The following is a 71,200-nucleotide window of genomic DNA, read 5'->3' as shown; positions in this document are numbered from 1 at the left end:
AAGGGAAAAAGTTGCCTCCCTGCCTCCTCCACCAGTGTTTCTGCGTTTACTGTAACAGTAGCATATTTGCATGGCGCCTGCTGCATTGGAGGCTCAGACTCCCATAGTGCAGATAATGAACAAATATTACTGTGAGCTTTCTGGAGCAACTCTCTCCCTCATAAGAACTTCTATAAAACAACAGTCACTAGATTACAGACAGAACAGCAAACCTTTTAAAAAAATTCTCTCAACACTTAAAACTACAAACTAAGTACACCGGTCACATGTGGTTTGCTCTATGTGCAAAGGAAGTAATGAAGCCTTGCAAATTTGGCTCAAACACCCCAAAATTTCCTCCCTATGATACTTAAAACTTTCTCTCACTAGCAAATTTCGACTGTAGCACCCCAAATCCTTCCCAAACCCGTAGTCTCCAGCCTGTTACGGCTTCAGGCCTCTTCCATGTTCCTTAAACACCCAAACTAGGTCATCTCTTCATCTCCGCAGTGCCCTCCTCCTGTCCTGTGCGACTTCTACCATGCCCACATATGCCCTCACACCACTTTTCCAGCCTTTCAGCTTGGCAAGAGACAGCACATGCTGTGACTCAACCAGAAATATGTAGATTTGAACCGGGGAGCTGTCAGATGCCAAACAGCATGGGTAACATCTTCTTTGGTGGGAGTACTAATAGGTCTCTTTTTCCTCTAAGTACTGCCATCGCCTGAACTATGTCCTGTTAGCATGTTTACAGGTATCTTTCTTGCTAAAATTCCTGTTGAACTTGCCCTTGAGACTCTGAGCAACTCAATGATAAGCACTGTATAAACAGATAGTAAGGCATGGAGTCTACTCCAATTAAAGAAGACAAGTAAAGTATGAAAAGCTATACTGTTCTGCCATTAAAAATAATGGCTCTTGTAAATATGCAGTGAGGAATAAATTGCACACAAGCATGGCACACAAACACAGGGACAGCTTCAGGCTGGGGTCGTCTGTATCTGATCAGCTGCAAATATAGATAGATCCAAGCTTTTCCTGTCTGACCCCAACTTTGAAAACATACGTGGCTTGAAAAAGGCATGCATAGTACCTCAAATGCTAAATATGAAGCCCCCTCTGCTAGTCAGGAGGAAATGCTAATGAAAGGGGTAAGGCTTAAACCACATCCCTTGTATGGAGTCAACCTCCCAACTTCAGACTGGCAACAGAAACTTATCCTCTCTAGAAACTCAGTACTTGGCTCCACTGCCTCATTATTAACAACCCATCATATTTTCCTCAATAGCCATGGGTTCAGGACACTTGTTGGTAGTGGGGACACTTATTTCAAAACTCCACTTGGCCCAGACTTGAACCTCTATGGGTGCAGCCTCTCCTCATGCTGCTGTTTCACTTTGTGTTTCCTTGGAGAAGAGACTGGCACCTTGTTCTGCTATAGCTCAGGGAGATGCCCTAGCCACAAGATCACAGTGTTAGCAACCATCTTAGCTCTAATATTTCATCAGTCTATACAGTCATGATGCACTCTGATTGGGATACTCAATAGCTTGATGGTCAGGCCACTTCGCTAGGAGAAGCGCTTAGATCTGCCCAAATTAGGCAGGGTGAGGCTCTGAAAACAGGTTTTCCATCTGTTAAGAGATTGGTCTCACCAATGGATGATGGGTGGAACTTGCCCACAAGCTCAGGAAGTAGCTAAGTGGGGAACATGGGCCTCTGAGCATACCTAACTAGATGCCTGAATGCCTTAGCTAGTTTAGGCTTTGTTTTAAAGCTTTGCTACATACATGAACCAAATCAGACCAGAGTTGCTCTCCATCTGCTCTGCAGATAAGAAGAACACTCAACCATCATCCTTCTTTTTCTTTGCTGCATCAAGGAATTATGCAACTTTAAACTGTGCTGATTGGGGCATGAAAAACAGACCGAGCCCTTCCTACAGAGTATCCCTTGGCCATCCCAGGAAGCTCTAGCATGCATGCTTGGCTCAGCGTCAAGCCCCTAAAAGAGCTCATGTTGGTTACCAATGTCAGCAGAACATGACTTGAGAACTAGGTTTCCTGCTTTGCAAAATACTGCCATGATGACATCCAGCAAGTAGCTAGAAGTTAACTACACACATTGTAATGAAAATGGGCATGTAAAGGTCCTCCTCACTGGTTAATCTGGTTTGGTTTTTTTTTCGTTTTGGGGTTTTTTTTTGAGAGGGAAGATGTTCTGGATGGGTGTAGAAGACTTAGTGAAGTATCAGGAAAGCAAGTCAAATAAAGCAGCAGTAAGGACTTTAGTTTTTGCATCTCTCACCTTGAATCCCAGCTTTCCTGCAACTAAATTTATGGGGAGGGATGTGGGGAGGGAAATCTGCACTTACTCATTTCTGGAAGTTAAGATGAAGCCATTATAGCTTGCACAGTATGTTTGCTTTTATGAAGCTGCAAACAGAGCTACAGAAAGGGCATTTAGTGGGAAATATTGTCAGCTGGCAGTCTCGGGCACTTGAGTACCCTCCATAACATGCATAACGGAATCAATTTAAACCTAGTGAAAGGGACATTGTCTGATAAAGTAATTCCTCTTTGAACACAAGATGGCAGCCTTAAATAAATGCAACCCCGCACAGCTTTTAATCTTACACATCATTAAATTCCTAATTTACACATTATGTTTTCATGGGCCAACCCATAACTCATTAGTGTTGAACTCATGAGTTGTAAAGACCAACACACTAGACAAATGCTGGTTTCTTTATCTGCTTTTCTTTGGGTGGCAGTTCTCTTTTAATTTGCCACAGAGCCAAACTTCAAATTCAACATTAAGAAAGCTTTCTGATCTTGCGTGCTTTGTGCACCCTCTACCCCAAAGAAAAACCTGATTATTGCTCTGTACCCACAGATTTTACTGACAGAGGGTGGTATAGGGAATGGGGAATACCAAGGTTTTTCTCCTTCTTCAAGATACTGGAGTTCCTTGGAAGATAGATCTTTCCGTGGGAGGATTTCAAGCAGGCCTTGAAGTCAAAACCAAAACGGACTGCAAAAAGCGTAGGGTTTGGAGCTGGTCTTCCCACTGTTCCACAAAGCTTAACACACCAAATAATGTTTTGGTCTCTTGTCTTTCCATTCGCTTGCCCAGGTATTGCCTGAAAGAAGACAAGTCACAAATGCCATCTGAAGACAAGGGTTCCATAGTGCTTCAGTACCATGACACTAGAAATAACTACACCAGAATGGGTGGCAATAGCAAGAGAAAGACTACAATCGCTTTCTCTGCCTTGGAAACTATGGGTCAAAAAACGTCAAGCTTAGAAGAAGTCTTTGCAAGAGACCTGGTATCAGTGCTTTAATATTGCATGTAAGAACATAAATGGCTATTGGAGCAGGTCAGGCCAAGGGCCCTTTTAAGCCAGCCCCTGGTCTCAATTTCCCTGTGCAGGCAGTGGCAGTGGGGAAGTGAGAGTCACCATGGAGGGCCATGGAAAGCAGAGCAGCAAGACAAGACTTGAGGCTAAATTTGTTCTTCCTGGGCTGGGCTGCAGTTTGTCATGGCCACAGGACACTGGTCTGCAAGAGCAGCTACTTTGAGCAAGCCGAGGTCCAGCAGCCCAGGGCCCTGTGTGACCTGCTGGAACTAGGCTGAGGTTCTCCAGATGGCCGGGAACACTGCTGATGACAAGGAGAAGTTCAGGATCAGCCCTTTCCACCACAGTTGAGCAAGCTGCTGGGGAAAGTGAGCATTCCTCAGGGAAATGTTCTGCTGTGCTGCTACCCAAGAAAAGCCACAAACCTATGAGCAAGTACCACTGATGAGGAGAGAGGGGGAATATTCCGACCTCATGTGTAAACAGTTGCAGGATCTCCTCCCCATCATCGACTAAGCCAAGTGGAGGCCATCCACAACACCAGCAGAAGAAATCTTGATGAAAGTCCCCATATATGCTCTTGCCAGTCACACCTCCAGCAGCTCACAGCACTTCTACCTTACAGACCCTTTAACCCTTTGGAACAATACAGTGCTGACAAGTCATCTGCTCGGCATCCCCCTGTAGTTAATTTCTTATTCTTATAGTATGGATGTCTTCACCCTTACCCAGTCCCTTTTTCTATTTGTTTTATTCCATAATAATTCATTTTTCTCCTGTTTTCTTTATCCATCCCTTTTCTTTTGGTGGAGGAGAACATACAGTTTTGTTCATAATGAGTTAATACCCATCTAAAGGGGAAAAGTCAATAGAGAAAGACATAACAATCAGGCAAAGGATCTTTCTACCGGCACCAGTTTCCCAGTGGAACCTCCCAATGAGCTTGTGAGGAACAGTCAGTGTGCAGCAGAGGGGGACGTTCTTGTGCGGCAGATAAAGGGACTGTGTCTATTTACAGAGAGTAAACTACCTGGGGAAGAAGGTTGGCTTATGATGTACAACTGAACATCAGCAGCAGTAGGTTTGGCTTTAATCTCTGGCACAGATTTTCAGTATGACTTAAAATCATACTGCGCTTCTCAACGCCTTAGTTTACTCCTGGGGGAAAAGGGTCTAGCACCCTTAGCATTTATATGATGACTCCACGCTCCTGCGAGACTTGGAGACCCAAGTTGCATTCTGTCCTTCCTCCATGTCTTCCCCGTTACTGATCACTCTAGAGGTCTAGTACTACCCCCAACCTTGTAAGGACATAATTTAAAAACAATACATTGCACAAGCATACCGGGAAGGGATGGATTCCTTTCGTGGTTAAAGCATAGCAGGAGGCTCTCGAAGATTTAGGTTCTATTCCCAGCTCTGCCCAATAGTTTGAACAAATCATTCAATCTTTCAAAGCTTCCAGTTCCCCTTTATGAAAGGGGAGCAGTACTTAATAGGGATGGCCATGAGGATTAATGCTTGCGATGTGAAGGAGATGAGGGTTGTATTCCTAGATGCATAACATCGAGTACTCTCCTTGGCTTGCCAAGTCTCCTTTATTCCTGCCAGAGATAGGACACAGCCTCCAGAGGTGGCAATTACAGCACCGCCAAGTATTGCAGCAATGCGTGGCACACGGCACAGCCACCCCTCCTTGGCAGGGCGCCTCTCCAAACAGGGCTGAGCCGCACAACTGCTCCGGGTAGGGCAGTGCCCCTGCAGGCAGCCCAATCCTGCCCAAGCAGCTCTGGGCGGCTGCAGCGCCAGGGTGGCCGGCGGGCTCAGTGCCCGCTGCGGTGCTGCCACCTCTGCTGCCGTAAGCACAGCGGTGGGGAGCAGTGCAGCCTGGACCTGCCCGCGCCCTGCCTGCACTGCCCCGCTGCTTTGCCTGCCTGCACCCTGTTTCTGCTGCCCACACCCTGCCTGGCCTGCCCGTGCCACGCTGCTGCCCACTCTGCCCCGCTGCCTGCCCTGCCCAGGCTGCCCACACCCTGCTCACGCTGCCCGGCTCCCTGTGCCCTGCCTGTGGCACTGCTTGCCCTGGCAGTGCTCCTCCCCTGCCTCTCCAGAGGCTCCCAGAGAGCCCCCCACAGCCTTCTGTTCCCCCACACCTCCTAGTTCTGCACAGCACTTCTCCAGCCAGCCCTCATCAAGTCCTCCAGAGTCAGCACTTCCCAAGTGCCTGCCCCGGCTGCCGATATCCACATGCGCACATACAGAGTTAAGCACCTTTCCACGCACTCCATCACAGCTCACTCGCGTGGGCCCACCCCACCTGGCCATACAGCCCAGCGGCCCCTACCTCTACACACCTTTTCCTTCACCCACAGCCCCTCTGCAGCCTCCCACGCACCCTCGTGCCCTCGCACGTGGCCTCTCTCACACAAGCGCCAGCCTCTGCAAGCCTCGCCAGAATATAAATGAGACATACCCTTCAGCTACACACTGCCAAAGACAGCACCTCACACCGTGCAAAGGGTTCCCTCTCTTTTGGCCTCCTTCACATACCAGACTTAACTCCACACCCTACATATACCCCTTTGCTCCCAAATATAGCCACATACAGCTGAAGCGTGCACACACCAGTAGATCCAGAAGCACACACAACAGAAGTACATATAATCCATCTCTTACAGACAGGAGAGCGAGTGGAAAGACAGCAAGGCCGTGTGATAGGACCATTAGTGGAGGGAGGCCTGAAAACCCAGGGCTCTGTAGTCAGAAGCCAGCGTGCTAACCTTTTAGGAAATGTTTTTACCACTCTTGCAACTGCGTTCGCCTCAGTCACATGCCAGCTCCGTTATACGCTGTGTCACAAGCTCTTCATCTGTACTCACCGCTTGCCCATACCCCACCGATATTTACCATCCGGGCTGTTCTCAAACACTGCTATAATGGACAAAGCCTATGGCAGAAACAACCGCTCCATATCAAATGCCTCTCTCCACCAATCTTGCTCTGCATATGCAAAGACGCAAGTCCTGGCTCCAGGGCTGTGCTGCATGTCTCCCAAGCACTCCCTACCTAGCTCTATACCCGCATACTTTACAGACAGTACATACTTCTATAAATACCCCAAATATAGCCCCTACGCTTCCACAGAAGTGACTTCCCAAACTCTCTGTGCAACTTAGGCACCATGAGTATATTCACACATCCCATATGGATTTTCACACTATCCAAGTCAATAGTGCTCTACTGGCAGGGCAAGTTACATTGTGGTTGCCAAAACAAGAAACAGATCCCTTAGATCTTCGTTAGAGGTAGGTGCAGTCTGCTCAGCATGGAGAGTCAGACTGCTTAGGGCTTTTATCCAGCTTATTCATTTGTCCACTTGTATTTAATGAATTAGCAAAATGCCATTGTAATATTTATCTCTATTTTTGCAGCAAAACATACATCGGGATCCCATCGTGTCTGATGCCATGTGAAAATAGATCCTGAAAATAGATTGCTGACCCTTGCAGCAAACAGAATATACCCTAAGTAAGCGAGAAGACACCACAACCAGTAAGTACTAGAGATGATGGCATTATGCAGAGCTATTCTCTCCTCCTGCCTTACCACATGAATTTACTTCCAAAATCACTTATCATTCTTAACACTGCAGTGGGCTACTTTATGCCTTCCTGCACTTTGGACACCAGAAAAAAACAGTTTCTTCCTCTGTCACACTGGTGTCGTAATTACCTCTGCCTTGGTTTTCCCTGGCTTCCATCTCCAGTTTCTGGCCATGGGTAGTGCCTTTGGTGAGATTTCACCCCACTTTATGCCCTTTTCATTGTCACAAGGTCAGGTCACTTCCTTACAAGTGACCGGCTGTGGTCAAGGTTGTTTTCCTTGACCTGGTTTATTGCCTTTTAAATGTTTTAGTGTTTTGACTGTTTCTCAGGTTGAGCACAGGTTGTTAGTTGCTCTGGTAAGAGCTTAGTACTGTGAAGCCTAGGGAGTGATATATGGATGGCTCATGCTTTCTTTTGAATTTAATTTTTCATCCTCTAGTGCTCTGTGGTGAAGGGAGTGTTTGCTGCTTGCCTAGGGAGACACCTGACATTTAGACTTTATCTTCTGTAAAGGCTTGGGCCAAAATTCTCTTCTCTGACTTTGGGAGTGGCAGAAAAGGACGCACAGTTGAAGTAAAGGAGGGGACAAAGAAGGGTTTTCGCCCTTCTGATCCCACGCTGCAGTAAGGAACCGTACAGCCCTCTGACAAAAATCAATTGCTCCAATATAGAGAGGGCTTTCATCCCCCAGGCACCTTGCAGTTTGCCCTGCAGAAACTCCTCAGTCCCATAGTACTCCTGGGCCTTGTGGTGGAGGAGAAGAAAAGAAGAGCAACTTGGGCCATAGCGTCCTGCTATCATGTCCTAGCCGGGGGAGTCCCCAGTGTCTCTTTTTGGAGCTTTCACAGCCCCAGCACACCCAAGTAGAATACAAGGGCGGAAGAAAAGGGAAAGAATCTTCCCCTTGAATACTTTGTGCTCAAAGCACTGAAATGTACAGGGTTCCTTTCTTTTTTTCTCTCTTCTTTTTTTTAAATTTTCAGATGAGACCTAATTTGTCCTAACCTGATTTGGCTGCCCCTGCCTCTGGCTGTAGCTCATGTCCTGAGCCAGTAATGTTGATTTAACAGAGACAGATCTGACAGGAGCAGAAAAAACAGGGAAAGGAGACCTTTCTGGACATAACCCTCCAGTGTAAAATAGATAGGTGTGTGAATTTTCCCATCTCCAGGGGCACTGGGGAGCAATGGTCTCTCCCTCCAGAGCACTCGCTTTCCAAGAACTAAGCACACTGGCTTTCAGGAACTGTCTCCTTTGCTGCTGGTTTGCTAGATGGGGCTAAGACCAAGAGATGCTATGGGTATAGCTGGTCTTCCCATAGCTCTTCATTCCTGACCTTCCCTACCCTGACCAGCCACAGCAGCAGAGGACAGTTCTGAAGGGGAGGGCAGCTCTGTGGAGCATATGAATAGTTGATTATGGGTCAAAGATGCCAGGAGGGGTTTATTCTGTGAGTGAAAGGTTGAAAGTTTGCATTCCCCACTCCTAAGACACAGCCATCCTGTGAGGTTAGTTTGTACTGCCTGTGCCCATACCTGCGCCTTCCCAATCATTCAGATATCTGAACTGCAATGACTGATGGTCCATTAATAGCTAAAAAGCCCCCTTGGCACAGTTGCTAAAAGAGGTATGAACTTTCTGTAAATGGCACTGTTTTATAGTTGTTGGAATAAATGCTGCTTAGCTTGTTTCCCAATTTTAGATAAGGATTTTGTGTCTTCCTTGATGTGCCCAGTGTGAGAAAGGATCAGTATGGTTGCGTTTTGTGGTTGCCACTGCTGGCCTCCCTGTGGATAAGTAGTAACTACTTGCAGAACTGCAGGTGAAGACCTTCTGCATAAATTTTTTATTTCATCAAGTATGATAGGCTGTAAAAGTTAGACCTGCAGCTTTCACTCCTATGCAAGGAGGACAGAGTTATGCTCTGTCCAATTCTTTTTTATCAGAAATTTCACTGGCAGGTTGTGTCTATCAGGCGGATTCTTCATAGTACAGAAAGGCTGGCAAGCTTTCCTTGTCATGCTTTGAAAGGAGGCCTGAATGTCCTTGGTCTGACAGAATTTAGAGTGGTTTTAATTTCCATGTCGCTGAAATAAAATAGTATTTGTTTTAGAGATTTCGTGAAATACTGTTGTTGTTTTCTAGGCTGACCTTTAGAGGCTCTGTATTGCCGTGGCAGTATGTTGCTATGGGGATCACCTCACATGGGTGAGAGCATGAACCAGTACATAAAGATATACTGGGTGCTTTATGCTGCGCCTATTCAATGGTGCTGTACAATTGGAAATTGCTCCCAGAAATCTGGTAGGCTGACTCATAAACACATAAGGAGAGCTTGCTTCAACTTACATCCCTTTTTTCCTGTATTTTCCTGTATGGTTTGTTGAGGGTAACTTTTTCATAAGTTAGTTACTTATTTTCAGTCGTGCAATACATTTCGTTTTCTTCTAGCAAATACAGCTTGCAACAAATTGAGGATCAGTCCTGGAGAAGTCCAATTAAGTCAAGGGTTTAAGCTATATATATCTATGATGTAATTAAGTACTTTCTTCTTTTTTTCTTTTTTTTAATTTTCACATCACCTGTAAGGTAAAGGTATGTCAGTGGTTAATTCCTCCTGGAGAAATCCAATACAAATTCAGAAATACTTTGCTGTTGGACAGATGGCTGAAAGGAAATGATTAATCTACTAACCTTGGATTTAGGAGATATGGATTCAAGTCCCTGCTTGCTGCAGATTTTCCATGTGACACTGATGTGTAAATATCCTAGAAAACAGCCACTAGCCTCTTTGCTTGAGTTCACAGACTGTAAAATAGCATCACCCTGTCTCTCAGGGCAAGGTGAAAAGAATGAAGGCCCATGGCCTCAGTTAGGTAATCCCAGCTCCTTTACAAGGGAGGCTGCAGGCCCACGGCAGCAGGGTGAGCAGAAAATGGCTGGGACAGTACCTGAAGTGTGTGTGGGAGAGAAGGTGATGGCAAAGTATTTTATTACAGTTCTGGGGTGGTGTAGATATCTATTACAAACCAAGGCTGGTGGATGCTGTGGGGATGGGTACCATACAAGCGCCTGGCAAAAGCAAGGCTATTTTCAGGAAGTTAGAACATCACTTGCAGCTGCTCGTGCTGACACAGATTTTTCTACAGTTCCGTGTCTTGAGGACACTTCTGTTCTGTATGGGCATAATTAGTGCCAGTGACCATCTCCCAGGGGAGTGTCTGAACTGGAATGCAGCCATCCTGAAGACACAATATCATGAGAAGGTTATCTAAAGAAAACAGGCACATTCTCCTAATCCCCCTACCTGTTCTCTTTCTCCATCCCCATATCCCATATGCAACCTCTTTTATACAGACCCAAGCACTTACTAGTTCCTCAACTATTCTGAAGGACAGACCCGATATTTGCCAAAAAGTTCTCTCCTTCTTTGGCACCCCACATGCGACATGAGACACACCATAGGCTGGCTATAGGCACCACATCCACTCTTCCAACACTACCATACAACTCAAATGCACTAGTCCCACAAAAGAAGTCTTTGCACATGGAGCGTACTTGTTAAACTTGTGTGATGGCCCCTCTAGTGACTAATCTACAGGGGAGAACGGTTCATGTTTGTTGCTATGCACGCTATCTTCAGACCATCCTAAAAAGCAGAGAGGAAGGCACGCAAACCCAGTGTTCCACATAGTCCCTCGCACACCTTCCACAAAAGCACTCTCCCCCCTGAAACAGGGCTTCTCTCCACCTTTTTGATGAAAAACCCATCATCAAAAGTATTTATTTGTTTTAAGTGAATCCAGAAACCAAGTCTCCAAGCTGCTGTCTTTTGCAATTTCCTGAACCGACCCCACTTCTCTACACAATTCATCATTGCTTTCTTTATGTTCTGCATGCTCTACCCCCAAGAAACATTCAAAGACATTGAGTAGAGGCCTTAAAAGTACACATGCCTGCACATGGCTGTCTCCATACATCCTGAGGCTGAATTCTCTAGGATTTGGAGCTTGAGGGAGGAATGCATCCAGCAGACATGTCGCAGGCAGGGGCTGAGAGAGGTATTGCCAGGGCTGAGTGTAAAGGTTGATATGTTGGAAAGAAAAATCACAAACATTCCCCAGCAACTGGGATCATGGTCCATCTCCAAGAAGGGCTTCACATCTGGGAAGAAACTGCCTGCAGGTAATTGGGTTTGCTAGAGTTGCCTCTCTAATTAATAAGTGATTTGACTTGGAGATTGGAAATAATAGTTGAAATGATGGCATAAGCACAGGGGCATTGGGGCTGCTGCTGCTGTACTATTAAGAAAGGACTTTCCTGCAAAGTCTAATGACACTATATGGCAGTTTGAGGAATGTGAAGTTGTTTGCCCAGGAGACCAACAATGTGATAATATTGGCATATAACCTTCTAGTATTTGAGTAATTAGTTGCTTAGCTACTTTGGATAGGTCATTATTTTGCAAACTGGAAACATTTGCAAGTGGTGATATTTTCCTCGGTATGGTGAAAGAGCTAAACCTACTCTGGCAGTGTTCAACTCCTAGAAATATATATGCATAAATTGTTTCTAATGAGACCATCTGCCTTTTATAGCCCCTTTGGAACTAAACAGTACCCAAAGACCACTCTGTCTTTTAGATATCTGTGGTCAGAAAGGCTGCTCCTGGCAATAAAAGTATATAGTTTTTTGCAGATAGAGAAGCTTTTTGATTCCTACGTTTTGAAATGTGTGTTTGTGTGTGTACGTGTGTGCATGTGCCCATGATATTGCTTATATCTGTTACAATTATTAGAAATCACTGGCCCAAATCTCTTAAGAGATAGCGTCTGGTAACTCATCTGCTAAATTAGTATTTTCAAAGATAACAGGAAGTCCGATCTTTCACTTACAGGGCTGGGGGGAGCTTTGCAAAGCTTCTTCACCATGTCAGTATCTTCCTGTATTTGCAAATGAATAGCATTATTTTAAAGGAATACCCTCAATTTGAAATCACAGCTGAGTTGCTCAGACTCAGCATCTCATGTTGAAGCACTCACGTTTTGACTCTGGTATAAATACTGTGCGACGTGCAGGGTGCTGTGTACTCACCACTCCTGCTGAGCCCGGCCCGTCGCCCTGCAGGCGAGGGACACAGAGAGGCTCTCCACCTCTCGGTCTCCAAGCAGCTGTCGTCCTGGTGCCCGCATGAGGCCTAGGGAACAAGTTTCTTCTTTTACATGTGTTTATAACCATACACCAATTACTACAAAAATAATACGGTAACCTGTAATTCAGCGCTTGCTTCCTCCTTGCCTTCTCTTGGCTGGAGCTGACCGAGTGAGAATAGAAGAGTCAGGTGCTTTTCTTCACGGCTAGTTTTCAGTCAAATCCCCTTTCAAGTCCTTCTGTGACAACACAGACCTTTAAAAAGCCTCCACTGAATGTTTGTTTGGTTGTTGTTTTGCTCTGCAACCACATGCATGTATTGGCATTGGTCTGAGGCTTCGTAAAGTCGTGCTCTGTGTGGTTTCTCTTTAAATACTCCCTGCGGTTTCTGTCTGAGGAGATGGCCGTAGGTATGCGCTGGCTCTGTCTGCACGGGGAACAGCAAACCCGTCCCACAGTGTTACAGGCAGCGCCGAGCGGCGCTAATGTCAGTGCGACAGGGCTGTACACAGCACCTGGGTACATAAAAATACGCATTTTTTTGTCCTGTCGATTTGAAGGCCTACGGCATCGGCTCCATTCGCGCCGAGGGAGGCATCTCCGTCCTGCCACACAGCCCATGCCCACAGCACGCCGCCCACGCTGCCGCCCCTCGCCCCGCTGCCATCATGGCGGCAGGCCCTGCCACACGCACAGGCACCTGGCGGGACCGCCATCCAATCGCAGCACACACGCCGCCCAGCCAGCCAATCGCAACACCATGCGTGCCTCAGGGTGGGCCAATCAGGAGGAGGGCGGGGGGGGGGGCAAGGGTGGCAGGCGAGTTGTCATGGCGCCTGCCTCAGGGTGGCGGGGCCTGTGCCCGGGGCTGTGTCCCCTGGCAGCTCGAGGTCCGGCCTCTCCCCCCGAGCTGGCTGCGGCTGGGCACGCTGGGTGCGCTGCGTATACCGGGCACACTGGTGAGCGAGCAGTGTTCGCTCGGTGAAATGCCTGGTGAAGGAAGGGGTGTGCTGGGCGTGCGCCAGGGAGGAGGGAGAGGAGCAGGCCGGGCACACGGGCCGTGGAGCGGGGACACCGCGCTCCCGCTGCCGAGGCGCCTGGCTGTGGAACGGGGAGGTCACCCAGGCACTGACTGTCTTACAGAATCATAGAATCGTTTAGGTTGGAAAAGATCTTTAAGATCATCCAGTCCAACCATTAACCTAACACTACCAAGTCCACCACGAAACCAATTAAGGGTAGAGTTAATCTTGAGGCAGCTCCACAAAGCTCTCCTCCCTGAGGAGGCCCCTTCCCCTCAGCGTGCAGCTCCGGCGGGGGCGGAGGGGGGACAAGCCCACAGCCAGGCCCACCTGGCTTGGAGGGGCCGGGGAGCGGCAGCAGGCAAAGCTGGGTAGCTAACCCGCACCCTGCCCCGGGGAGAGCAGAGAGCAGCAGCGAGGGCAAAAGGAGCCAGAAAACCTAGCACGGGCACAGCCTCGAGACTTTCTGGATTAGCTCAACTCAAAACCATCAAGAGTCCCTAGGACGGCGCGCAGGCGGGGTTTTTCAGGGCATACCTGGTAGGTGACCAGCCCTGAGGCAGTCAGATGTTTCCGTGATACTCTGTCTTGAATTAAATATTATCTGCCAGGTCATGTTAATTAACATTCCATCTGTCATAACACAGCAGTGTAGTGAGCTGAGGGGGGGAGGATAAACACTTTCCTATTCACTACCTGCTGTTAATTAGAGAAGGAATTAAATAATAAAGAATAATAAAAAAGGCTGCACTCTTTTTAAGGGCTGGTGAATCAGTGCTTTGTGGTAACTCAGCTGCTTTGGGTGAATCTAGGTTCTCAACTATATCCAAGATTAATCCAGAACTTTAGTCAGTGAACCTATTGCATATTCTCGTCTTAATTACAGCCTGACAGTAGCCGTGCCACGTACAGCTCAGGACAAATGCAGGCTCAGGAGGCTTAGGGTTGGAGTTTTTTCAGTCATCATCTCTGCACCCCAGGAAAAAAAATCTCTCCCTTTGAAATCTCACTTGCCCTATTTCCTCTCAGAGGAAAGTTTTTCTGGGAAGTTTGATAAAACTCCTTTGGTGTTTTTAGAGCTGTAGTGCTTTGAAATGTATCTGAACTTTCCTTTAGAGAACTTTTTCTTTTTTTCCCTTTTTCCCTTTCTCAGCTCAAACACGCTCCACAATTGCTTGGCCTTGTTGTGTACCTGTCTGAGGTAGGTTAACTAGCATAATAAGAATATCAACGAGTTAGTGGCCTGTCCTATTTTTTTTAAATGTGGTGAAAATCCATTTTCTCATGTCAAGTGTCCAGTAGTCACCACAGAATTTGTTATTTTAACTTATTTTACAGATAAGTATTTGTATGCACCATTGCAAGGGATAATATAACACATGGGAGTTCTTACAAGGTAGAGAGCTCTGCACGGAGTGCATCCACTGCCACAGCCATGCTGGTTGTTGGAGAGCGTGTGATCCTGCCTCACGCAGGCGTGTTCGCATCAATCTAACCAGTCACAGTTAGCTTGATGGCTGCTAAAGCTACTTCTTTTGCTCTTCGACAGGCCTGTTTTTGTAGTTTTATCCAGCCAGCTTTACTGCTACATCTGCATTCACAGTAGAAGCGCTTTGCCAGTACAGAACAGCAGTATTCCCCTACGTACAAAGCACCCTGATGCAGATACTGGGCGACTGAGAGCTAAGAGGACAGCTCTGACAAAGAGCTTGGTCCCTGTTAGTCTTTGTTGCAGAGATAATGGGATTTTCAAGATATGGGGAGTGGGGAGAGAGTTTACTTGGGTTTTGAATATAATGGCTGGACTTGGTTTTGGTATTGTTTCCAGTGAAACACACTTTAAAATGGAACTTTGGTTTTTTTCTTGATGAGCTTGCTTGTTTGCAAACACAGAGTCCCTATCAGCAGGCCAGGTCTTCTGCAAATATGTGTCTTAGTGTGGTTAAAGGCCATCCGTACACACAAGTTACCATCTGGTTTGTAAACCACAGCCCCAGGGATCAGAGGGGGACTTCCCTTGCAGCTTTTGTCAGAGCTCCAAGGTGCCTTCCTCTGGACTGGGTCACAGCTCTGAGCTGTAGTAACGTCATTACACTTTTTTGTGCGTTGCAGTAAAAACAAGCAAAAATTCACATCTTGGTCAAGAAAAGACAGCAGCTGTTACAGTAAATCAACATGAGCAAATTGCTTCTGTTGCATTGAGAATGGTGGGGCCAGCGTCACTGTTACGCACATGAATTAAATGTTACATGCATGCAAGGGCATTCAACCACAGGCAGGAAAAATAAAAGTTCAAAAGAAAATACAAGACGTAGGCAGAGCAGGGTCCTCTCTCTCCCTTCCTGTACAGAAGTGGATGATCAGAGATGGGCAGCAGGTGAGGAGCAGGGATGAATCTATGGGAAGTCTAAGAGCATGCCAGCTTTAGTCCCTTTCATTGTAATTGTAATTTGCTCCTGTGACGGATCCCCTGGAGAAGGAGGGGAAGTGACAAGACAAATGGCTTCATTCATTTTCATAGGCTTGGGCACTGAAGGGCAGAATCCAAATTTGCAGAGTAGTTGCTGTCTGGTGGTATTTCGCAGGGTAGGGGCACCAGTAGGAATTTTTACTCCTTACCATCTCCAACATGAGGTGAACTCACCAGAGAATACTTACCGGAGTGTGACTAATATCAGGGGTGGACAAAGTGGTTACATTTTAGGAAATCTGTCTTCTTTGTGCCACTGCGTACCTTGTCTGTAATCAATCTGAGAGTTCGAGATGGAGAGATGTACACGAATGCCCTTGACTAGCGGGTCGGTTCTGGACGTACGCTTCTGGCCATGGTTGTGACACAGGCTCACCGCTCCACGAGCACGCGAGCAAGCGCTGCGTGCGTCCTTGCGTGATGAGTCTCACACCGGGCAACTAAACACTGACAGCTGAATTTCCGTCATCAGACGGGGCAAGATCCTAAACCACTGGGCTATCTTCAACACGTCTCTTACCAAGACCCACATTTCAGGCAGCAAGCAAAGCAAAATATTTTTACACAGAGTGCACGTACAGTTCAGCTTTGCTTGTCGGCCGATTGTGGCTATCTTAAACAATGCAATCACAGTACTACTAGCAGCATTAATGGGAAAACATTCTTGCAATCAGCTTTCTGAAGGTTACACTGGTAATTTTCAATCTTCTACCCAGCCGCAGGTAAGCTGTGAGAGGGTGGGGGTCTATGTGTGCTGTGTGTATCTGCACATGGGGACCGGGCTTTCCTTTAGCTTTTCTCCTCAAGTATCCGCATTCGGACATGAAGAACGTCATTGTCAGCTTTTCAGAGAAAAATTGTATTTCTTTCTGGCGTCGTAATACAGTCAGAAGGGAAAGCGTCTTCACCCCCACCTGCCAGTGCAGACAACACTTACAGATTACTAGAAATAGCAATCCCTCCAATAAGCCCTGGTGTTAAAATGTTACATAAAGCAAAATGATTGGCAGGATCCTCTCTTTGTGTTCCCCTTCTGCCTTTTCTTCCTGGTCTTCAGTTTCAGCTCTACCTCCATAGTGCCACTCCAGCCCTTTCTGATTCTATTTTACCCTCTTTGCACAAGACTGTTTTCTTTTAGGACTTGTCCCTGTTCCCCGAACTATTTTTACCAGTTCCACCTCAGTCTCTTCCCCCTCTGACTCACTGCTGGGAATCCTCTCTTGGATCATTCCTTGTTCCCTCGTCCCCACAGCGTCACTCCTCCTCTGCTAGAGGTCAGAGCACGCTTCACGATTCCTGGCTATAAAAAAAAGGACGTCTTGGAAATCCAGTGCCTGGGGGGCGGATCGGCAGTTCCTCCTTCCAAAAGCAGAGCAAACAGGCTTCCCTGGCTTTCGCAGGGCCTAACCAAAGTTCCCATCCCTCGTGAGGTTCCTACTCTGAAAGGGGAAGTGTCCTTCAGCGTTTCTGCTTGGTCCTTCTGCGTTGTCCTTCAGATGCAAGGCATCTGCCGAAAGGGACTGGGCACTGAGTGGGAGCTGGCGTGCTGGTGACCCCCTGCATGGTCAGAGACAGCCTCTCCCTGGCGCCGACCGCCTTCAAAGGCAAAACTCCATTTCTTGCCCCTGCCTCCTGACATTGCTCGTGCAGAAAGTTGTTCGCCTTGTCCTGTTAATAAATCTTTTAAAGGCAATAAGTCTCCACTTCTTTTAATAATTCATTTTCATCTGACCAGATCCAGGTGGGTGTTGAGGCTCTCACTTTCTCCTGAGACTCGGTGGATGACAAGGAGCCTGTAAGCCGCACCATCTAAAAACACCCTCGCTCGCACACCTGCCCTCAGCCTCCCTCGCTGCCCGGGAATTGCTGGTTTGGCTGGCTGGCTCCGGCTGCCTGTCAGCAGAGGCGCTCGGTTAAGCTGTGTCTTTAAGAGCTGCATCTTTTCCCCATGCCATGCCTTTGGGGTTGTGCTCTCCCTCCCCCAGACCTTAGATTCCCTCTCTGCAGGATGTCAGCTGTCCTCCTTGTCTCCTCCCTTCAGTGGGATGGCTTCCTCTGCTCTTACTGTGATAAGAGTTTGTTTTCTTCTCCAACACACCCTGGGCTACTACCGCTCTCTGCATTTTTCTGCTTTGATACCCGCATTTATGTTCTGATTTCTCTCTCTCTCTCCTGGGGCCATACTGCTTTGCTTTTCTCACCCAAAGCAGCTCCGCCATAAAGTCAGGTATAACTAATAGCACTGGGCTCTGTCAATGAAGCAGAGTTCAATTTACCCTTTGCAGAGATCGTACGGAATCGGGCACAGGCAAGAAACACCGGGCTAAGATTTATGTGGGACTGTTTGTCTAAATGGGTTCTCTACTTCCTTATTTCCATGGAGCAAGGAAGCTGCGGACATCTGCTCTGTGCCTGATACCGCTTCCGATTCCACCAGTAGAAACTTTTCCCAAGAGACAAGAGGTAATTTCCCAGGCTGTCTGGTTTTTTTTGTATCAAGGGCTCCGTTTCCAGCAGGGAGATAGATAGGCGCAGGGTGTGGGTTTGCTCTGCAGCTCCTGGCTGCACGCAGCCTTCGTGAGCGGTGGAAGTCCTTTGCTCCAGGCAGCTTGTACACCACTTGCTCTCCGAAGGAAAGGGGAGACACGCAGCTTGAGGTCAGCCCTCTCAGAGGGGCGTGAGGGCAGAGGAGCTCTTGCTTTGCTCAGGCACCGTGCATTTCAGCGTCCCCCCCCGTCCTCTCCAGAGACAAACCCCACTGTTGCTTCCATTGCTACTGTTGTGCAGGTCTGATGTGAGATCTGATGTTTCTCTTGCCCAAGCTGCAGCAGCCCTGTCTCCTGCGGGACGGCGTGCAGCTACTGGAGAACAAGCAGCAGGGCCAGGGCAGGCTGCCCGCTGCTGGGAGCTCCCTGGGTTTGGGGCTGAAGGAAGACTCCAGTGAGCCGCAGACCCGCAGAGACTCTTCTACACCCAGGCTTCAACCCGAGAGAAGTTTGGGTTTATGCCTAAAAGTTACGTGTTTTATGGCTTTTGAAACGTGTACTAAAGCTCTTAAGTGTCACATGCGGCCCCCTGCATGGTTGTGCAAGCATCCCGGGATTTTACTGTGCAGATATTCCTGCCTCCAGATGGAAGGAGACGTTGAAACTAATGAAAAATAGGCTGACTTTATACTAGCCCTGTAACAAAATAAATTGAGGGGAATGTGTTAACTTTTGTTTTATTTAACTTTGCCAACTTTCAAGTCAGCTCTCAAGCACCCAGAAGGTTTTAGAAAATGTTTAATCTAGCTCAGACAATTTCCTGAACTCCCTAACTGGACCACCCCATTTTCTGAAACACTGCCAAAAGGCCCTAGTTACTCGCGGGCTCCGGCGTGCTGCTCTTTCACAACTTCTTGCTGTCCTCTCGCCCCCACCCTCAAGCCGTTGTGCGCGCCTTAATATAGTCCAGAAAGAGGAACCTCCTAGACCTCGCTGTCAGTGCCTGATGCAGCAAGCCCTGCCGATAGCCACCGACGTGCCTGGCAAACGACTGCCCCAGCGTGCTTTGAGGCTGCGCGCAGCGTGAGCACGAGCAGGCAGCCTGCCTGCACTCGCCTGCCTGCTCCAGGTGTGCCTTGCCCACCCTCCCGGCTCCCCCTGCCCGTGGCGTGAGCCTCTGAGCTCGGCGCTTGTCCCTAGAAAGCCTGGGGACGCTCCCTGTCATGAGCGTAGGGGACGGTGGTGTAGTCTTTCTTCACCCTGGCTCATATGCCAAGCTTGCTGTCCTGATGCCCCGTCCAGCAGCCCCTGCCTGTGTTTGGCAAAAAGCAACAGGGTCTGTATCTCAGGGTTGCGGGACAGACACGATGGTGAGCGTCACCTCTCTCCTCTCACCTCCCCCACCACTGCATGCTGTCTATGCAGCTGTCCCAGGGCAGGGAGCAAGGAGGGGGACGCACGGCACAGAAGGACGCTGTGCTGATGCCAGAGCCCTCAAAGATGAGGCTTTCAGACCTTAAAAATTATTTATTTTTCCAGCAGAGCCGGAGCATAGCACAGTTTTAACAGGGTTGCAGCTCACTGGGCTTTTAGTCACTCTCCCACTGAGCGATGCTTGCTGTTTGGGGGCTTATCACCATGTGATAGAAGTTTCCTCCTGAAACTTAGTTTCCTGCCCTTCTGCTGTGCTTCCCTTTGTTGTCCACCCACGCCACTGGCTCCAAATAAGGGCAGCAAACTCCCTAGAGCTCTCCACCACCTACTCATCACCCCACTGTCCTTCCTCCCCTGCCCGCTTGCTCTGTCTCCTCTCCGTCACAGAGGAGGCGGGAGGGCGGGAAAAACTGGCTGGGCTTTTCCAGGGATTTCTGGAGGGATTTGCTCTCTTTCTCTCCCTGGACCTGACTGGTCCATCTTTAGGATTTTTACCGGAAGAGATGTCATTCATCCGCAGACCCAAATGAAATAAGAAGTCGGGGGGAAGAGGATATAAAGGCAGCAGTGAGTAAAGTGATGAATTAAACTGCCAGGGTCACACGTCTGTCTGCAGCTTCTTGCTGGCTAAAACTGGCAGAGCTCATCAGAAGCCACCCAAAGCCCATGGGGTCAGAGCTAGCCCCGCAGCACGGCCCCGCCGTGGGATGCTCAGTCCCAGCATGTGCAGGAAGGGAGGTGGCGTTCCTGGCTCCCCAGGCAGGGCTGGGGGCAGCAATGAAACCTGCAGGGTGCAGGGCTTTCCTCCCCTCTCCCCCGGGAAGCAGCTTTGCTGCGGGGGAGACACTGCCGGTAGGGAACAGCAGCATCGTCAGGTTTCCAGAGGCAAACTTTTGCCAGGGGCAAGGGGGTTCCTGGGGGCAGAGCCATCCCGGACTGGCAGGGCTGGGTTTCGCCTACTCAAGGTGGCTGGCTTTCCCTGGGTCTTGTAGATGTTGTGCAGCTCTTAGGAGGTTAAACCTCCTGCTTCCACTTGCTGGAAGTCTCTGCTCTTAGCGTGACGGCACACAGGGTCTTCCACAGCTTCGGAGTCAAGGAGTTATTGCTCAGATATCATTTCCCTATCCTTCACAGAATTATTGCAGGAGGGAGAGGATTAACAGGTATGCAAATCAGAGTGGATAGGGGAGAGCGGGAGAGCTATGCTAAAAAATTAATAAATGCCACGGTGGCATTGATGTTCAAGCTCTCCAGTGCCTTTTTAGGAAAACTAATGTGTTTGCAGGGTGACTGCAGGCCTGATGGGAAGAGGGAGCCAACCTTCCCCCTCCTGGCTCCTGCTCTGGGTCAGGTACCAGGATCTCCTGCACAGCTGGGGCTGGGGACAGGCACCCAGCACTCCCCCGTGCACATGCACACGCACACGCACACACTGTGCGGAACTGCAGCATCTCCCCACATCGGATGCTCGGGGCTGCTGCATGCTGAGAAGGGGAGACAGTAGATGATGGCAGGAGCACAGCAAAGGCTCCCTGTTAAGCCAGCGTCCGAGTGAACGAGGGGACTCCCCAGCGTGTTCACCACTGCTGGGATTGACTGTGGTCCCTGACAAGCTGGGCTGCGTTGAGACCTCATGCCACGCTGCAGCCACACCGCACGCCTGCTCCTCCTGTCTGGCTGTCATCTGCTGGTGACAGCGCCAGGCAGCAACCCAGGGTGAGCAGGCAGCTGAGTCCCTCCCTCACCCTGGGTACCTCCCCCGTCCCCTGCCAGGGTCTGACTGAAGCAGGAGGCAGCACGTCTGCACCCCTACATCACCTAATCCAAGAGAGTATGCACTGTCGGGGGGACGGCTAATGGCAAGCTAGAGTGATCCGAATAAGCCCCTTAGTCCCCGATCTCAGTTTCTAAATAAATCTGCTTTAAATTACATTGATTTATGATTCACGTATTTTTATTTGATCAGTCAGCGGTGCTGCAAAACCTTCAGGCGCTTAAGGTGTTTCTAATCTCCCCATCCGGTCGGATGGAGGCACCACTTGCAAAAGGCTTGGTTTTAACCCCTGAATCCACCAGCCGCTCAGCCAGGACCAGCCAGAAGCCTGTCTCCTGTCCTCTTACCAGGGCCGCCTCTTTTCCTGGCTCTTCTACATCATAGTGGCCCGGTGTGATCACTGTGCAGATTACCCAGCATCTCTGGGGTCCCCTGCTGTCACTCTGGGACACTTAGGTGAAACTGGGGTGAGGATATTTTGGACACTGGCTGTGACAGTACACATCTCTGGGAGTTTACATTTTAACATTTGTACCAGGAAATCAGCTCTCTCAGTGTCACAGGGTTAGACAAATACCTAATAAAGAAATAAACCTGTCAAATAAATTTACTTTACAAAAAGACTGAGCCCTGCGGAAGTCTCCGTTGTGTATTTAGAAAAAAATGCCTTATGCCTTCACAAACAGACTGCCTGGGATACCGCATTCCTCCACGCGCGCCAGCAGCAGAAGAGGGGTGCGTGTACAGGACGTCCTTGGGGCTGTTTTGCTGCTATTCAGCACCAGCTGGAGAGCAGACCTGCTCTCCTCCTCCTCCTCCAGCGCCAGCTGGGTGAGGGACGGGGCTAGCTCACCTTGCTCTGCCTCCAAAGCAACGCCGAGGGGCTCGCCAAGCACCCAGAGTTACCGCAGGTGAAGTTAAGGTGAACGCTGAGCAGGAAAGACTATAACGTTGTTAGAAACTTAGTTTGTTTGAAGCCCTGGCAAGTCAAACACGGGCTGCGTTTCCCAGATGGTATGTAGGTGTAGAAATAAAGCTGGGAAGGGGCTTTCTGGATTTCTCCAGCCTGTGTTGCCCCTGCCACAGCTCCCACTGCACTCACAAAATAGCCCAAGCCCGAGCACTTGGGCAGCAGTGGGTCGCTTTCCTCCCGATGGCACTTGTTTACTGTTAAATAACCTTGAAGACAGAGACGCTGCTTTGTGTCCGCAGAGCCATGAGCTGGTCTGAGCCACTGGTTTTGCCGGAGTAACACACCCTCCCTCCTCTAATGTTTCCCAACAGCGAGAGCCGTTGATTGCTGCTACCCAGGGCCTTGACTCCCAAACTAGCACGGCACCTTTTTTGCTGCAGTGTATTTGCATCTCTTTGTTGACTTTGCTAATCAAGCTCACTCCCGAGCCTTTGAAAACAGTGGTAATCAAAGGCACACTGGCTCTTCGGGCATGGCAGCCATTTCAGGCGAGGTAACCCCTTGGGGACCGGGCACTTTTGGTCACTAAACTGTTAACAGCTGCACGGGGAGTTGGTGGATGGGCTGAGCATCCAGGTTCAGGAGGCACATGCTCGACCATCTTTCTGAGCCAAGGTAATGCCACACTGCCACCAAAAGGGCAACGCTTCATTGCCCATCTCTGACCCCTTGCCCTGCTCCCATGGCCGGGCAGCACTGCCTCCTCCCCTTGCAGCAGGCTGGGGTGCTCTCCCACCCTGTACCCCCCACCCCGAGGGTCTCCTGGGTTTGGCTTCTGCTGAGTTAGTGAGTGCAACCAGCTCATGGGGGTCCCAGCTGAGACCACCCCCATCCAGCAGCTGCGATCCCTGAGACGGGCCCCACTCTATCACATAGCTGTCCCAATTGCTGCCCTGCTGAGCTGGCCCTGCAGCGAGGCGCCCCAAATCCCCAGGTGCTCGCAGCAAACAGCAGGTAGCGCAGGTAGGGTCCTTGGGCTGGGGAAGCCGGGTCGGCCAAGGCAGCCGGGCAGCTACAAAGCCACCCTCGTGACATGGAGCTGAGGGTCAAAAGGGTGAACTCCTCACTCTGCGTCTGCTCCCATCCCATGCATTTCCTCCGCATGGAAAAACAGAGCAGAGCCCAGCTTAACTCTGCCCATGGGTTGGCCCAATTCAGAAAGGGGATTTTTTTTTGTGTAGACTGACGTATCACAAAGATACTCAAAACTGATATTTCCCCTAAGACGTCACGGGGGGGGGGGGGGGGGGGGGGGGGATGATAAGATATCCAGCTTCAAACTATTTGTTTCAGTTCCCTCAGTGCTTTATGCCACCGGTTTCAGCATCTCAGCAAGGGAGCCCGAGCCTGGCCCCACCAAGCAGTCAGACACCAAACGCCTATTAGATGCCTGCGGTGGTGGAGGAACTTCTCCTAAACAAGCACCCACAGACCACTGACCTAACACATGGCAGTCGCAGCCCAGGCCTCCCCGCTCGCAGCGCTGGGCTCTGTGATTAACAGCGGAGGTTTGAGAGCAGCCAGGCCAGGCTGTTAGAGAAGAGTCCCTTCGGTGCGTGTTGGCTCCAGTGCTAAATTTGCATACTGTATTTGCCAAGGGTTATTAGTGTTGATCAGCTGTTAAATAATCTGCCCTTTTCATTTCAGGAGGCCTGTCAGGACTTGCCTTTGCATAGGCTTTACTTAAACAGGAGTTTTATGGCATATTGGAAAAGGGTTTTCATTAGGGAGCCTTTTCCTTGAAATTTTGACAGCTACAAATACTAAACACTGTCTCTGACATCACGAGCGTCTGCCACATGTGTTGCCTAACCCTCTACATCCTCAGCGCGTGGAAATGGCTGCAGCCACGGAGCAGTGGAAATCAGGCTATGGCCCTGCTCGCACCCCTCTTTGTGCCAGGGAAGGACCCGAGAGAGGGGATGGAGATAAGGACAGATCCCGCGTCAGAAAATTAAATTATCCCCTGTTGGAGAAGGGCACTGGGAGGTTGCTGTATACGGGTTTTAAAACCAGCCTCACCCTGCTCTGTATCTGCAGGGATATAGTCTTTGGGGTGACTTGCGGCTGCGTTTCACCATCCTCAGTTTTAAGTGCGTCTCTTCAGGGCCATAAGCCCTTCGCAATTAGCCAGCAACAGGAGCTCCTGAGCCGGGGGAGGCTGGGAGCACGGGCTGGCGGTTCAAAAGGGGTGGCTTGTGACTCATAAGGAAACAGCAGGATGGGGTAAGAACCACATCTGGCCTCATGGTTAGGCAACGCCGTCAAAGGCCTCTGGAAAGTCAAGCCAGGAAAAGAAATAACTTGAGGACTGAGGGGAACTTTGCAATAACCAGCTAGTTCCCACACGTGTAATTATGCCCGGTACCCTACAAATTGTTAAAAGAGCCAGAAAGGAATGAAAAATATGGATGCAGCAGGGAGCTGAAGAGGGTTTTGATATGCATACCAGCTAGTCTTGAATAGCCTGATAGAAAAAAAACATGCTACTTTGTAGGGAAAGGACCTTCACCATTACCAGCAAGCAAACCAAAATGCCTGCAGGATGGCTGCACGCCCTGCATCTCCTGTTCCTCCTGCCTGCAGATTTTGAGTGGCTGCTGAACTCCAGGGGCTTTTCCCCCCTGGTTTCTTCGGTACAGGGATGCACCTTCCCCACCATGCTGGGGGAGGCGGGGGAGCCCTGCCAAGCCACGATGGCCACGTTTCCCCAGCCGTGCCAGAGAGGTGGACGTAAGACGACAGGGCAGCAGTGGGTACCACGCCAGGCACAGTCTTCACGTTCTCCCCCACCACTCCTCTGGGGGGAAAGAAACACAAGCAACTATGAAAACCAAACAATTTGACTGTAACAAACCATAAATCACGGGATCAGCTGTCTGCCCCTCACTCACCTCACTGGTACAGTGACTCGGTCGTGCCTTGCCGGTACTGCCTGCGTTACAGCCATCAGGCGGCAAAGCAAGGAGTTAAAATTGATTAATTGATTTGTACATTAAATAGGTATTCCTGCTCAATTAATTGGCAGGTTTGTTAATGGATTACTATTTAAATGATTCTGATATTTTAAATTACATGTTATTTTATAGATGCACATTTACTTAAAAAAAGAGCACCCCTTGCATCTATTAACATATTAAAGAGAAAATAAAACATCCAGGCTGATATAATGCACAATGTGGCATTACTCTGGGTGCTTCCTAAGCTAGGGAACTCTTATTTGTTTAATAATACGTTGGTCATGAATATGCAAATCTGCATCAGTGCAGTACCTCACTGCTGTCACTATTAATGAGTTGCAAATTAATGTGACAACAAAAGGAAAATCTATTTAGTGGCAGAATTGTGGTTCATACCTGGCCCAAGAGAGCAACCGTCTACAGTCATGTCAGTCTGCTGGAGTAAAATGTGCACATGGTGCGGACAAGGTTTGCTTCAGGGCTGGCAAACCAGAAATAAGCAACGTGCTGCCTTCACCCCCAAGCTCAAGGGTAGAAGGCAGCATTGCTGCTAATGATTCATCGTGCTTAACTCGCAGGAAAATACCATCTCTTCACTCTGCAATCACGGTGAACCCATGCAAAGCACACTAACGGGTGAAACGCAGAACTAGCAAGACTGATGTAGGTGGGAAGAGTGTGTGGCCATCGAGTCATGGTACTTAAAGAGAACTTCATCTTCTACAGATCTTCTTGGGGATTTTTTTTTCCCCTGACAACGCTACAAGCTCACAAAGTGAAACTTGTTGGATTCCAGTCACTTTCTTCTCCTGCCCCTCCTCCTAGCAGAAACGCAATGGTGAATAAGCACATTGAGAAAAGACCTAATGTACATCTTCACGACTGTGGCATTCAACTCTTCTGTCTTGTCTAGTGGCGCTAAGCCCTCTCCTACCAACACTGGACCCATACTGAAATGAAAATACAATGTTCTGCAAACAATTTTAAACAGATATGATAGTATTTTTTCAGTTAGCTTGCATCTGTACAAGTTTAAAGTAGCAATGTGTGCCTTTTTCCTGTATGAACTGGAGAAATGATGCTGAATGTTTACCAGCAGTCCCGCAGAGCCTGGGAATGGCAGCTGCCTGCATTTACCACTCCCTGACACCTTGTTCATATTAATGCACAAACGATGGGTCTCATCTATAGTTTCGTTATTTAGCACAGAAATGAAGGGAGGAGTCAGCTTCAAACTCTTTGATTCATGGCGCGAGCTTGGCCCCTGGGAGCAGTTTTTAAGACAATTTCCATTCTGTTCTTGTGATCCTACAAACTAGAAGCTGGGTCAGGCTTCCACTGGGCATCTGGGCTCTCCCTTTAGCAGCTTGGTCCCCAAAGAGCACCATCAAGGACCAAATGCCTCTGGCCCTTGCTTGCCACTCACCATATCAGTGTCTTTGGCGCAAGTCTCCAGCTAGGCCACCAGAGCAAAAGGGGGGACAACAGCAAAGCAGAAGAAACAACAGTGTCTGGAGGGAGTAATAACCCAAATGGGAAACTCCCAGGCCTGGCCCCATTACGCAGAACCCAGCCCTCTTGGGTAAGGCAAGAAAGCAAAGGAGGAGTTCAATATTTTGTAGTCCTCAGCAGCATTGTTTATCTCGTGCTGTGGCTTCCCCTCCGCCACCGCCCCAGGCAGCCAGCCTGAAGCCAGGTATTTCCTGGGATTTCCCAGCCAGCACCAAGTAAAAGTTTGACAAAGGAAGCTCCCTTCAGTGAGGCTCACCTGCTTGCTGTAGCTGGAGATGGTTTTTTTTTTCCCTATCGCACCAGTAGTTCTCCAGCACCTCCACAGGGCAGCACAACCTCCCAGCCAGGCAAATCCAAGTGATAAGCAGGGGAAACTCAAGGAAACACCTTGGCTTGGGCCCCAACAGCATCAACACTGTACTTTCACCTTGCAGAAGGCAGGACACGGGATCAGCAGGGTTTTACCATCCCCAAAGGCTGCGTTTCTGTTTCCTTATGCTTTTTATTAACCTGGAGCAATGCCAGCGGTGTGATGCGAGTCTCTTTGGCCCACGGAGGATGCACAGGGAAGTGCTTTAAAGGAGAGCAGCGTGAGTCCAGAAGCTGAAACGCTGAACATCAGCCCCCTCCCAGCCCTGCCCTGCTGTGCTGGTTGGGGCTGGCTCAGCCCCCGGCTCTGCGCCGTGCAGGATCCAGCCAGACCCAATGCTGGCAAGGCGGCCAGCATTTCGGCTCCCCTGCCTACGCTCGCTGTCACTGAGTTCGCTCCCTGCTGGCACGCCGCCATCTCTCCTCTCCCCAAGGTAACTATCCCCTGGGCTTGCCTACTGCAAAACGATGCTTGCAGCCAGCCTCTCCCATGAGAGTCTCTCCCAAACCACTCAGAATAGGGTCAGCCAAGCCAGCCTCATGTGCCCGGCAGCACGGGACGCTGCCCTGCTCCTTCGCTGAACCCTCTGTGCTCTCCCAAGCACCCTCGCACGGCAAAGCGTTTAAAAAAAGTACATCCTAGAGAAGATAAAATGGTTGTGTTATGTCAAGGGACAGCACTGCGATCAGGTGTTCCCCGCCACGGCCCTATTTTTAGAGTGCAGACGAGCCCCGGGGGCAGGCACACGCTTGCGTTACAACAGCATGAGGCTGTTACTGTATTTGAGCACGGATGCAAACGCCAGCATGGAGAAGGCCCAACTGTACTCGGTGGAGATAGCGGAAAGCTGACTAAGTGGAGATGTTTGGGGAGCACGTGCTCAAGATCACTTGAGGAGGAGCCAGCCAAAAGAGGAAGCCATGTCGATCTTTTTGCCTGTGGGGCACAGCAAGAAGTGAGGTGTCTTGCTACGCACCCCTGGAAGTGGTACGAAGCTGATTTATGCTCAGCTGAAACCATCCAAGCATTACGCAGCTGATGAGATAAACGTGTCTGTAACAATTGTTTTTAATGTTCCCCCTTGCCTTAGTTTTTCTGGCCCACCTCTGCTTTCTGGGAAGATCGGGGGTAAAAGCAGCCGGCGCTGGAGAGTAGGGATGTCCGTGTTTCAGTTCCTCGCAAAGCTGGAGGCTGGCTTAAGAGGAAACCCAGGGTGTGCGCAGAAGCCGTACAGGAGAGACCATCATCCTCCTTATCCAGTCTGGAGAAAGATGTCAGTGGTTGTATTAGGACTAACAATTCCCTGTCCTGTGCAGAAACGGGACTTCAGCTGCCAGCAGCAGGCAGCTGTCGGGACCCCTCTCTCGCCTCTTGGCTCAGCTATAAAATCACCTTACTCCCAGAAGCAGTCCCACTGCAAACCGCGCAGTACAAACATTTGGCTGAAGACTCGATGGCAGCACACGGGGAGAGGCATGAGCAATGCGTCTTTCCCTCTGGGGCACCTTCAGCAATGAGGTGTCATTCTCCATTCTCCCTTACCTTCAGGATAAGGGCGATTCGCACCTCCTTAAGCTCCCCCAAGAGCTCAAGATTTAACCTGCAGTACACTGTCCATTAATCAAAACCTCTGAGCCTCACTGCTCTGGAAAGAGAAACTTTTTCCCAGATGCTTTTCTCAGATGGACCAGGTGCTCTGCTCAAGACCCTTTTGGTGGGTGTCTTGGCCTTCACCAGAAGAGTAGCATGATTTAGGCGTTTCAGCTGAAGCATTTGGCTATCACAGGACATACTACTGTTAGTAACAGCCCCAAAGCAAAACTCAGACTTTGGGTTCACAGAGGGAACTTCGTCCGCAGGGGAAAGGCAGACCCAGACCCTTAAGAGAGGGCCTGCCCAAGCCCTGGGAGGCCAGCCTCTTAAGATGCAAGTTCCCAAGATGTGTAAAAGTGACATTCTGTTCACTGTCCCTTCAGATCCCTCCAAAGGGTGCTCCTAGCCTTAACGCTCCACATTAAAACTAAAGCACTTACCCTGGTACTATTTTCCTCCCCTCTGCAGACACCACTGAAAAGAGAATTCAGTCGATTCAACTTAAAAGGATGACAAAGGAAGAAAAATAATTGAGCCTATTCACAATTCTTTAACTAAAAGGCAATGCAGAAAGTATTGTGAATACCGCTTTTAAACCTCTGTCCCACAAAAGGCGCCCGCCCGATGTTTTCTTGTAACCTCGAATTTAGAAAGGCGATGCAGATTCTACCTCAGATTTCATCAGCTGCTTGCCGGCACCTGTGCCAGCTCTGCTCGGCTTCGGAAACCGCTCGCAGAGCTTCCTTTCATAAACATGAATGAGCCGGAGCTCATTTCACAACCAGGCACGGAATTAATGGGAGTCACTTTAGCCTCTTCGTTTCTCAACAGTTTTATTGCCTTTAAGAAAATTTTTGTAAAATATAAATACAAAGGCAGGAGATTTACTTACAAAGTTAAAACACAGATCTCAAACATAAACACACAATTCAGAAAATTTAGTTTATGTACAGTTTCAAGCAACTTCAACATATGTTAGTTTTTCAATATTTTACAAGGTACAGAAAAAATAGTTCAAAGTCTTCTTTAAATAAAGAGCATAAAATGTTTAAACATATATAAACAATCCGGTTTGATGTGTGAAAACTAAATTTCACAGCTTTTAAATTAGGATATAAAAGTTCTTACAATTAGTTGATGTGTATGGATATGGTTTAATTTATATTACAAACTATTGAATTATATTCAATAGTGCTTACCTGGCCAAAGCAGGTAATTCTGTAAACAAAAAAACAAAAATAATATCACCAAGTGCCTTACTGAATTCTCTCTCCCAAACAAGCCACACGACTTTGATCACATCACCTAGAAAAAGTATGTTCTGTGTAATCAGTGCTTTGTATGAAACAAAGTCAATGTGTGGGTGTGTTCTTTAAAAAAAAAATGTGTTCCGAGTAATAACAAACTTATCCCAAAGCCTGTGTGCATTTAAAGAAACATTATATAACAATTTTGTAAAAACTGATTGAATTTAAAAAAAAATTCTTCCAAAATCCATCCAACTGGAATTCAGATCTCTTATATAAAGGGAAGATATTTTCATATTTAATAGTGTCCTTTCTTTACAGAAACAATTGCATTTGAACACATATACATAAAGAAGTAACTGTATAGAGCACTGTACATTAAATGGCCTGATGGTTCACCAGAGGATGTCGAAGGGAGGCTCCTCGTGCGGATGCAACCAGTCAAGCGAGGAACCGAGCAAAGTCTTGAGTTCGCTTGTAAACTCTACCAAGTCCAACAGCTCTTTGCTCTCCGGGTTAAAAGCTTCAAGGTCCGTAGCGCAAGAGAACAACTGGCTGAGGGAAGTCTGTTTGTAAAACTCTGCCTCCGTGATGGTGACAACTTCCAGATTGGGGAAGTTGCAGCGGAAGATGCGAGATGACATTTTTAGCCTCTTCACCACGTCCGAGAGCAAAAGCCAGTTTCGCGGTCTGTGGAAGCGAAGGAGAAACAGGCTCCAGTAACTGACATTAAGTCACAGGCTTCTTGACTCTTCACCATATCGCTGTGTGACAAACCCTCCCGCACAAACAACCCCCCTGAAATCAAGGCCATGGCCCAGGGGGCCGAATACAACAGATGTGCAGGCGCGTACGTATTTACTCATGCTACCGCTGCCCGCAGCTTTGGGGAAGGAGGGCGACCTTGCACGCAGGGGCACTGGAGCCTACAAACCCAGGACTCGTGAGCGCACGTGCGGGTCAGCAGCCATCCCGACGGCTGCTCACATGGCTAAAGGTTCACCCAGCTGAGCCGACTCTTATTTAGCAAGTTAGGAGGTGGCTTATAGTTAAAACCAGGGATTCCAGCACCTCTGACTTCCAGAGATGCCAATATTAAATACAAGTCAACAGAGGGTCGTTTTTCTCAGATTAAGAACACAATTTTTTAATTCAATCTTTGTACTTGTCCACTTTGGAGAACTTAAGTTATATCCATCACCCAAATAATAAACACACGCTAAAACCCGTACTCCTGCATGATTAGTATTTGAAACTATTTTTCCCACGGCTGTCATCAAAATTGGTGCAAATGACAAACGGTAGCTGTTTACGAAGCTAATTTATACCTTGAATATAACAGATAATAAAACTTTCCAGGTCTTTGCTTATTATTAAGTACCACAGTATCTTCTGTAAGATGCTTATTTGTTTGATCTAACTCAGAGCTTTAAACCAGTTTTGCTGCAAAGTCTAGAACAGCAGTAACGGTGTCATTTTGTCACCCACAAAAGCGTGTCCACTCAGCAAAACAGAAAAGCCCATTAAATAAAATTAAGAACACCTTACAAACATGATATCCAAATTTAAGTGCTAGAAGAGCTTGTATTTTGGGATGTTATACCAAGGTGCCTGCATGGGATGAGGGAAAGAATTCGTGTTCAAACATCATTCATCCCGCTCGGGAGTATGGCACTCAAAACACAGCCCCGACAAGTCAGCCCTTCTCCTTCTCACCTCCTATTAGCTTATTTCTAAAAAGCCTGGCAGTTACAGTATTGAGCTCTCATTTACGTTAGGTAAATGCAAATGCTCTTCCCCACGGACACAAACTGCCGTCATCCCAAGCAGATCGTCTCAGGTACTTTTACCCCCAAACCTGTATTCGCTCTTACCCCTGAGAGAGACACACTTGAATGTTGTAACACGGCAAGGGAGGCTCATCTGAAAATTCAAATTCAAACACATCACTAAAGCCGTCTTCATCTTCATCACCTGGGCCGGGTGGATTTGCCAAGATGTCAAATCCAGATTCATCTTTTGGATCTAAATAAAATTGAATAAAGGTGCCAAGTCAGCATTGAGGAGACTGTTGCAGGTCTTTCTTTTTCTTCCAATAACGTGATCTGTAAATAAAATCAGTTTGCTTCCTTCCTAGCTTCCTCCACCATGAAAACAAAACAGCACCCACCCCCACGTGCCGCATGTTTTGAAAGTCTCCGCGTACAAAGAAATAAAGGGTAACATTTGCTCACCGCACACAGAGCTGCCATAGAAATCCCAGTACAAACCAGGGTCATCAACACTTCGACCTTGCAGGTCAGTTAAATACTCTGGAGAGGAAAAAACAACAACAAAAACATACTGATGAGAACAAAAAGCTGGCAAGTTTAGCAGACCGTGTGTCATACAGTCTCACTATGCATCCTCCGTACCTTCCATCAAATAAAACCCACACTATATTCCTGATGCACATGCTACAAAGACCAGCATATTACACACGTCATTCTTGCAAATATTCCTGGAATTCATTTTTCTCCTGCATCCCTTCTCCCATCACATCAAATAATCACCCACAGTCTAAGAGGGACAGACCCAACCTTAAGCTTCAGTAAGTGAGAGCGGCATTTTATTTTTGTGAGAGACAGGAGGTAGCACGCTTTTAGCCTGCACAGTTATTCTGGACACCAACTTGGGGGTGAAACAGTGGCCCCAAGGAAACTGATGGAAAAAGTTTTCTCCACGCAGATACGTTCAGAAGATGCAATTCTTTTCTACAGACATAATTTGGGAGATTTGCTAGTTGAGTTGATGAAAAGATACTGGGATTCAAGACACCAAGAAGTCCAAGATACTGGACTTTACTGGAGTCCTGATACACCTATGCGCTTTCTACACTGCACCATTTGAACAGGTAAGTGGATGAGTACTTAAACTCACTGACTCTGAACACTGCAAACATTTTCAGAGGTAAAGTTATTAAGGAATGCAAGTGCCTTTATCCAAAACTAACAGGAAAAAACCTAAAACCATGTTAGAACATGGACATGTTTAAAGAGGGAGCTACCGCAGTCTACCCCAACACTCCTCAGCGTGGAACCATCCCTGCCGGGTGGCAGGGACTTTGGGGACCCAGGGAACGTCCCCCCATTTGCCGTGACCAGCAGAGCCCCATGCAACGTAGCCACGCACCTGTGAGGAAGGTCTCCATGAGCTCACTGTGGGTCATTTTCACGATGGTCCTCCCAGAGTAGGTCGCAAGCGTTGGATCAGCACCGTAAGACAGTAACAGGCGGACAATTTCCAAGTGATCGTTTTCGACCGCATCATGGATTGGTCTAGGGAAATAAAAAAGATCACGGTGTTACCTTTTGACTCAGTAGTGTTATGCAAATGTGTCTGATGAGAAACTTCTGAGTTCAGATCAAAGTTATTTATAGAAAATAACACTATTAATACAGCTGCCAATCATCTCATTGTCAGTTTTACTTGCACATCATCCCCTCCCGCCTTGCCTTTTCACAGTCAGACTGCTCAGGACAGCTATTTCTGTTACGTCTGTTCATTGCTGTACATATTTCGAGGGCCAGTAAAATAATTACACCGCTGTAACAGAAAGCAGGAGTTTGCATGAAGCCTCACAAACATCATTTTGCTGCAAGTCACTCTACCGTTCCAAATCTCTGCCAATTTAACAGCGTGTTGTGGAGTAAGGGCTCATTCAGCCTGCCTCTGGGCAAGCACGGAAATCAGTTACCCAAAGCTCCTAAATTATGTACACAGAAATAAGTTATGAAAATTTGCTGGGAATTAAACTTCCGTGCTATATCCTCTTTAAATAGTACTTGCAAATATATTTGCAGCACAATTCAACCCTTCTACTCGGAGAACAGAAAAACATGTTATTTTAAGTTTAGTCCACCCAGAAGTTAATGCATTTTACGCGGCACGAGCAATCTATACAAGCTCAGACGTAGATTTTGTGAGCCTACAGGATTATTCATTAATACACATGCCTGCAATTCCAGGTTTAGAATTCCTTATCGCTAATTATAAATCGCATTAACTTTTGCCTTTAAAATTGATTATACGTAAGGGGGAGTTGTCTGGAAGTAGAACATATCACCCTTCAGACTAATGAAGATGTGTTAAAATCCCATCTTTTCTTTAGACGGCGATGAGCAGGGAACTGAAAGGGGAGTCAAATGCAATGGCATTCCCTACGGAGAGAGGCCTTATCCCGCGCTGCCTGCCTCCTGCACACCCCAGGCCGCCAACACAGCAAACAAGCAGGTGACCCTTGAGCTGCTGAGCACAGTCCTCAACCCAGCTCGTGCCACCCCTCAGACCCCCGGCACCAGAGAGCGCAACATGTGCTCGCCTTCAAAGCCCGACGTGACGCTCTGTGGAAAGCCACTTCCAAATTTCAAGACCAGAGAGGTCCGTGAGGATCACTTGCAAAAGGTCAGAATATCCTTTTCTCAATTCCTCAGGAAGTCTCTAACATTAAACACTGAAACTGTTGGACGCCCTCGAGACAGACGGCACTGGAGAAGCCAGCATTCCCGGGTCCCCCGCAAGCCTCAGCTTCCCACCTCCACCTACTGACTCAGTGCTTCCGCGCCGGGACTGCTGCAGCATCGCGTGCCCACGCAGCACCCAGCGCATCCAGGACCTGGCCGGTGCTAAACATCCCAGGCGATACAACACAAGAGGTAACAAATAACAGGGGTGCTGACACGGAGGCTGGAGAAGTATCGGGTGTTTCTGGCTGTCAGCAAGCATCTGAAGCCTGAGCTGTCGGGTCACGACACTCCCGAGCATCTACAGCGGGAAAGGTCAGCCCTGCTGCAAACCCTCCCGTCCCCCACTGGGCATGGAGCATCCCCGGCTGAAAGTCTGGCAACAGGCAGCAGGAACAGATGAGAGTTACGGCTGCTGCCAAATGCTGGGGATGCTTTTTCTCCCCCACTCCCTGACTTTACTGGAGTCTTTAATTTTGAGCTGTTTTCCATTTTATTTCAGAATTAGGATTTTCTGGTCTGGGCGGGGGGCTGGGGGTGGAGAGTGTTGTGGGTTTATTGGTTTGTGGGTTTTCTTGTTTGTTTTTTTTTTTTTTAAACCGACTTACCTAAGTGGCTTTTGAAGCAGTAATGAATTCAAGATGATCCCTTAACTTATTAAAAACAGCATCTAAATCACTGCCCAGTGTTTCAATCGATTTAACGACACCCGGACGAGTTTATTAAAGGGCGCCTGGGCATTCCCCAGGAAGGAAAAATCGCAGCGCATGGGCTGTAACTCTGGGATGGGACCCCCTCTCCCTTTCCACAAGTCACCCAGCCTGGCACAGCAGCACAGAAAGGGGCAGAGGCAGCAGGGCAGGCAGCGGAGCAGGCAGACCCATCTTTGTCGCCTGCTGGAGCACAGGCAGGCTGCCCCAGGCACAAGAAGGGACTTTATAGAGGCAAGGGGAAGGAAAGGCACGGTGAAGCCACTCGGAAGGAGGAAGAACAATAAATACAAGGAAGCGAAGGGAGGAAAGAAAACACTGGCGGGGAGGGGGGAAAAAAAAAAAAAAAGGAGATTCCCCACAGATAAGGCAGGGGAAAAAAGGCAGTAACAGAGTGCTGACAGACTTTTACTGGCTAGCACAGCCTTCTTGGCAAGCTCACGAGCGGGACCGTGCAAAGGCACAACTACTCGTGTTTGCTTCTCCCACCAGGACCGGCAGAGGAGGGAGTATTCTTCAGTCTTGGCAGAGTTTAACCATCCTCTTTGTAGGATGCAAAAGTGACTACTGGAATCGGCAACTTTTTCAGATGTGAAAAAAAGATCCCTAGGAGTCCTCTCCTGGGCTGCTTTGCCCATACAATCTTTTCCGCCCTGAGCATCGTGGAAATAAACACTCTCTATCCCTAATGGTACAGTTAACGGCAGTACAGCTCGTTTCTAAAACAAACCCTTCGAAAGGCCCCAGAAGGATCTGGGGACATTTGAGAGCTGCAATATCCTACAGGAGACACACATCTCAACCCTCTCTTGTGTACTGTCGAATTCTTCCTACTATTTTTACCGCTACTAGAGTTAGGAAAACATTTCACTGGGGGTTTATCATTCCACCACCAAAATTATAAACTATTTAGACCAGTCAGGGTTTCCTCTCAGCCTTTCAGGCACCATCAGAATTTTCCTCGCTGCAATAAGAGGTCTCGTAATTCGCCGAGCAAGACCGTATCTTGGCATTTTATTTTTATTTCCATCTATTATGCAACGCTGCCCCACGGAAGAGGCAAGGCACAAGTTGCAGGAGGGCAGCTACGCCGGCTGCCTCTTCTTTAACGCAATTAGCTGCTGGAGGGTACCGCTCTGCCAAGACCAGCTGAAAGGACGCAGGAAGAGAGCCATCTTGGCATGGTCCTCTCAGGGAAAAAATAAAAAGGCTGAGCTCATCAGCCGCCAGCGAGAAGGATAAAGCAAAACTGGCTGCAGAGAGTGAATCTAGCGAGCGGACTCTGAAGCAACGGCGAGGCCTCGCTAACAGGCAGGAGATGCCTGTATTTCTGGCATGTGGCTTTGTTTTTAAAGCGGCGCCGGTTCAGCTAGGGCATGCTGGGGAGGTAAGAGGAGAAGAACAAGGAGATAAGGCCAAATACACCGGCAACCATCCTTGCTAATGTCAGGCACTGGCCCTCGTACGCCCCTTGTTGAGCTGCTGCACTTACTGGGGTCCTGTCAGGGAAGAAAAGCACTCACCTCTTAAGCACAGTCTATTATTATTTATAGGTAAGACGATTAAGAGCCCTCAGCGACTGTGGCACCTCTGAGACAGGTCTTAAAAGATCTCATGGCGTTCTACAATAATCTTTGATTAGCTACTAATTCAGCAGCAGAGTGCTTGTGTATTCAGGGTCTGCAGGCGCTGCATTTGGAGAGCCATCACCAGCATGGGAGTTTAAGGGAAAAAACATAGATGATGTATTTAGCCCAGCCAGATGCCCGGCAGTAGGTGCACGGGCAGAGCCCCAGTACTGAGCTGAGGGTGAAGGGAAGGACGGCACCGTACCTAACCCCCAAACGCCGCCACCTCCTTGCCCTGCCGCTACAGTCTGGCACTTCGTTTCGTTTTGGCTTCACCGAGGTTTCTGATAGTATCAGAAACCAGAGGCTGAAAGCCAACCTTATCTACCGAACTCACAACAGGCTGGCTGCATAGGTATATAAAAGGCAACATCAAAAGCAAGAGGCTCAGGTCTTTGCTTCGCTTTCAAACTTGAACCCATGCATGCAAAACCGCCCCACTGATCGGAGCACCTGCAGCACTTCAGACAGGACTGAAAGGAGAGGTGCACAGGCTTTGCAGAACTCTCCTACATCCTCCACGTTCGTACGGACATTTTGTTCAGCCTCAAGCCATATCCTCACTCGTCACAACTTTTCAGAGGGTGTCCTCCAAAAAGTTGACCACACAGGCGGCAGGCAGCAAGTAACGCAGACCGAAGCTTCAGGCAGCTGGGATCCAAGTGACAGCCCAGGCTGCCACGCTAACAAACGCAGCGTATGCAGTTACATCACAGCTCATGCAGTTACATCACTCCTCTATGTGGATTTACATTAACTGGCTGAACAGAACTGTCTGGAGACTTGAGAGCTTCCAGCACAACCAAAAACATCTTTGGCTAGCGGGCTTGGGAGGTGGCGGAGGGGACTGTTTGGTGTAGTTAAAAAAGCAGGGGAGGGGGAGAAGTCTTTGATGGTGCACTTGTTTGGGGTTTTTTGGTTTTAAGATTTGAATATCTTTCCAAGGGGTGAATGCATTCAGGAATTCGAATTTAAAAAGCAACACAGTTGAGGAAGACTGACGCATCTTTCCTCCTAAAAGTTAAAGGAGAAAAACTTATTGAGGCTTCAAGAAAGAAATGGGATTTATCTTATGAATGTCATGACTTACTCTACGGAGACAGAGAAGTCTGGCCCTACCAAAAGGCAGGGGGTAACACCGATCAGAAGTCCCTTACAGAAGCTTCTCCTCTCTGTCCTACCCAACTCAGGGCAGCTAGACCATCTTTCGTCTGTGTATCACATGCATTTTGGATTCACACTGTTGGGCAGCTTTTCAAACAAAGAGTAAGCCTGCCATCAGAAAAGAAAGGGGACCGCAAGCTGAGTTCTGACATTACGATCTACGACCAGATCATTCTTACGTTCGTTTCTAAAACGCATTTTCCCCAAAACAACTTTTTAGGGCACACATGCCAAGTTTCTTTCTTGAAAATCAGCTCCATCTGTGAATCGAAACCAAAGGTGGACTCTGAACTGGCGGGTGATTAAGACCGGTCAGAAACTTCCTGGGGTTAATTTCCTATACAGGTTATTCTAGCAAGTGAGACAAAAATAATTTAGGATTCTTTTTACGGCAACTTGCCGCTGCTGCATACATCACGTATTAAAGCTGAAGACAGCAGAAAATGCGGGGCTGTTTGTCAGCCTAGAGAGCTGAGACTTCTTACAAAGAAGTGGGAGATGGAGAAGGAATCTGACAATCCAGCCAGAGCTTTAATGTTTCTTCAGAAATGTTTCCTTTCGGCCGTGATGGGCCGGTAACAACTGACCATCATGAACGTCTAATGGACCATCCTAACTAGTCTTGGGACCTTTGTTTTCCTGACTCCTCCCTTCCCAAGTTAATAAAGAGCTTAAAACCAAGAGAGGCAGACTCTTAGTTATGCTAATTTTACCTCCTTGGCTATTTAGATGGTGATAGCGAATGTGATAAACCATTTAAGATAACAAGCTGCAGGAGCTTCAGGGAATACAAAGCGACCTCTCCCCAAAATGCATAGACTGGATAATGTTTTGCATATGCTGAGGAAAAGTTACCCCAAGGTCAGCCCTGCAGAGGGGGTCAAAGTGCTTTAGGAGACGCACAAGAAGCTTAAAAAAGATGCAGAGCAGCATTTCTATAACCACAAAGGAAAAAAAAAAAAAAAAGAAAAGCTCACTACCTATTCTGCGAGCACAGGAACTAAGCACCCCTACTATTCTGTGAAGGAAACTAAAAAAGCCTAATTCGGGATTTAAAAAAAAAAAAAAATCTGAAATATCAAATGAGCAGATAGAGTTTAACAGTTGAGCAAAACAACATTTTCGTATAGCATATATAGGACTCGCACACCCAATCGCTGCAAAGCCTGAAGTGCTCTTAAAAGTAACCCTGCTAACAAGGCAAAGCCCGCTCTTTTGGCACAGCTCAAAGGACCTGGAGCACACACGAGCAGTGCTGCAGCTCAAGTATCGGTCCTTCCTGCCCTGCAGCTGGGAATTTCACAAACTCCTTAAAAAACAAAACAGACGTATTAAAATTCCCAGAGAAAAAAAACATTACGCTGAACTCGAGCCACAACAAAAGCGTGCCCCCGCCGCTTTATTAACCGGGGAGCGGAGGAGGTCACCGAGTCCCGCGCGCTCCTGCCCGAGGACCAGCAACGAGGGGGCCACCGCGCGCCACCCGCTTTGGGGGTTTCATGCGGGATGGGAAGGGGGACGAGGGGAGCATGAAGAGGTAGAGAGGGCAAGGGTGTTTCCTCCCACCATCGTGACCAAAGAAACTACCGCCCGGTGGTGGTGACCACCCGATGCTGTGCCGGGGGTGCTGCTAACCTGGTTCCATCCTGAGCGCTGCAGTTGACGTCAGCCCCGTACTCGAGGAGATGCCGCACGATGCTCAGCCAGCCTCTGGCACAGGCCTCGTGCAGGGCACAGTAACCCGCGTTGTCACGATGATTCACATCACACACCTTGTTTTCCAAACAATACAGAACCACTTCCTGGAAATGGGAGGAAAAACAGATACATCGAGTTATTTCTTGCTGCGGAGATGCAGACTTCTCTTCTTGAAGGAAAACGGGGAGGAAAAAAGGGCAAAACACAAAACCCCGACAATATGCCTAAGTTACCCTCTTTGAGACGGGTCAGTCAAGAGGAAGAGAAAAGGGGAAGCTGTTGAAAGTCCTGCTTCTTCAGGAGACGAAGCGGAGACCACGACTTCCCACGAGCAGACTAGCTCGCGCGAAGCAGCACCGAGAGCTCCACACCCCGCTGGGACCTTCCCGCAGCCCCCAACGTCAGGAATCACTGCAGAGGGGGAACGTGCAAATTTCGCAGACAAAACTCACAGCTTTCCATTTCTCAAAACTTCCATGTGTAAAGCTAGCAGGAAGGTTTTTACTCTTACATCTGCATTTTTCAGCAGAAAATTCTGCAAGCACAACAGGAGCCCAGCCGACGTCAGTTTGATTTTAAAAAGAAAAAGCACATGACCCGAAACAAAACACATTTAAGACACACAAAAGACAGTTTGCTATCGGCAAACAAAAAAAAAAAAAAAAAAAAAAAAAAGACCGACTCTTATCAAGATCAGGGAAATCCCATTTTCACCCACCCTGGTTTTCTGCATGCACAACTAAAGCCAGGCGCCAGGTTCCAGTAACGAGCCCAGCGCCGTGGGAAGCCATGTGAATTTAACACAATTCATCTTGCAGTCAAATATACCACGGTCGAGAGCCTAGACCAGACTCAGCTCTACGCTGTCGTGTGGCCTTGAAACAATGACTGCTCCATCACTCAACCAAAAATTTAGGAGGGTGCGAGTCTTCCTCGATTTGTCTCAGATGCAAAAGAAGAAAAAAACCAACACATTTCTAAGTGATGCTGCATGTATAAAATAGCCCCTGCATTCCCAGATTAGTGGCAAGCCATTAATTTTGCATTTGCTCCTCTCGAAGGCTGAGCGACATCCTCGCAAAGCGGGATACGGCGTGGCGGGGCCGAGCCTTTGCTTTGCCAAAGCAAGAGAATAAAACAACCGCCGGGTGCGATGCATTTATTCTTCCCGTTTCAAAATCTACCGGAAAGCCCGCAATAATCTGTGCTCTGGGTACACCTGACCCGAGAGCTGGTATCCAGGATACAGCATGAAGCTGCTCTTTTAGCAGGCCCTCACTAACCAGGCTAAAGCGGGGAGCTAATGAGCTGCCCGTCCCAGGCGCCAGAGCATCCCCCTCACCTGCCGCCGGGACGGAGCGGTCCACCGCCTACGCCTGATGCACCCACCGCTTTTAACCTGGGACCCCCACAGTCCCGCCTCTCGCCGCACAGGGGCTCTTAAGTGTTCCCGCTAATCAGCCCAAAGGCCAAAAATCGGTCCAGAACGGATGCTCTTTACCCTGCACTCGCTCAAGCCTGTAAGAAAGGGCTGTGGAAAATTACACCCCAGAGGTACGAATTTTCCTTCAAAACCAGACCACCCTGCCAGGCAAATTAGCGGACGGATATAGGTAGCAGAAGCGGCTGCCGTACTCAGCTCCGCTTTTAGCATGCAGTTACCATTTAAAATAGATTCTGCAACTGAAAATAAAGAAGCACCTTTCATCTATTTTTGTAAGAAGGGAAGGCTCGTCCTAGGGCGGAATACCTACTACTGGACGAAAAGGCTAATTTTGTCGGGCAATTCTGCATTAAGAAGCTATAAGAAGAATGTCATTAACCACAAAATGTAACCATAAAGACCATAAAACTCTACATTGTTAATTAATTAAATGCCTCATTAACTTTTTTAAACATGATTTATTCAATTTACAAAAAAATTAGCCATCACTGCCGAATACAAGAACATGTGGTGCCACAAACACACTTTTGGTTTCATAAGCATCTCTCACTAACGTCAGAGAAAGGCTGTGAAAGTGCCACGGGGCAATTTAAGGTCTGTTCAGGTGCTCTATTTAAACCAGCAATCTGAAAATCACTCGCAGTTAATCCAAAGAGTCAAGCTAGCACGTCACCAGCCAAGATATGTGTGCCACTGCCGCTTCTGCTGCCTGCAGTTTGTTAGCCAAATTGCAAACAGCAACGTTAAAAGGTGCATGCAAATACGCGTGCTCCATCCTCATCTACAAAGAGGTGCCCTTCGCTTTAGTCTCTCCCACCCGTGCTCTGCAGCACCTCCTGCCCCTTTTCCGAGGGAAGGGGTCAGCATCCCCCTCCGCACATCCCCCATGCCCTGCGAATCCCCCAGGCCCCGGGCAAGCATGCTGCCACCCAGAAGCACCATTCCGTTCCACGCAACCTCGAAACACGGCCCTTGGGCGAGGCGTTACACCCCGAGCGGTAACGCTCCCCGCAGCACCGTGCCAAAGCCCAGAAGCGACGCTCGTCCCCTGGCAGGGTGCGGGAGCCCCAGGGGAGCTGTGCAAGGGCAGGAGGATGCTCAGGAGCTCCTGCAGTGGTGCCACCGGGGACCCAGGGCCAGACCCCCGTGTGAGGCATCCCCAGGGCAAATCCTCTCCCCCTGCCTGGATAAGCCCCGTCTTCCTGAGCATTTAAACCCCCTGGAAACAAAAAAACATCTTTCCCCCCACCCCTATCACACACCACACACTCCTCTAATTTCACTGCCTTCCCAGGCAGGATTTAATCCCAAATTCACCAGAGAACTTTCCAAGTCCAGACACACACCAAAAAGCAACAAGCGGCACAAAACCCAACCCGTTTCCTCTCCCATCAAATTCATTACGCAAGCCTTTTGTAATTTTTTTCCCCAAAAGACTTTACGCTCCCTATAATTCCCCCTTCACAAAAAGTAAATTACAGTTTTAAGACTACTATTATCTCAAGTCATTTGTTTCAAATGGGGAAAACAGAATGGATTCGAGAGCATCCATACACTGGAATGGGTTGCTAACATCCTGATGAAGCAAGGCCTGGTGCAGAAACCTAGCAAAGAAGAGGCAAAGCTTCCCACCAGCTTCGTCAGGGTTTTGCTCAGACCGTACGGATTTCCAGAGCCAAAGACCATTTGCCGCACCGCCTTTAAGTAGCCTTGTTGGCTGCGGCCCTGCAATTTATCTGACCAGACACAAGCCGCATTTGTCCTTCGACGTTTCGCTCTCACATCAGCTCTTACACGCAAAATCGTAACCACGTGTGTGTCCCCTCTCCACAACTATCTGGGGCACGTCAGTACTGTGCGATTGAGGGTGGGTGGAGGCACTTGAGCTAGCAGCGTTCGGGCTCCCCGTGGGTCCAGGAGCAATATATACAGCTCGCCAGCGTCTCTGCATGCCAAAGGTGCCCGTGCTGCCTCTGGGTTTGGGGTGGGATCTCTGCACGGCCGCAGGGCACCCCTTGCTGCAAAGGCGAGCAAGGCAGGCAGGCTGCCAAGGGCAGGCACGAGCTCACCCAGTCTCAGGGCAGAGCTGTTGGCGCTGCTCTGCCCCAACACAACACCCCTGCCGCCGTCAGGGCTCAGCGGCGCCCTGCGGTGCCAGCCACTTCCAGCTCCGAGTCCTGCACCAGGACGTGGCGCCCCTTTGCAAGCCGCGGCCCCGGTGGTGCAGACTCATTCGCCTCCGCTGCCGTGGGGCTGGTGAGGGGCGGCGGGGCTGCCTGCTCCCACCGCAGCAGCCACGAGAAGCCCCCGCGTGCCCGTGAGCATCCAGCAATCCCACGCTGCAGCCACCAAACTCTGCTGCCCCGCTAACAGGGACGACAGAAAACAGACGTGTGCAGCTGTCACAGGTCACAAACCAGCAAATTAGCTTGACCCAACGAGCTTTTTTTGTTTGTTTTTAAAATAGAGGAATTTGGAACTTCTTGACCACTCCTAATTTTTCTGGAGACAGAGGAAATTCAGCTTTCTAATAACCGCAGTAGTCTGGCCGCTAGCAAGAAAAACACAGCTACGGAGTTTCCATGGCTGAACAAACTATCACAGCTCACCACAGGCCAAATGAAGCCCCAGCGGGGCAGCGTGGCCACCCACCGCTCCGGTCCTTGAAAGACATCCCGGCAGCAGCTGGGACACATGGACCGGGCTCTCCCCCCTGCCCCGCTCGGCTCTCCTGCCCCGCACCCTGCCAACACGAGGACCTGCTGCCGCGCTGTCGACGCCAGCCGAACGATCAAGTCAAACAATCGGAATATTTAAGCCTATTAAAAACGTCGTGTTCGCTTGAACTTTTGGGTGAATTCAAGTCAGAAAATCCCCGACCAGCTGACGATGGGAACACAAGGTTACCCCAGGGCCCCAGGACCCCGGGCATCCCCAGCTTTCTGCAACCAGCCCAGCAATGGCCAACACTGCAGACAGCTCCCGCTGTCAGCAAAGCACACGGAGAGCCCTCAGCCCCTGCTTGAGCAAGGCCTCAGCCCATCGCTAAGTTTCAGGGCTGCCCCCACTAAGCGCACGACAGGCGCAGAAAGCAAAGCGCACAAGCATCCCACGGCAGCCTGCTACGCACGAGCGGTACTCGCCCCGACAGACACTGAGCTTGGAGCACGTGCTACAGCACATTTTGATTTTGGATCCATAGGAAATTTTAGGTCCGTAGGAAATTAAATCATTTAAATTATGGAGATTACCATAGCAACGCTGTAACAACCGCTTCTCCTCCTCCTACCTAGAGCTGAAGTGCCCTGGGTTAGAAGAAGCCTTTGTCTAGGGTAAACAAAACCTTTCCAGCAAACCCTGCCTTCCAGAGCTGGAGAAGGCCTCTCTCCACACGAAGCTCTCCAGCTGTACAAAGGGCATTTCGAGGTTTCTACAAACCCCTGAGGCTGTGCGGGCCCCACCTGGGCCCAGGCTGATGCCACCTTCCAGCACGGGGCTCAAGGCCCAGCTCTGAGGTCCAAGAGGTCCTCTCACCACCAAGGTGAACCCTGCAGCCGTGCTGAAGGCAACACTCGCTCTCTGCACTGAATCACCTCTTTGCAAGATCCGAAGTTGAGCAACAATGACGCTTATACCTATATGCCTATATTTCCCCAATAAAAGCATGCTTCAAAACACCGCAGCTAGGGGATGCGTTGCTTTCTGATTTTTTGTAGCATCAGAGGGGCTGTTTCATTAGACAACATTGTTCCAGCTACGCCGAGCAGCTCCTGACTCCGAGCATGAAGCATGCAGAGTGCTCCTACGATGCATCTGATCGTGCAAGAGGACACTCCAAGTGCTACATCCTGTAGTCACATACCAGATACTCCTTGGAGAAAAGGACAAAAAATAAAACCCTTCTCCTGAACTACACGGTCTTCACAAATAACAGAAGCAAAAAATTGTACAGATCATTAAAGATCACCATAAAGAGTACTTAAAAAAAAAAAAAAAAAAAAAAAAAGACATTCGTTATGTTTGCAGATGGCTTACATTTAAAGGGACGCGAGGGTTAGCAATAAAACTTTACCCTTTGCTCATTCACGCAGGATGCTGCTTACCCTGCGTCCCCGCCAGCTGACCCAGCCGCGGTGGGGACCCATTCCCACAGCGACCTGCCCCCAGACCCGGCGCGCCTGGGAAGGGAACGCAGCAGGGGAGAGGGGGCCTGAAAATTTCAACCCCCGCACTCAAAGCTGCCGCTTCGCACAATTTCCATCTACAAAACTGGAAAGAGGGTTTTAACTTTGGAAATAAAAAAAAAAAACCATCGTCCCGCAGGGCGGTGAGGGACCCTTACCTCGTACCCCAGGCGTGCCGCCCGCTGCAGCAGCGTTTCCCCCGCGTTCTTATTGACAATAAGCCTCCGCGCTTCGGGCGGCATGGGCCGGCTCGGGGTGCTCTCCTGAGGGGGGCTGGCGACCGGCAGCTGCGAGGGCTGCGAGGCGGGCAGCAATGCGGGAGCCTGCTGCAGGCGATCGTACAGCTTCTGCTCGTACGCCTTGGCCGGCGAGGAGTCGCAGTCTGAAGTAGGCTCTGGTCGCTTCCTGACTTTCCTCGTTACCGTGACCTGTCAAAACCATTATTGCGGGGGTCTTTTTAATCCTCGTTTTTACAATACAGCGACGGGGTTGTATTTTGCCAGCAAAGAATTACACTTTTCTACTCGTATTTAGTATTTTAAGAAAGGCCTGCTACAGCTTTTAAACGCAAGATTCCTCACCCCCTGCAATAGTGCCTTTAACTCGGGTTAAAAAAAGCAAACACAGAATGTGCCAAGCATCCACAGACAAATTTGAATGCAATCCCCGCTACCCTGCATGCATGACAGCGCATTAGTTTTAAGCAGGCTGGCTCTGCCTTCCAAGAGGCTGGTGGACAATTAAGTCTAAATAAAGATACCTTATCTTCAGCATTTTCGATATCTGTGGTGTCATCCCCTGTCAGAGATGACCTCCTTCTCCTCTCCTGCAGTGCCAAGTGTTTTGTTTTACACTGACGTTTCCCTGATGGCTTCTCACACTCGCTGTATTTCTGCAGCAGAGATGCATGCTGGAAATCCTCCTCTTCGTCTGTGTACAGCCCATCTGTCTTCCGGCTTTCTTTAATTTTCTGCTGTTTGGCAGCCAACCTCGAGGCTGGAGTACAGCTTGGCTGAGCCTGCCTTTTGCCGTTTGCATTGGTGGATGAAAGGCTCTTCATGTGCGGAGACACTGGGAATACGGGCAAGCCTAAATGGGAAGGAAAGGCATTACACGTTGCATGGCGCGTTAAAAGGAAAACACATTGCTAGCACTTAACACAAGCTCCTCAACTGCTTAAGAGATCTACCAATTACATTTTCAAATCATTAATATTTTAAGCGCTCCACGTTCAGATCGTAAAAAGCATCTTGCCAGTTAACGTTAACGCGAACAGTCACAACGCCCCGACAAAAATCGCTAAATCGAACGCCCCGCGCCGGGCGCCGGGGCACGGCGAAGGCCGTAGGGCGCCGTGCCGTGCCGTGTCAGCTCGGCGCTGCCGCCGCCCAGCCGCCACGGGCAGAGCGGGAAGAACGACGACGACGACGACGCACCGCCTCGCCGGGGGGGAAAACTCGCCTCCTTACCTGGAGCTGCTTTATCTGAAGGGGAACCAACTCCTCCGGCAGCCTGGGCCTGGCCGGGCTTGTCCGCCTTTGGCTAGGTGTGGTCGCAGGGCAGAGACACGGATGGCGGGGGGAGGAGGGGAAAGCGAGAGGAGGGGGGAGCATGGATGAGGTCTGAGTGGGACAGCACGGGGAGAAGGTTGAGCTTAGCCCCGAGACGGCAATAAGACGGGGAACATCTCCCTGGCAGCGTTCTTACTAAAAGAAAAAAGCCAAGAGAAGAAAGGCTACTCAAGGAGCTGTCCCTACAGGAGCCCTGCGCACGCCCTCTACCAAAACGCGCGGGGATTTTGCAGGGAAAGCGATTGGCTGTGTCTTCCCGAGGACTCCGTCCGGAAGCGAGTCTCTCCGTGAGACCAGAAAGCCCCGGGACATCGGGGAGCTAAGGCCAGGGCTCCTCTGCCCGTGGCAGGATACCAGCAGGGCCGGGTGTTCTCCGGGGGTTAGCTCTAACAAGATGGATCCCACAATCTGGGCCACATGCAAAAAGCATGGTTACTTTTTTTTTTTTGCCCCCCCCTCCCCCCAGAGTGCAAGCAGGTTTACAACAAAACAAGGACAGGAAAGTTGACTTTTTATAGTCTGAATTTCCCTTGGGAAGAGAATTGAGGCGACCTCAGAACCAACTCCTCTGCAGAAAAATTAAAGGTTGCTGGAGAGGAAGGGACACTTCAGCCAAACAATACCACACCACTGAGGGAAGGTGCAGAAAAAACCCCGAGCACTTGAAAGAGGCTCCTTTGCTCCGAGAAGCCTCTGAAGTGATGTTACTTTCAGAACAGAAGAGATGGAGGAGCAAATAAGGCAGCTGCTCAGAGAAGAGAGACCTTTATTTAGAGAGACTCAATCCAGAGCCAGTGGGTAAAAAAGAAAATAAAATCTAGAATCCTCTTGGTGGGCAGCTTCACACTTTTGTCGTCCTTTAAATAGATCTGTGAAAGCAACTTGCAGAAGGCTTTCTAGATTAAAGATGAAAACAGAAATCCCTCAGTTCTTTCGAGCCACTTTCTAGAAAAAGATGCATACCACGGCTTGCCAAGCAGATGTCAGGGAATTTACGGGACACACGATGTGCAGATTGTTCAGCAAAAATCCACTAAGTTTTTTAGGCTTTGCGATCCTGAAGGAAGGCGCCTAGTCGTAGGCTGAGCCTACGGATGCAAGGTTGTCTTTCCAACTCTGCAGACAGCACAAAGTAAGGAGTGTTTAATTCTCCTGTTCCCAACTAACCTAATTGGAGTAGCATGTGAAAAGCCCAATTCCAATACAGAAGTATCATCATTATCTACTTAATCACTTACTAAAAAAATTGTGAAGATGGAAAGCAGCAGCGACGAGGTCTGGTGAGTGCAAAGGGAAGGAAGAAACTGCTGCACGTAGAAAAAACAGAATAGAAAGAAAAAAAACCTCACGGGTCTGGAGAGGGACAGAAATACCGAAAGGATGAAGGAAAAAAACACAGGAAGAGGAGCCTATCTCAAAGAACTGCAGGCTTTCCCATGCAGGGATGCCGAAGCTTTAAAAGCAGATGTTTGATCACCACAAAAAATAGGTACTCCAGCTTGCAAGCTCCACGTAAACTCTGTGCTCCGCTTTGACCCTCCAAAGTGGTGACAGCAGGCACCAGGCTAAACGTGCGCCGCAGCTAAGAGATGGAGAGTAGCAACGCTATGCCCAGGAGCTTCGGGATCAATTAACATTGCAAGAGGCCAGCGCTATCCAGAAAAAGCCAAGCGTCAGCCTGGGAAACGCAAGACACACGGACAAAAAAAAGGCAAGCGATTAATCCTGGAATCCCACCCCATCTTTCTGACCGCTACATACGTGAAGGGAGAAAAAAAACAAGAGTGAGCAGGAATATCCCCAAATATCCATGAAAAAAAACCAAACCGTAAACCAAAAACCCAAAAAAAACCCAGGCCTCTGACTGATGTGGGTTGTGGCGAGTCTGACTCGGAGCAGGACCTGCCCTCCCTTCCCGCAGGAGCGGGCTGCAGAGAGGTCCACGCGGAAAAGCAGCTGCTGCCGCGTCACCTGAATGCTCGCTTGTTCAGCTCCCACCCCGGCAGCTGCCTCCTCCTGCCTGCCAAACCAGCGGCCGCCGCGCTGCCTGCAACCCGAGGCGGCTCCCAGGGGCAGGCAGCGGCTTTCCCGGTGGGCGAGATCCTCCCGGCTCCTCTCCTCAGGGCTTTTGTTTCCACGTTGCCCGGGTTTTCACCTAGCGCCGGGGGAGCGGCTGCAGGTCCCTGGGGGACGGTGGAAGAGCTGGCTACCGCACCGCCAGCAGAGCCGGGAGGTTATTGCTCAGCTGGGACCCAGCAGAGACCGTGGCTCCCGCCTCGGCCACGGGTCCGAGCGAGCGGCACGACGCCCTGAGGCTGCAGGCATCCCCACGCTCACGGACCTGCCGCGCGCCGGCGAGCCAGCACGGGCAACGTCACCTCACGAGCGAGATGAGGCAGCGCCCTGAAATTATTTCGGGCAAGCCACATCCTGGCTCTTGAGGTTCTGACCCGCAAGTGAGGCTGCAAGGAGGCGAAAAGCTGGAAGAGTCAGCGGGGGGAACATTTCCAGCAGCCCCTGCCCGGTCGCTCAGCCAGCAGGCGCTGACCGGGGGACAGAGCGGTGACAGCCCGGTGGCGGCCTGCAGTGCAACTCGTGGCTCCTCCCAAACTAAAATCCCAGGTTGAACAGGACTGGGAGCAGCAAGCCCAGAAGTCAGCACCCTCCGTCTTCCCGGAGGTTTGCAGGCACAGGCAGCAAATCACCCTGCTGTTACGACTAAGGCTTCACGGGCGCAGGGGCAGACCTCGATGCCCTGTTACAGCCCGCTTCTTGGGATACAACCGGCTTGCCACGTTCACAGGCAGTGCTTGGGCACCAGTTCCCAGCCCCAGAGCAAAAAAAAAGCTGCAAGCGACAGGCTATATTCTCGTATTCACAATATCTGCCTGTTTAAGAAAAGTTTGAGAGCTAGTCCCGGGCAAGAAAGACAAGCTGGAGGTCTCCATCCCCATGCAACCGTCACGCAGAGGATGCTCTGTCACAAAACGGGGAAAAATGTCCTCATCCTAGTAAACTAAGAAAAAGGAGATTCAAAGGTTTACACTTCAACAGGGCTGGAGAAGCGTCAGCAAAGTGATCTGAATGATCTCCAGTGCCTCTGCACAACGAATGGCAAGGCATAATTTAGTCAGGTTTATGGTTTTATAGTGGCTTCCAAATCCAAGCGGTTTTTTCATAGCCATGGGGTGACTGAATCTGAATGCCTTTGGGAACAGTGCATAAATCCGGAGCCACCTCTTTTTCTTTCCCGAGGTCATGCATTAGAGAAGCCTGTCGCTGCCACGGGAGGCATTGCAGGGGAAAGCGAGAGCATCCTTACACAGCGCGGCTTCTTGTTAGTGACCCTCGTTTAATCTCTACAAGGTATGTCTTTCTGAAAGTACAAAGAGGAGCAGGTGATGGGCAGGGATGTTTGAGCCAATACCATGCTCACCAAGGCAGCACATAAAGCAAAGGAGTTAAGAGTCAAAGGTCCTTTTAACCTAAGTTTTGATCTCCTGCTTCATGGATCCTTTTGGAGAACCTTCCCCATCAATAAGCATCAAAGTTTGGGGTTTTCTGCCCTCAGATAATCCTACCAAGGGGAAAGATGGGTGAGGAGCTTTAGGACAGAAGGGAAGCTGATACTTTCGCCTTTGATCATTTCGGAGATGCTACCCAGGAAAACTCTCACCGGCGCAGGATGACCTGGACTCACTCCTTTCCGTGGCATGGGACAAGAGGATCCACTCTCCTGGTGCTTCTCTCTTTTGAGGAGATCTCAGCTAAACTACAGGTTAGGCCAGCTGGAGGGTGAATGTCTACCAGTTTGATGAAGCTCCCAGGTCTGTGAAGGAGGAAGGAGCCCAAATGCCCAACTCGGAGCTCCCCTTCCCAGAAACAGCATTTCCTCAAGAGCAGGCAGAGGACTTGGAGGGGTAAGAGGAGGAAGGGAAGGAAGAAAAGGATTTGCAACCTTTTACCTGAAAAGCCGAAAGAGGAGACAAGGGCTCCCTGCAGCGCCCAGAGGAGACAGGGATTCACGACGAGGTGCAGGGGACGCGTGAGGGGCATCGGCCACGTGAGCTGCGTGCGGCCATTCCCCACCAGTCCTCCAAGCAAGCTACGGCAGCAAACGTCGCAGGGAAGGGGAAAAGCAGCAGAGCAGACAGTGTGCCCGGGGGCTGAGGACAGCGGGCACAGGAGTGTGGCCCGTCTGTTTGAAGGAAAATTTGGCAGATTGCCTCTGGGCTCTCCCCCAGGACAGGGAATGGGCAGGAAAGGGGGAGAGGATAAGGAAAAGTAGGGAGTGGAGTGAGGGGGAAAGAAGCAGCCAGAAACAAGTTAAGGAAAGGTGATGTGCTTTGAGGAAGCGACTCCTTAGGAGAGAGCCGCTGGGAAGCTCTCTGCCAAGGGGCCAGGGAGTGGGACCACAGGGGTTTACAGGACATGCCCAGGATGAACCAGCAAGGCATCCTCTGCGGGAGGAGGATGAGCTTTGCTCTTGAGCATATGCCCTGGGAAAGGCAAGGAAAGCCAGGAGTGCTGAGGGTGCTGGAGGCGTTGGGTTCCCGAGATCAAGAGCTGCTAGCTGTGCTGACGCTGTTTCAGAGGGTCGCTGCCCCTCAAATCCTATGTGTGGTTAAACGCTCTTACACCAACTAGCAGCCTCTTTGCTCCCTCCCTCGCCCAGAAGCATGCCCGCGTTGTATGCCCCCCCCAGCTCTCCTCTAGAGACATAAACTTCATCTTCACGTTATCTATGAAAGAGTATTTAAAGCCAAAACACACACACACGCACGCACACACAAACACATAGTTACACACACATACACAAACACGTTTTCTTGTCTGCCAAATATCAGCTACAGTGCAATTCTTAAAGAGGAGGTGTCAGTCCTTGTACAAATGGACATCTACAGAAATATATATATATAAAATTTAAAAAAAAAAAAAAGCTCTCGACAATTCCTAAACATCGGTGGCAGCATGCGTCACTGTAAATGCTAAAGCCGGCTGGTTTCCCTAGTAGTCTCTGCATACCTTGTTCATTGTCACTTGTTTTGAGGGACTCTTCAGACCAACTTCTATTGCTTTTGGCCTCTGACCTTTTCTTGGTGTGCCTTTCTTCTGTGAAGTCTTTGACCTTTGCAGTGGCCTCTGGCTGAACAGCCTCAGCTAAATCTTTCCTGCTTTGCCGGCCCAACTTGCCGGACGGGGATCTCTCTGGTGACACCTGCTGCTCCCATAGTTCCCTAAGATGCTGCAGGTGACGCTGCTTTTTGGGATGGAGCCCTGTTAATTCAATGCACACCTTCAGGTTGGTCACCTCATTACAATTGGGCTCTTCTAAGTGGTTAGAGGAATTGTTTGTCATTTCCCTCTCAGGCCAGTCATCTAATGGAAAAATAACTAAAAATTAATCAAAAAGCCCCCTCAACTTAAAACAAAAGCTACATTTCACTTTCGGGGCATATAGTCTCAGCTTTACCACCACACTATGCATTTTAAAGGTTCGCTCATTAAGGGTTACATGCACTACAGTAACTTGCACTGCTGTGGCTACAGTGTCCAACGACTAGTGCTTTACCCTTATATACCAAGTTTTTTATATATACATATATATATACACACATATGTATACATACATATATATACATATATATAATTTTAAGTGAAATGACAGTGCTCACATTAGTAACTATCAAGTTCAAAAATGGAAACACATTAAGCCAAAGGGACGTTCCTTTCACAAGACATTCCTTGAGAGAGACCAAAGCAAAATGCTGTCTTACCTTTGGAGCTCTTCTTCTTTTTTGCTTTTGATATAAGTTCGTCCTGCAGTTCATCCACAAAGTTTTCATTTTGGCTGCCATCATTTTGCACTCTCTCACCAGAGTGTTTACGCTTCCTGTCCAGACGCGGACATGGATGTTGGCCAATACCTTCTGTTGGCTGGTCTTCCGCTTTTTCATATAGAGAATGTCTCTCTAAGTAACATTTCTCATCTGAGAGATCTTTTTCCTCTGAAGTTTCAAGAAAGTGACCTTGGTTGTTTTCTGTACTAGTAAAGTTACCTAAAAATAAAACAAACAAACACCACAAGACCTAATAAATACAAAACAATTCATTGCGAGAAAGCTATGCTCTCTGATCTCTTCAGTGTCACCTCCATCATGACTTACAGCCCGTGAGGCATGCAAATAAACACAAAATTGTACTTCGGAATAAGTCTCCTCTGGTCAGCCTAAGGCAGCAGTTTTCTCAACAGTTAAGTACAAAACCCCCAAAAGCGCGATACTTTGTGCTGTTTTTACATCAATTTAAGTACAACATTCACAATACTTGTATCCATAGAAACATCACAATACGCTTTTTAAAATAAAGAAACATCTTTAGATATTGAAAGCACGAACCTTTTCAGAAAGCAACCTCGCCCCCCAAAACCATGGTAAGTAATAATCCAAGCTCTACTTTGTTTTCAAAAATACCTTCTGATGATAATAAAGTATTAGTCTTCCGCTAATTCCTAATCCTTCCCTAACTTCTCGCATTGAATTGCAGATTCTGACTTAAAAGCGTTCATCCCTTCTCCTGGAGATATAAATGGGATATGGAGCACGCATACACAGACACGGGAATACCACTAAGAATAGCTGTGATATTTTGCAAAAAGCACTACTTGAATCCAAGGTTATAAAAAGGCTTTCTCACTTCATGTAACCAGCCAGTCACGGTACATCACATGATCCTTGTCACCTCCTTTTAAAAAAGACCTCACTTTTTTCAGGGAGTATTTCCAGCAGGAGCGAGCGGGTGAGCTTTGAAAAGCTTACTAGAAACTAGTCTGACAAAGTAGCCGCAGAAACTCCCACGTTGCCATGCTTGCCCTAACTCCACCTTCCCCTCTCCAATACTGTTCCCCCAAATTTAGAGACAGCTTAAGCAATTTTAAATGGATGCTTGACTTAAAATCACACTTAATCATCATCTTGAATGGGTATTTTTTCTTGGGTTTAACCAAACTAGCCGAGGCACAGTTAGGCAGATGTGCAGTACAAACTGCAACACAGTTAATCAGCTTCCTACTTAAAATTCTCACAATCAAGTTGGTTTTCCCACGCATTTTAGCCCTCCTGGCTGACCAATACTCTTTCTGCACATCTGCTGCTGTTTGGCAAACTGTCTGTATACGCTCCGTCCTACTTCCCCACAGCTCACTGTCCCTTTTCCTCTTCCTCCTCCTTGCCCTTCCTCCTTTTCCCACTTTTCTTCCTGCAAACACATCTGCTGGTTTCCTAACCAGACTCCTGACAGCTCCATTTCCCTTCCCTCCCCCTAATCCTCCCCGTCCTTACCCAGCCTCCTCCCCGGTACAGCCTGGCCTTCAACTTGTGCTCTCCCCCCTCGCCAAGGCAGACATTGCTTCCCTGCAGCCCCCTCTCCCCTCCTGTCCCCCCCGAGACCCACCACACCAGCGCCCAGGCACCGGCAGCCCCTGGATGCAGCCCAGCTCTACCCCACCTTATCTCGAGAGCACCTTCCTACAGCTCTGCCAACACCGTCTGGTTTCACAACCGTCCTTGAAATACCTGTTGTCAGCAATGGAAGGCTGGGGGTGGGCAGGGGGGACGGAACTTCTCTGATGAGGTTTTTCTTCACCACAGCTTGGAAATGGCTCCAAGTAGCACCTAGGGGTCTGGAGATGTTTGCAGACACCAGAAGACACCCCAGCATCATTTTTACATTGCTTGGGAAGCTGCCTGCCGGGCTGCTTTATAAAACAGCAGAAGATACTTGGCCAAGAAAAATCAAAACAAAAGTTGACTTTTTCCAGGCGAGCGGGATGCTCAGGCCATTCTGCTATTTGGCGATGCTCCTCTCCGCAAGGCCGTCTGGCCAACACCTGCTCCCTTCAAGACTTTTAAAACTCATTTTGTCACACTTCTTCCAGCCAGCAATGCTGACGTGTTCCAGAAAACAGGTATCTCAGCTTACTATGACTGTGCCTCTAAATCGCCAGTGTCCCCCCGAACCAGAATGAATCTGGCAACACCCTGCACTTGCACATCTGGCGTGAAGATGCTGCCCAACAGCTGTACCCTATAACCACACCAACAGCACCGGCAGCCCTGTTTCACACAGCATAAAAGAAGCTGGACCAGCCACGTTCTAAGTATCACTTTAGAAATGCTTCTATCGGATTTCATTTTACATCTTTAATGCAATCTGCTATTTTTCCCCCTTTCATAAGGAAACATTATACTTATACGCTCAGTTTCCCCGAACAGCTCAGGTAAGGGCACTCTCTGCCACGCTCCCTCTGTTTATAGCCTTCGCGTCTCCAGCAGTACTGGCAGCTTCACACCACGGTTCACGCTAGATCGGGACAGCTTTCCTGCTCCTAACACTGCCTGGCCTGAGAAAAGGCAGGCACATCCTGACCAATTCCCAGAGAAGCTTTCGCAGGGTCAGAGGAAGTAGCAGGCTGGGGGCGGGGGGGTTGATGGTCTTAATCTTTGGGGCTTGCAGGAAACAGCAAGCTAATTCCAGCCTGCCACCACCAAAAGCGACCTGCTGCAGATTAATTCCTTCTCAATCTGCAAGAGGACTCGGCATGGGGATGCCGAGCACCACTTGTTCAGACCGTCTGCGCTAAAAAATAAAAAGGACGGGAGAGACATTTGCTGTAACCTCGCTAACATTCGTCACCGTTGCTGTTTCCCCGGGGCTCCACGTGCTGCGGAGAGCACCACACGCCTACTGAAGTTTATCCAAAAAGCTCTCACTGCCAGCGGCTCTGTGACACCTTTGCGCCTGCTCTCCGGTCACATCCGAGAGGGACCCCTCAGGCGACCAGAGCTATGTCTCCTCGGCCGCTGAGCCAGAAATCCCTCTTGAGGACTGTCCGCTGCGCATACATCTCTGAAATCCGTCCCGCTAGATGCGGTTAAGACCATTAGAGGAGCAACATCTCCGCACGTTAATCCAGGTTGTGTAATCATCCTGCACTGACACGGGAGAACAGCGATGGTGAAGCCGGGGAGCCGCACGGGACGCATCCTTGCCCATCTGCTCCGCCACCGATGCTCCCCGCCTCTTCCACAGCCAGATTTTTACCGCGAAAGGACAAAGGTCAGTCGCTGTTCGGGACACGGCGTTAACCCACCGGCTGTCAGGCTCTCCACGCAGCTTGCACGGACACGTCACGCGCCCAGAGGTTTCTCCCCTTGGCACAGCGGTGACCGCCTCACGGAGCACAGGCTCTATTAATATTTTACCACCGGATTCCACTCTGTCCTCAAACTATTTTGCAAGCAACCCAGATCGGACACGATGTCTCCCCAAATTAAGACGTAAATGTCAACATGAGGCACAACAACATAAGCATATCGTGCATGCCCAACAAGGACAAGAAGAATTTACTTGCCTTTGTTCCCCCCCGCCCCCCGCCATGTATCTACAACATCCTTTTCGCTGCCCGAGGAAGAAAACAACAAAATACTTGGGAGTTTTCATATCGCCATCATTCAAACAGTGACGAGGTAGCCAGAAACACAGGATAAATAGCAACACACCTCTACCGAGTGAGGAGATTAAACTCTTAAATGTGTTCCTTCCTCAAGCCTCCAGCACTTGCCAGTCTCACACCAGCTGTGAGAACCAGCACCAACAACTCGAAGCATTTCTCACTGTCCTACCAAACCAGAAACAAGGAAGAATTAAGAAGATGCTTCTTCACATATGCTTTCTGCCTGAAGCAGTATCTCCTTACTGCACGGGTTACAATCTCACGAGAAACAGTTACACGCATGTACGCACAAACACGCTACCCAAAAAAACTTTCCCTCATTTTTCCATCTTCCTGTTGCTGTCAGCTGCTTGAGACCAGGCCCTCCCATGTGATGTGAACAAGGAAACACATCTTAGTGTTTAAGCTGCGATTCTTTTGTTCAAATAACATGGCAGCTAAAAACAGCCTTTCCTCTTCCCTGGAGCAACCTCTCATTGAGCTCACTTATGCAAGGCACCCTTTCTTCATCCGAGGACAGTAATGACTATCCAAATGCTAAAACCCAGTATTCAGCATGGAGATTGCAACAACAGTAAGAAATTCCGTAAGTCACCTTCAGCATCCAATTCTGAGTATCCCACGGGGCAGAGGGAACCCAGCGGATTTCATTTTTCCCTCCAAGTACCTCTGCTTGGGAGCTCTCCACATTTGTTTCCTGCTGCGCAACCCTACCGCACCGCACAAACTAGCAACCGCCATTCCCCCTGCACAGAGTTTTGTTCCCCCCCGCCCCTTCTTTTTTTTTTTTTTTGCACTATGTCCCATAGCAGGAAGGTAATAACTGACCGGAGCAAAGGACATGTTTACTGTCTCCATGTTTCATTCGTTCAGGTACATGCACAGCCCAGCGAGAAAAGCAAAGCAGGGGATTACCATGCAAAGGGACACCGGCACCTCGCTCCGAGGCTGAAGATCAGCTCTAAAGGCTTTGGCACATTACACCATTTACTTTCGCACATAGAAACTGCTTCAACTTTTTCCCCATGACCTCATGCCTTAAGATCACGCTTTTAACATATCAGTTTTTATTTTTCCCAGCTAAGGCTTAAACGGGCAGTGTCTTCCTCCTAGAAAATTAGATAAACGGGTTAAAATCACACTCCCCGATCAAGAAATTCACAGCTTGTAGAATTTATTCAATCTTTCACACTCAGGTATGATTTTCAATACTGCTGGAAAAGCTTTGTTACGAACTGACATGCGATCATCACACGCCTGTATTGATGCGCGTGTCCGTGCCAATAGCTTAAATCACTTGATCTCTGAACAATCCTATGAGTCATGACATATGCATCCCATAATTTATCATGTTTGTGCTATGGAAATGCACTGGAGCAGCATCGCCTCAGCAACATTTACAAGTCACCTTGGCAACAAAGCAGCTTCGCGGCTGCTCTCAGAATGCCCGGCAAAACCTAAACGAGATGGGAGAGAATTAAAGCACTTCTGCTTTACTCCTTGGCTTTAATTGCTCATTAATTAGCTAACACGGCTACCTCCCTTACATCAGGCCTTTAAAAAAAAAAAAAACAAAAAACAACAAACAAAAAAACCCCCAAAACACCCCGAACACCACCTTTTTTTTTTTCTTACCCTTCTCCAGCAGGCACAATGAAGCTTAAGGAGACTCTCAGTACGGCAAAGCCATGCACCACCAAGTCAGAGGAAAAGTTTAAGGAATCAGATATTGTGCCTTCGTTTGCTTCCAAGAAAGTCTGTACACGTGCTACACAGCTAGGAAAACGAGCAAGTCCCAGGGCAAGCTAAAAAAAGGAGTTTCCATCCCATCGGATGCCTCTGTAAGCATCACCTGCCTGTGTTATTTAGCCGCTTGTTGTTGTCGTCGCACTGGCAGATTTAGAGGAGCCGAGGAGGCGAGCAGCTGCTAGGGCCCCAATCGGCTCCTGCGCTCCACGCCAGGCACGGCTGCAGCCGCGCCGAGGCGGCAGCGGAGGAGCCCCGCGAGCCGGCTCCGTGCCACAATCACAGTTTCGGTTGCGGTTTTCCTCTTCCCCACCGACACTGGGCAGGTGAAGCGCTCGCGGCGGGGGTCATGCCTAACAGCTTGCCCGTTTTGCTCCCGAATTCCCCGCTCACGCACGTAAAGGCACGCCGCTTTGCTTTTAGCCAGCGCTGGACGAATGCTAAGTAAAACGAAGCGAACCATCTTTTCAGCAGCAAGATCGCTTGCAGGAGGCAGAAAGGGAAACGGAAGAGGTTGCAGACCATCAGCTAGTTCCCATTTGAGAGCTTTAAAGCCAAACGCACCAACAGCGTGGTTAGAATCTGGAGGGAAAGGGAAGGCAAGAGGTAAGTCGCCCTGTCTCTCGCTGGTGCTAAACGAAGGGGAAGAGCAGGCAGAGCGCATCGCCCCTTTGCCAGTCGCTCGGCGAGAGAGGCACCAAGACCGCCGGCAGCCCAAGCCCCACCAGAGCCCAAGCCACTACACGAGAGGCATTCGGGAAGCGTGAAACTTGGCCTCCTGATTTATCGGCTGCTATCCCGAGGGGCAGGAGGTGAACCACCATGATAAAAAACTTTTACCGAGAACTGAATCTGTACCGGTAAGTACTGGTGGCTGTACGGCCGGGCATACGGAAGAGGAGCTCCCTCAGCAGAACAGATCTGCGCTTTTAGGAGTTTAGACATTCGGCCAAACTCTGAAATAGCCTGTTAAGTCAGAGCTAATTAGAAAAGGAGAACAACGAACTAACATAAGACTGAACATACTCTCCAAGCTTCCAACAGTTATTTAACAGTCTCAAACACATTTTAGCCAGCAGATTCAAATGCCGGACACCTCGCTAAATGATGAATTTAAGGACGCACCGTACCATCAGCCTTTTGCAAGGATCGGGGGGCAAGTGTTTCAGCAAACAACTATGCTCTACCGCTCTTCCTCCCCGCAGCCCCCCCGAGCAGCATGCCCCGCTCCCCCCGAGCAGGCTCTCCCTCCATCCCCTGCGCCCATCCCTGACCCGCAGACCACCGTCCCCCTCTCCCCGCCCCAGACCCACCTCGCCCTGCTGCCAGAGCAAGCTGGCAGGACCCGGCGGCGGCTGCTGCTGCTGCTGCTGCTGCTGCTCTTTACACTTTCCAGCACACACAGGGTGGGATTTAACAGAGGAGGTCACCGTGGTGCCCGGAGCCCTCCGAGGAGCAAGGGGGGTGCAAAGGGGGTGCAAGGGGGAGAGCCGGGGCGCCTGCCGAGCTCTCGGCTTTAGCACAGGGACCGCAAGGGCAATGGTGCCCTCCTCCCTCCTGCTGCCTCAATACAGTTTGGGGAAGGGAAAGCCTGCTCAGCTTCCCGAGGCTCAGCCTCTCCCCACCCTGATACCTTTTCCACTTCCACGATTAAAACTTTCTCTTGCTATTCTACCAGGCTGATTTTTGTTGAGGCTGTTATTTCAGTGACAGCAATACCACAGTAACTTGATTTAGGTGAGTAACCGAGCAAGTACGATTGACCAGCATGCTCTCCGCCAAAAGCATTAAACAAAGACCAGAACAATAATTCAAAGTTATTAAATTGCCTGAATGAAATTTTCTACTAGCCCTACTCATGAATCTCCACCGACGGAAGCGCACACTTAACCACCGAGTTACACAGCACACACGCGCGCACACACACGCATGACACGGTCTGCAGCGTATTTCCTCTTGTTTTGCAATACTTTCAGCGTAGATTTTTTTTTCTGAGTCATTAAAAACAAAGTAGCAGCAGGAGGAACTGATCCATTCCTTAATTACATAGGTAAAAGAAAAAAATTTGGGAAACTGATGGAAGCCAGATGCTTACATGAGAGTTCCAAAGAAAAAAAAAAAAGTGCTTTTTCTTGCATACACTAAAAAACCCTAATACCACTTGTTTATTTATTTTTAAGTTTGTCTTGCTTTTAGGGCAGGGTTGCTAGCACACATTTTCCATAGCCCTCTGATACCTTGCCGCAGCCTGGAGGGAGCAGCCAGCCCCATGGGGAATTTCGCAGCCCCCCGCCTGCCCTCGAGGACCTGCGTCAGCCGGGCGCACGTACCCCGCCGGCCACTGCAGCAAGAAGTCAGCTGGGCAAACGAGCTCCTCACAGTTTGGAGTTTTACAGCCAGCTTTTACGGATAAGCCAGCCTGGCAGATCACGTCCTTTCCCGCTCCCCATCACCCTTCTGTCCTCCATGCTTGCTTTGCCAGGAAGCTGCAATATTGGCATCTCCCGGAGCTACAGCATCTTCAGGAAGCTGAACTCCTTGTTGCCCCTCACTCTCCCCCCACCTCCTTTCTGCATTCAAAACACAGCCTTAGACCTTTGCTTTCACTGGCTGGTGTGGTACCCCATCAATTAAAAGGACGACCTCTTTAAGATAGTAACTTCGGTGACAGTTAACTACCTCCTGAAAAGCAAGTACAACCGTAACCAGTAACTTGCAGATCCCAAAACAAGCAGGGAGAGCACCGGGCACGGCAGCTGCCGTACCTGCAGAGCCTGAGGCCAGTGACTTTCACCAGCAACACCGCGAGCACACAAAGATTACGCTGCCCGCGCAGCTTTGCTGCAAGCTGCCGCAGCACAGAGACACGTACGCGCTTCGGAAAGCCATCTAAATTCGCTTACATCTGTCATTGTCATTTTGGTCAGCAATGGCATCTTCCAGAGCGACAGACTTTGGCTTCTTTTCACTGTTTCCTTTCAAGTTTTCCCAGTCTGCCTGGCTGAATCTGCAGACCTCTGAGTCTTTGGTAGCTGTTTGGCCTTCTCTCTCTTTCATCTCCAACTCTGAGAAGCGCATCATTGCACGCTAGAAAGAGAATTGATATGAAAAAAAAAAGTCTTGCAATAAAAGCTACTTCATTTACCTTACCTTATATGAAAGCATTTCCAAAGAAAAATCAGCTCAAACCCAAGGTTTGAGATAGATAGCTAGGGTAGGAGTTTAACACACCTGACTTGTAAAACAGTGTTCTAGCATCTATATGCAAATAGTCACACAATTCTTTCATATATAAGTATATATATATAAAAGATATATATAAATGTATACTGTATATAAAACAAAAACATTCCATTTTGGAGGTAAAAAGAGACAAAAACAAAAAGAAAAAAAAAAAACAAAACAACACAAAACCGTACAATGAATAAAGACGACCATGGCCCACAAACTTCCCTTTGTGTATTTGGAAATGAAATTTAACTCAAAGGTTTATGTAAGAGTCTAGTAATAAAAATTTGAAGAACTGACCTCACAGTAAGCAGCAGGTAGACATAAAATACTGTCCTCTTGTAATCCTTCCATCTATGTAATTAAAATGGGCACTCAATGGATCATTTAGATAATTTCATCCATTTTTATAAGCATAAACCAATTCTTTTCTTAACAATGCAAAACAATTTGGCTTAACTCATCCCTTCATTAAAAGTAAAATACCTTAAGGATATTCCTATACAGTATCTGTCTGTCATCCCTCAGCATCAACCTCAGTACCGCTCCTACTCTTTCCTACGCGTTCGCTTGGCGCAAACGTTGCCTGAGACCCGCTAATACATGGCTGCGACTCCTCTCCATCAAACGGCACGTTTGGCATACTAATCACAACTTCTGGGTACGCTTTGCTAGCTGGCACTGCAGGCCAGCTGAGAAATTACAGCCATCGCTAGTGCCAAGGTAACATGCATGCCTGTCCGACTCCCCTCCGTAACTGCACAAACATTTCATGCGTACGTTAACATTTTTATCAGATCTTAGTAAAAGCCCTTCCAAGCTTACTAGCGCGTACATACGTAAAAGCCATACATACTACTCTTTACATCGCCTCGCTCTCATTAACAAAACTTCCTTTGCTATTTAAAACCGTTTCTGGCGAGTACGCCCCAACAAAAAGAATTCCTGATTTCCCCACCTGCGTTGCTTCTCTCAACTTTAATACTTGACTGCGACTTGCAACAGAGAATTATCGACAAAAAGCGCGGCGGTCGTTGGACCGCGCGGACTCACCTGCAACGCCCGCTGCTCCCGGCTGAGCTGGCTGGAGTCTGCGTACAGTTCGGTCGTCACACACTTGAATCGATCACCTACGTAGCCGGCAGAGTTTGCAATCCTCTTGGCCAACTTAGACGGCTTGGGCTTCAGTATTTTGCCGTCGGCAGATTCCGCGTCGTCGGCTCCATCTTTGGTATAGGTCTGGTTGGCGTCGATGCTCGGTGGCGCGGTCCCCATGCAGAATGGCTTCGCGTCCTCCTGCACCTTGCCAAAAGCCAGAGCCGGAGCATCGCTCTCGTGAGCGCTTTCCAAGAAAGCGGGCGAAGGCTGGACCGTCACTCTCTCTTTAGGCTGGCTCACAGATAAATCTTCTTTCCTTAAGCCGAACACTGATGAACTCTGGACTTGCTTGAAATTATAGGTTTCATGAAGATCATTATTTCTTCCAAACTCCTCTCTCATTACAATAAAATCTCTGTGCTGCGACGCCTGCTCTACCTTGTGCTTTGTAGGGTCATTAGCCTGATTACTGCTTTCCGTAGCAAAGCCAGCTTTCGTTACGTTTGCTTCGCTTTTAGCCTCTTGCTCGTCTCGCAGAAGATCCGGGAAGAGGTGTTTGTCGCTCTTGGCCGAGTTTTTACCGTGGCCGGAGCTCTGGTGCAATTTCACGCTCTTGTCGCCGGGTACTTCGAAATGCATCTTCCCGCTGCTCTCCAGGAGCTCCGGCAACCGGCCCCGCAGAGCCGGGTCCTCGTAGCGGACCCTCTCGTGAGACCGCGACCTCCGTTCCGCCTTCTCCTCCTTACTGATCTCCAAAGCCGAATGCTGCAGCAGCATGGGGTGCACCATCCCCATCCCCAGCGCGTCCTGGTAGGTCATGAACTCCCCCCGCCCCGCCGGCAGGCTGTAGGGGAGGCCGGGTTTGGGAGCCAGGTGGCCGGGGTAGAGGCTGCCGTTGGGCAGCAAGACGGGGTGCGGATACACGTGTCCTTTCCCGTGGAGGGAGAGAGGGCTGATGGCTATCCCCTCTGGCACCGGGTACGGGAGGTAACTCCTGGGGTAGGGCAGAGGCGGGGAGCGAAACGCCTCGTTGGGCGGCAGGAAGATGGGGCTGGAGGCCAGGGCGGTCTCGCTCGCCTTGAAGTTGGCTTCCTGGCCGCAGGATTTGGCCACCTTATTGCTGTGTTTCGCAGGGGTGGCGACGGGCTGCCCGACGTGCTGTATGACGGAGGCGGTGCTCTCCGTGGAGCTCCTGGCCGTCTTGGCGCAATCCACGTTGGCGTTGGGAGCCGGCGATGCCGACGCCGGCCGCCCCCCAGCCGACACTGTCCCCGAAACGCTGCCGACGACCGCCTCCGTGCCGCCCATCCTGGGGCAGGAGGAGCTCCGCTGCTGCGGGATCACCCAGTCCAGCGCCTTGTTTTTCAGCTGGACGTTCTTCCCGCTCTCCTCGCCGGGGCTGGGACCGGGAACGATCCAGGAGGAGGGCGCCGTGCTGATAATTTCAGGCCTGTAGATGGGGCAGCTGTTCCCGGGAGAAATGGTTTCTTTCTGAACGATGTCGCTGCCGGGCAACTGCGTCCCCCCTCCCGCCCTGCCGTGCACCAGCACCGTCGGCGTCATTTTCTTACCGTGGTCTGACTTGCCGGCGGTTTCCGCGTCGACAACTTTCGCCGACAAGTCCAGTGGTTTGTCGGTGACGTCTTTGGTCGGGGTCTGCTTTTCCAGGAGCGGGGGGGACCTGCCATCTTTCCGGTCGTGGCCAGCTTTCCTCGCATGGGGGGCGGCCGGTGGGGGCACCTCTCCGGCGTCGCTGCCTTTGGGAAGCTTCCCGTTGGAGAGGCGCGAGGGTGGAAATTCGCTGCCGACGTTCACGTAGGACTTTGGGAGGGTAACGGCGGAGGAGGGAGAGGTGGTGATCCTGGGGAAGTGTTTGTGGAAATCGGCGTAGGCGTCCCCCACCTGGGCGGGCAGGGGGAGACGGGGGGACGGCCGGGGCGAGTGCGGCAGCAGGAGCGTGGGGTCCGCCGGAATGTTGGCGGGGGCCGGCTTGGCGGCAGGGACCCGGGGCTGCTTGCTGCTCTGGATGTGGGGGTAGGCGTGCGCGTCGACGGGGGTGCCGGGGCTGACACCCATCTTCCACGACAAGCTCTTATCCGGACAGTGCACCAGAGGCGGGATCGCCGGTGAAGCCGAAGCAGTCGAGAGCCTCATGGGCGACGCCAGCGACGAAGGGATGTGGGGGGCAACGTAGTGGGAGGGAGGCAGGTATAAAAAACGTTCACCGTTCGTACATACGGGCGAGTAAGCCAGGTGCTGCGGTAAGCTGTAGGTGGACTGCTGAGGTAGCAATGCCTTGTACATGTTCAACGAATACTTATTTGGTGAGTCAAGGAAAGGGTATATGGTGGGCGTCGCGCCCTCCATATAGGGGTTTACCCAGGGGACCCTTAGGTAACTAGCACCATTGACACCGAGGGGACTCTGCTTGTCACCCGCAGCTCGGTCCAAACCCAGCGTTTCCCCTGTCGGGACAGAGTTTTTTTGTATTCCAGGTGGTGTTTTGTATATAGCGCTGAAGCCATTCGGGGCTTTTCCAGAGATAGCTGCGTTTTCTACCGCTTCAGGGGGATTAGATTTAAACTGTATCTCTGGATTTCTTTCAGGAGTAAATCCAAGCCCGGCTATCGAACTCGTAGCATCTCGTGATTTTTCCGAGCCGAGTCCGCACAAGCTGGAATAGACAATACTACTGGGGACTCTGAGTCCTTCTCGCATGAGTCCAGACCTGTCCATACTCAGAGCTGCGAGACTGTCAATGCGATGTGCTGTAGTCGCATCCACCTTTACAGAACAAGAAGTATGTTACTTTCACATTTCGCTACAATGACTACCGCTCAAGCTACAGACATGTCAGCATTTGGAAGAGAAACAGTACCAATGCAAACACACTGTTAGTCGTGAAAACGTACAGAGGCTGATGGGGCTGGAGAATGGGAGAACAAGAACCTATGGAGCAATATGTGTCACCACAAACGTCAATACACATCTTTCTGCATCCAAAATTCATCATCTTGAAACAAAGGCGTGAGGACCCTTAGCCCAAGCAGCCAAAAGTGGCCCAGAGACGATGCTTGGTGGCACCGCTCCCGTGCAGCGACCAGCTCCTCAGCCCCAGCCCTGCCAGAGCAAGAGGATGTGGGCTGGGGCATGGGGAGCAGGAAGGGAAGGATGGAGAGCCTCTCCTCCTCCTCCTCCTCCAAGACCTCTCCCTCCACCACAGCTCTGCTCCGGGGCACACGATTCACAGAGTGAGGCGTCTGAGGAGGCAGCACGAAGAAAGGTCTGCCGTCGAATTTCTTCCCTACTCGCCGCTCCCCGCGTACGCTCGCAGGAGAAAACCATCAACTTCGCTAAAACGCTGATGTACTTAACACTTACATGAACTATTCTTGTTACACATGCCGGTACGCTGCGTGACATTACTCATAACGGAGCAAAAGTAAGAATGTGATGTCATACACCACCACACACCACAAAGTCAAAGTCATGTGATTAACGAAATAAACAAACAAATTCCTATTTCACTGTTTCACAGAAACAACTCATATGTGCCCAAGCCCGGCTAGAGCCGCAACAGAAAGGTATTTTAATGATTTCTCCAAATGGATCACGGAATAACACCCGGAGGTGGGAGATGGGGTGGGGAGGACAGGCACGGATTCAGCTGCAGCATGAAGCTATTAACTTCTTACCACACTGTGATTCAGGTGATTTTCTTCCCTCAACTCCAGTCTGCTTTTCGGTGCGTCGCCATCGTTAACGGGAATTTTCCTATTAAGAAACAGAAGCTTACTATCTGAAAACATCCTGCGCATCTCAGATCAGTACAAGATGATATCACCTCCATATTTGGATTCCCCTAGGGAAGCCCCATATGATACCGCATTTATCCTCCTCTGTACCCATGCACAGTGACTACTTTAGAAAGCAGTGACCGTTTGAAAACAAGTATAAAGGGTTTTGACAGCAAGAACACACCGAGCACATCTCAGAGCAGCCTCTTCCAACGCAAGTGATCTTTTGTCAAGGTTTTCTATTCTGCCCCTTTGCCCTTTTTTTTTTCCCACGGAGAGAATACACTGTTTTAAACATACCCTGTTCATGTACCATCCATAAACACTGCCAAGGAGAAAATCAAAACGCACACGCTAATATCATACAAACATCAGCTGTTCCATGCTAAAGAGGGAGCTGCACATCTGTGCCACACCAGTGTTGCAGCACTGGGACTTGTTATCACAGAAAGCACCGATAAAGAATATACCTTAGTGCCAAATTTCAAATCCCAGGGATAAAAATCGCTGACATGCAGCAGAAGGAAAGTTTCAGCTTTACCCAAAAGAACTCCTTTCAATCAAAGTGCTTAAAGGCACATCATCACCTTAAAGCAGACAGGTGATTTCTATGTATTTGTTTATTCATTTTTAAAGGATTTGCCTGTCCTGCAAGTAACAGGTACAAATATTATGCCAAAATAACAGAAAGTGGGGATAGAGGGTGTGAAGGCGGAGTGAGAGGTTTGGCCATTTTCCTCCAGCTTATGTTTGCAAATAGTTTTTCCCTGCAAAGACCAAAAACTTTCCCCAGCTTCTGGGAGGCTTTTCACGCAATGGTGAGAAAATGGGCTCAAAGAAAAGACAGAAGAACACTAAAACCACACCAAATTGGCACAGAGAACCGCAGGCGTACCTGCAGCTTCTGTTCAGTGTCATTTTGCTTTTTAAAAAGCTGGGGTTTGAAGGGAAGAGGACACCGGCCAATGCCCGCGTCACCCCACTGAAAATTATTGGAGACTGTAATTTTAATCACTGAATGAATGATATTCAGCAGGAAAAAAGGTGGTGAGGAAGAGAAATTCACTTGTGGGAGACAGAAAGGCCGCTGCTGCTATTTCGCAGGACAAGCTGTTGGTCCGAAGGCGGGGAAGGCCAAGTTGCAGGCAGGAGCCCCTGTGCTGTATAGAGTCGCCGCAAGAATGCGTGCACTATTTGGTTTAATTCCCCTTCGCAAATACGAAATAATAAATTAATTGTAAAAGCGCGTTTAAAGGCTGCTTTGGGGAGTAATCTCTTTAAAGGGCGTCCCCGCTTCACTGACCCAGGTTGCCTGTTAAATAGTAAATCAGCGGCTGCTCTCCCGCTCTGAGGCACGTCTTGTTTCTCCCCCCCCCAACTCCCCCTCCAAGCTGGGCTGATCTCGATGCAAGGCGGCAGCTATCTGCTCCAGCATTAGGGAAGCGAGCGAACTCCGAGACCTCACGCTGCAGAATTACAGTGTGGCTTAACTTGCCAGAAGCTTAAATATTTACCTGTCTTCATTAATTCCACACATGCGGACCCTTTCATTGCTCATCCAGCTATGAACGTTGCCATACAGGGGAGTTGCAGAAAGCATGACGTCTTCTTAAAAATCGCCGCTTTTCTTCACCGTTTTATATTCTATTAAAAAAAAGAAAAGAAAAGAAAAAAAAAGTTGAGCAGATTTGTCTAGGAGGAAGTGCAAACATCACGGCGGAGCAGCCAGCCTCCCTCCGGGTAATTAATAATGAATGCAGGATTGGTGCGGGGAGTGAGCTGCCTACGTTAACCGCTAAGGGAGATACCCTGCAATAAAGGAGCAAATTGAGGGCATTTATAGGTCAGAGGAGATGGATCTCTTCCCCAGCGCACATCCAGAAAATTAAGAATCATTCCAGGCTATCGACAAATAAAAGTTTCTCCACTGAATTTCATTTGAACAAGAAATGACTCAGCCGGCCCAGTATACACCGGTCCCCTAACCTTCATCTCACGAAGGCCGACCCACGGAGGGAGACCCCACGGGCTGGGGGAACAAGCGGAACTACCCAGAGGCGCTCACAAAAGCCCTGCATGAGGAATGCACAGGAGCAGGAGCACATCGCAAGAACAACCACGTACCGGGTGTACTAGCTACGCCGACTGCTGATAAAGCTTTCACGCGAGGACTTAAAACTGAAGAGACGCTGCTACAGAAGGGATCTAAATAAAAACCTCCCCTTTGGCGTCTGCACATGACCAACTTGGAGAAAGGGGTTAAAAATAGTAAGTGGGTTGGCGAGCTCCCCACCCCTTGATTTGATTAAGCACCGAACCCTGGTGGCTTCTGCATCGGAGCTGCTGCTGCTGCTGCTGCTGCTGCCGCCGCCGCCGCCGCCGCTGCTGCGAGTGCTTTCAGTAATTCAATGATGCCTGCTCACTCCAGGGAAATAAATCATTAGCGGGCTCGCTGGAGAAGTATTAGCAGTCCAAGAGGATCGGCGCCGTGTGCAGCCGGAGGGGCAGGTGAAAGGTAACCGCATTTGCGCGTCCAGCGGCGGAGAGGGAAAGGCTTTTCCTCCCCTCTACCTTGCCCAACGCCACCTCCGCTCGCATTAAATTCTAGTTTGCTGCATGAGCAAAGTGTCAGGACAAGCTGCGTTTTATTAACAGGATTATCGCGGCGCATGATTTATTCCAGTGCAAGATTTTAATTGCTCTTCGGAGGTTGAGTCGTTTCTTTTGACTGAGCTTCAGCCTGCATCCTGTGCTAAATGCTGGGTTAGTAAGTAGGGGGAGCCTTTAATGCACAGGATATCCCTCAGCTCTTCCTCTCTCACAAAAATAGAAGCCTTTAAGCGGGAGGCATGATACTCCTTTTACGCACACGCACATAAGCCCGTAACGGGCGATTGACCACTGGGAGTTTAATGCCTAACGTCTCCCAAAGCATCCACGCTGTCCCCAGCAAACTCGTTTCCTTTGTCAGGCTACAAAATATGCAAATGATCACTTTGGCATTTAATGGGGAAGAAGCCCAGATTGGGCCTTTAACACAATACTTCACACACGTTCAGAGAGGTTTAAGAACTGAAACGGCAGGAAAGCCTTGTTCCCCAACACTTTTTTCTCCCCTCAGAGAGGCCTTTTGTGCAAAACTCCACGTCTGGAACAAATGTATATTAATGAAACGGCGCGTTGACCCTCCTCTCTCCAGAACGGTTAGCCTTCCCTAATGAAGTCCACAAAAATCGCTGCGAGGAAACAAAAATCCGCCGAGATTAGATACCGCGCTATCATTCAAAAGGAGCTTTTTTCACTGGAAAGATGGTTTCTGGACAGATTTACTGGTTTCCAGATGCGCCGCTCGTAATGTTTTCAATAGAGGCGGCAGCAACACGGAGAGAGTGATTTAGGGTTTTACGTAAGGTTAGCAGCCGCTCCGTGTGCTGCCTCACCCGCGAGGGACGGACGCCGGCTCGGAGGAGACGGGCCTCGTCGGTGCACGGCCCCGCGCCCCGCTTTCCTCTAGGGAGGTGCGAGGCCAACCCACGCCGCTCCTCGGAGGGGCCGCCTGCGCCCGCCTGGTTTCCTCGCTGGAAGTGTATCATTAAGATAAGGCGCGGTGCCCGAATTAGAGCCCGTCAATCCCCTGACATGTGCAGATAGTGAAACGCTGAAGTTGCACGAGGGGCTGGGAGCTTCCCCAGCCGCAGCGGGTAACCCGCAGGCCCCACGTCCCGCCACCGCCGGAGCGGGGCAAAACCCACGAGGGCGCAGGACGCGGGGCGGCGGCGGGATGTCCCAGGGCCCACCCGGGTGGGCCAGAGCCCGCGCCCCGACGGCTGCCAGCCGCCAGCCCTTTTCTTCCCCCCCCCCCCCCAAAAAGCCGCCCCTTGGCGCTCGCCGTCCCAGGGCCCACCCGGGTGGGCCAGAGCCCGCGCCCCGACGGCTGCCAGCCGCCAGCCCTTTTCTCCCCCCACCCCAAAAGCCGCCCCTTGGCGCTCGCCGCCCCGGGTGCGCGCGTGTGCGCAGTTATAATCGCCGCCCTGATGAACTTCTTGTGAACTGTTTAAAAGTGGAGGTCTGCTGAACGAGCAGCGGCGCCACTGCCAGCCATAATTTCATTGCAACAAGCAGCAGACTTTTAACTCTTCGCACGCCCCTTCCTTCTCCTCCTCCTCCTCTCTCCCCGCAACCGGCCGCCCGTCGGGGCCGGCGGCTCGCAGGGGACTCCAGCGGCTCGGCCAAACGCCGGCAGCTCCGCAAGCCCTCAGCGCTGCGGGGGCGGCGGGGGGTGAGGGGTGCACCGCTCCTATTTATACCCAGCTTCCGCGGGGGTGGGCACAGCCCGCCCCGTTATGCAACCCCGACGGCGCGCTGAGCGCCCCAGCGCACGGAGGAAACCGAGGACACGTCTGTCTGTCTGTCTGTCTCTCCCTCCTTCTCCCCGCCCGTCAGCCGCCGGGCCGGGGCCGCCCCCCCACCCCACCCCGGCCAACGCGCCCCGGGGTGCCGCAGCCCCCTCCGGCCGCCCCCGCTGCGGCGGGCGGCGGGGCGCGGAGCGGGGCTCGGCCGCCGGAGAGCGCACGGCATTTCCTCCGGGAGGTGTCTGGCCGATAAAGCCATTTGCGGCTAAATATAGACGGTGATGCAGGGAGGGAGGGAGGCGGGGGGGTTGGGGGGGGGGGGGGAATGTGGGGGAGCGAGACGCGGAACGCACACGCGGTTCCGCAGCGATGCCGCCGTGTGAAACCAGTTGTGAAAAGGCGCCTGCAAGCACTAACCTGCCTCCCGGCGTGCTGCCGAGCGGGGCCCCGGCGTGCCGCGCCGCGCCGCGCCGTGCCGCGCCGAACACCCACCGCCCCGCGCTGCCCGCGCCGCAGAGGCAGGCAGAGACACACACCGCGCTGTTTGGGCAGCTGATTAAAAAGGGAAACGTTCGGGTCTCCCTCGCAACGTCAACAGACTTTTGGCAGCCATTGACGCCAGCA

The 71,200-nt window shown here is 49.8% G+C and overlaps 1 protein-coding gene across 2 annotated transcripts; it reads right to left on the bottom strand.

Moving 5' to 3' along the window:
- Positions 1-30,335: 30,335 nt before the first annotated feature.
- Positions 30,336-67,824, bottom strand: BCOR (BCL6 corepressor). 2 transcript variants are annotated; one of them, XM_075718006.1, is made up of 14 exons: positions 67,739-67,824; positions 66,123-66,201; positions 62,383-65,211; positions 61,630-61,683; positions 61,005-61,188; positions 52,619-52,900; positions 51,867-52,235; positions 46,031-46,359; positions 45,429-45,698; positions 39,580-39,746; positions 33,112-33,257; positions 32,175-32,252; positions 31,815-31,965; positions 30,336-30,630 (listed from the first exon to the last, which is right to left on the bottom strand). In XM_075718006.1, the coding sequence occupies exons 1-14, from the start codon at positions 67,822-67,824 to the stop codon at positions 30,336-30,338; spliced, it is 5,319 nt and encodes a 1,772-aa protein (XP_075574121.1). The 2 variants fall into 2 exon arrangements, with proteins under 2 accessions (XP_075574121.1, XP_075574114.1); XM_075717999.1 differs by having other exon boundaries at positions 51,867-52,220.
- Positions 67,825-71,200: the final 3,376 nt, after the last annotated feature.

Source organism: Pelecanus crispus, chromosome 1 (genome assembly GCF_030463565.1).
Source record: "Pelecanus crispus isolate bPelCri1 chromosome 1, bPelCri1.pri, whole genome shotgun sequence".
Lineage (NCBI taxonomy): Eukaryota > Metazoa > Chordata > Aves > Pelecaniformes > Pelecanidae > Pelecanus > Pelecanus crispus.
The sequence above is the reverse complement of the archived record's forward strand: the minus strand, read 5'-3'. Positions and strand labels throughout refer to the sequence as shown.

Coding starts and splice junctions, on each gene's coding strand:
- BCOR (XM_075718006.1), bottom strand. CDS start 67,824: ATGCTTTCTGCAACTCCCCTGTATGGCAACGTTCATAGCTGGATGAGC. Junction 52,236..52,618: donor AAAGAAGAAGAGCTCCAAAG/GTAAGACAGCAT, acceptor ATTAATTTTTAG/TTATTTTTCCATTAGATGAC. Junction 32,253..33,111: donor CATGGAGACCTTCCTCACAG/GTGCGTGGCTAC, acceptor TTTCCTCTCCAG/AGTATTTAACTGACCTGCAA.